Source organism: Panthera tigris, chromosome D3, assembly GCF_018350195.1.
Source record: "Panthera tigris isolate Pti1 chromosome D3, P.tigris_Pti1_mat1.1, whole genome shotgun sequence".
Classification (NCBI taxonomy): domain Eukaryota; kingdom Metazoa; phylum Chordata; class Mammalia; order Carnivora; family Felidae; genus Panthera; species Panthera tigris.
The window spans coordinates 34,314,667-34,386,595 of record NC_056671.1 but is presented as its reverse complement, the minus strand read 5'-3'; the positions used below and the strand labels follow the sequence as shown (position 1 = coordinate 34,386,595).

At 46.3% G+C, this 71,929-nt stretch overlaps 2 long non-coding RNA genes across 2 annotated transcripts; both read left to right on the top strand.

Moving 5' to 3' along the window:
- The first annotated feature begins 23,190 nt into the window (after window positions 1-23,190).
- Window positions 23,191-33,353, top strand: LOC122232544. Its single transcript, XR_006209896.1, has 5 exons — window positions 23,191-23,566; window positions 26,675-26,800; window positions 27,563-27,585; window positions 30,818-30,891; window positions 33,134-33,353. It is a non-coding gene; the product is annotated as an uncharacterized LOC122232544 (long non-coding RNA).
- A 54-nt stretch (window positions 33,354-33,407) lies between these two features.
- Window positions 33,408-38,572, top strand: LOC122232545. The gene is made up of 2 exons (XR_006209897.1): window positions 33,408-33,545; window positions 38,247-38,572. It is a non-coding gene; the product is annotated as an uncharacterized LOC122232545 (long non-coding RNA).
- The last annotated feature ends 33,357 nt before the right edge of the window (window positions 38,573-71,929 follow it).

Below are 71,929 nucleotides of genomic sequence, written 5' to 3'. Positions count from 1 at the left end.
TTGTGTGCATCACCTGTGGTCGTCCGGGGCCACACGCAGGTGCTGTTAGCCACGCCCTCCGCGTTGGATTATTTGCCACATGGACTTCTCTTGGAGGAGAAAAAGGGAACTGATGACTCTTGGTCTCTGAGAGACACCACGTTTCATGTCACTTTCTCTCCAACCGTGAGAGTCCCCTCTGATCCCCAGTGCAAGCTACTCTGCTTCCACAGTGCATCTCCCAAGAATCTCCTTCCGGAGTCAATTTGAATCCTTACCTGTGCCCTCCGTACGTTACCGCACTAGGGAGGCAGGATGGCCAGGTGCCGAAGTGCACATTCTGGCGTCAGAGAGACCCAGCTCTACTCCAGCTCTGCCAGTTAATGGCTGTGTGAGCATGAGAAACATACCTATCTCCGTTGGCCTCAGTTTCCTCGTCTGTTAAATGGGACAGGAATTTAGCATTACTGGAAAGTCTGATGAGGTAACAGTTGCAAAAGACCAACAATAGTGTCCCGCACAGAGTCAATGCTCAGTAAATGGTAGCTGCCGCTGTTGGCGTGCTGTTGTGAACCTCATTATCGACCTAAACTCAGATACTATTGCAGCCAAGCAAACGACTCTTTCCCCTTAAGTTTTGCACGAACACGTAAAAGCGTCTCAAGGCTGGCTCCTCTCATCTTATAACCTGCTCAGAACCTGTGAAAACAGGAGCCTGGGCTGCCTTCAAGTCTCCTCTCCTGATATCATCACTGGACGGCCAGTTCACATGCTCTCTCTTTGGAAACTTTCTTGGTAATTCGAGCAGACAGGCTCGTCCTCCCTCTTGAGTGCTACCGTGTGCATTTTCCACCCCATCACAGGGAGCTGACAGTTTATGGGTAGAACTCTTTGCACAAGCAGACTCTAGACTCCTCTCGGGCAATGGATTTCTCTGTAGGATGGTAGGGGGGTTGGATTCCTTCAGAACAGGCATTTTCTTTTGTCTTTCCAACAAGATGCTCATTTAAAAGAGAGATCGTGGTGGTTACAAATAGCCTTGATTGTTAAACGCATCTTAGATCATATTTATGTTCGGAAACAGACCATTCTAGTGGTTGGGGTGGAAACTTCCCAGGGGGATGATGGTGGGCAAAGGGTTGGGGTTGAAGCATGGAGTTGGGAGGAGGGGAGTCCTTAGGTCACCTGCTTCCTTTTGTAGGCCCGGAGTCAAATCCTATCGTGTCAATTATTATGTCTTAAAAAAGTGAGCTTAGGGTGACTCACTTTAGTCAGTCTTTGAGTGTCTGACTTGGGCTCAGGTTGTGATCTCCCAGTTTGTGAGTTCGAACCCCACGTCAGGCTTGCTGCTGTCAGCACAGAGCCCACTTCCGATTCCTCTGTCCTCCTCTCTCTCTGTCCTTCCTCTGCTCATGCCCTCTCTCTCCCAAAAAATAAATAAACATTAAAAAAAAAAAAAGGTGAGCATAATGGTTCCTACTTCTCAGTGGGATGCTGTGGGGATTGAACAATAACCTGCAGGGCTGGCCACAAAATAAATGCTCAGTAAATAGTAACTAAAGTTAATAAGCATTGATTAATTAATTGCATTAACAAATTAATAGGGACACCTAACCTTTTGGACATTTCCTTTCAGGGTTTGTAGCCGAAATGGCAGCTTCCCTTTGACCAGATCCTATTCATCAAATGCCTAAGTGAGCACGTGTTTAGCTGAGTGTCATCCAAGAAGAACTCTGTAGACCGGGCCTTTCTCTGCAGCCCTCACAGTCATTAAGCAAGTGCAAATGAATTAGCAAGGCACCCTTATGAAAAACAGACCGGCCAAGAGGGGCCTCTCATGTTTAATACATTGCAGACCCAGTGAACTGTAAAAATAAATTAAGACCCACAATGCTATTGTTTTCTGAAGCCCTTAATAAAATTCCTTCTCTTTTTACTAAGGGGCGAGGACATATGTTTTAAAACTACGTGATGCTTTAAACATCACGGCACCTTCTTACAGTTTTTCTGATCGCTTGCACCCATCTTGAGAGCATCACAGGCATTTTCTTTTGTCTTCCCAACAAGACGGTTGTTTAAAAGGGAGATCATGATGGTTATAAACAGCTTTAATTGTTAAATGCATCTTAGATCATATTTATGTTCAGAAATGGAACATTCTAGTGGTCAGGGTGGAAACTTCCTTGGGGGGGTGGATGATGGTGGGCAAAGAGTTGGGGTTGCAGCATAGAGTTGGAAGGGGATTCCTTTGGTCAACTGCTTCCAGACTTTTCCTTTGGTGGCCTTGAACGTGGTGGTCTCAGTCTAGTCTGGCACTTCCCTTCAAGAGACAAGCTGCCCAAGATGGCTTGGCAATGCCAACAGGTTCCCAGACTTGGGACACAGTGATGAGGAGCTCTGTCTGCTTCCATGCAATAATAAAGGTTCCTAAGTTACGCTGCTTCTGAATTGGCCATCTTAAGTTTGTCTCATCCCACCTCCTTTCCTGCACAACCTGCCTATGTATCCTCACTGCCCACCTCCAAATATATTGGTGCCATATAATGACTAAACGAATCCCGGTTTTAGCCTCATTTAGACGTAGCCTGTGAGATGCACTTGCTATCAAATCACATGGGCAGATTTGCTCTGCTCCTGTGCTTCAGGTCTCAGGGGCTGCCTCCTCTTTCCCTCTTCATGCTTCCTTATCACTTCCGCTCTTCTCCATATCACTGGGCCAACATGAGCAGCATAAAGGATGATGGATTAGAGAACTGACCTTGAACAACAGGAGCGTGGACTGCACGGGTCCACTTATACATGGATTTTTTCCATAAATATAGTACAGTGTTGTAAATGTATTTCTTCTTTATGATTTCCTTAATGACATTTTCTTTCCTCTACCTTACTTACTGTAAGAATACAGTATAGAATACACATAACACACAAAATACCTGAGTCGACTGTTTCTGGTGTTAAGTAAGGCTTCCGATCAAGAGTAGGCTATTAAGGGGCGCCTGGGGGGGCTCAGTCAATTAAGCGTTTGACTTCGGCTCAGGTCACGATCTCGCGGTCCGTGAGTTCGAGCCCCGCGTCGGGCTCTGTTCTGACAGCTCGGAGCCTGGAGCCTGCTTCGGATTGTCTCCCTCTCTCTGCCCCTCCCCTGCTCACACTCTGTCCGTCTCTCTCTCAAAAACAAACATTAAACCAAATTGAGTAAGCTATTAGTAGTTAAGTTTTGGGGAGAGCCAAAAGTTAGATGCAGATTTTTGAGTGGGAGGGGGTCTGTGCCCCTAACCCCTGCGTGGTTCAAGGGTTAAGGTAGTTAGAATCGTCCAGGTTATGTTCATTCCCTGGACACTGGAAAAGTGAGTGATATGAGGGGGGGACTTCCTAAATTTCCTCTAGCCGAGTCTGGTCTCACTTTTGTGTCTTTATAGCTGTTTTCTAGAGATAGCTCTCTGCTTCTCCCTGTATTACTCTTTCAGACCCACTTCATATCCTGTGTGTGCAATCTTGAGTGAATGCTATTCCTTCTCCATTCCATCCAGCTCAACCCTGTCTAGTTCAATTAATCCCAAACCAAGTGCTGTCAGCGTTGGGAGCCAGCCACTGGGGCTATTTGGTCTCTGCCTTTGGGAGCTCAATTAACCATTGTAGCAATTTGTTAGTATGAATTTAACCCATGTTAATTTAGAAAACCTGAAAGCTAGAGCAAAGCACACCAAAAAATGGAAATAAAAATCACTTTTAATCACATTCAGAGATGACACCATGATAATTTTACTTTATACAGATGGGCATGTATATAGTACATACACGCAAATTTGGATTCTGATGTTCTAATTACATGTTCGTTACACACGGCCTCGCATCATTTCCTCTTGCTTTATTCGTAAGAGTTCTGTCGGGACAAGGAGGCAGAACACATTATTCCCTTATTGGAGTCTCAGTTTCTCCCAGGTCCAGGGCGTGTTGTGTCGGTCCACACAACCACGCAAGGGAGACTAATCATCTCCTACAGCCTGGCTTGCTGGGAGAACCATCCTGTTAATCAGATAAAGGGTTAACCAGAGCAGAGTGTCAAAGGGCTCTCAAAAATGCAGCCCCTTTGCAGAGGGGCCTCAAAGCCTCTTCCCGAAGGAGGGAAGGAGCGGGCAGTTAAGAGGAGCCTTATCTGTGAGAGCGATCATCAGGAAAAGTTGTATGTTTTCTGCACTACAAAGGCGCTGCTTTCTTCTCTTCGGCTCTGACTGGAGCTCTTGAGATTGAAGAAAACTGTTGGCCACAGTTCTAAAAACTCCAGATAAAGGCTTTGATTTGTTAATTAAATTTTTACTATCTGCATTTGATATCTCAGCCAAATTGTATCCGCCGCAGGAACAACAAGAAAGTCCCTCACTTCAAAGGGGCGCCCACTCGGTGACCTGTAATTATGGAATTTACTGCGGGGTGAAGCGTTGTCTGGGGTGCACCTGCCTTCCTAGAGCCCTCCACGCGGCCCCCCAGGGACAGCCGCTCTTTCTGGCCCTGGCTCCTAGCAAAGGCACAGGGGCGGAGCCAGCACACCTGCCGGCGCTGGGCGGGCGCGGGACCCTGGTGAGGAGCAGGTGTCAGCCGGGGGGGCCCCACCCCGCCCAAACCCGTCTCGGCCCCGCCCACAGACAGCCCCCGCCCACCCCGAAAGCCTCCTGGACGCCTTGGTGAAACATGGCTTGTTTAATGAAAAAATTGAAAGGCCGGAGCCACTCTGGCTGCTGGTCCCAGGCAGAGTCTTTTCCTCTCCTGTGAGCCTGACCAGAATCTCCCTCTGCTTGGCAGGGGCCACACCACCATCAGGCCCTTTCATTCCCTCTGTGGCGTGGATATTATTGAAGGAAATTTAGAGGTCCCTATACAGGGTTGCTTCCGCAGAACTTTCCCCATTCAGCACTGGTCATTTCTTACACGCATATAATCGAAACCTGCAGATTTCCTTTATAGACGTCCCTCTCCGGTGCTTGGCATAAGCTTTGCCTTGGCCATAAGCAGAGTAGAGCCAAGTTTTGAGATACCTTAAGCAATCCTGTAGGACTTTCTAGCGGACCCCTTCCAATGCAAGCTTTGGTTTTACTAGTTTTTCCTATTTTCCTTCATTTTTGTTTTTAAAATTCAACGTTGGTACCATTGTGTTAGATACAAAGTGGCCTCCAACCCATTTACAAAAGATGCAGAAGTATATGGTAAAAAGTACAACATTCAATTAAAACTACTTGGGGTCCATACAATTTTCACACAGTGGGTTCGGATAGATTTTTTTCCCCCCTCTCTCAGATAAAAGTCCTGGTTGTTTTTACTCAGGGTGGACCCAATCATGACTGCAGACTGCTCTGTATAAGGGGGAATTTATGCCTACAGGAGGAAGGAAGGGGGAGAAAAGGACACTTTCTAGTGACCGTATGCTTTATCAAAGGGTGCGATCTAACCTGACATAAATAGACGTTGAGCTGTTGGCCTGAGTTTGAAAATGCAGGCTTGCTGATACTCAGACTCGTTCCACGTCATCTTATCTCTCTTACCAACGGGTGCTACTTACCAGCCTCCATTTGTTGCCTGGGCTCTCTTCGGAGGAGGAATCTGCTTTCGTTCGCTCCTGCCGGGCTCTTTCTGAACAGTGGCATCTGAGTATCACTGGAAACGTTTCACCAAAAAAGGATCTTAATGGTGTCGGCATATTCTAAGGTAGACCTTGCCACTCTGAGAACCTTCTAGAAACCACGAACTCTTTGTTATATCCTTGTCTGGAAGCCTAACAGAGAACACACAGCACCACATCAGGGAACCACAGAATTTAAGAATTTATCACGAAGAAGAGAAACCAATGGCAAGATGGCAGCAGTAGTACTGGGAAAGGGTGTGTATGACATCATGACATTCAATGTCTTATAGACCAAAGCCAATAATAATCTTTTTCGGATCATTAAAATGGTGCTTTCACTTCTGATGTTTATTAACACTTATACATTGCAGGCTCCGTACTGAGTAAACTCCTCCTGTATATTACTCCATTTAATCCTGACAACAACTTTGTGAGCCAGGTGATATTATAGCCAACGAACAAACAAAGGCTTGGAAAGGGCGACTTCTGACAAGGTCGCATGATGCCAAGATTTGATCCCACGTATAGTCGGTACCTTTCTCTTCCATATTACACTATTCCCTAAAATGGACAGAATAGCCTTCATGGGAAATAAGGGTGTCTTTTGGACGCAATAAAATGTCAGAGGGTTGAGTTCCTCTTTGCTGAATGCTTTCTGAAGTGATACAGAATGTAGGAGTAGCCAAGGTCACATTTGACCCAATATTGGAGGACACGTACTATTATTTTCTAACGAATTAACTTCACAAGCCCAGGAATTTCTGCTCCTCTCCCCCAGATAATAATGTTTATAATTTGTCTGTAACCTACGAGAGATTTCTTTTTGCCAAGGTCAAGAAATAATAGATAACTTCAGATCTACAACAACAAAAATCAGAGAAGGACTACTTACAGGAATGAAGAGAGGAGAATACAACAGCCCCACATTCAAAAGCTCAAGAGAAAAATAAACATGTCTTTTTAAAAATGTGCATAGAGTTGAGAGGCCATAAGCTAGAGAAATGAAGATTATGCTATAACATTTAGTCTATTGGTGGCCCCCAAACATCTTCCTGTAATTATTGGAATGAAATGAAGAGTGCCTTCAAAACCACATATGGAAACAGATGTATGTGGTGTGCTTTGCATTATGAACGTTTCTTGTGGCTCTGAGTCCAGAGGTGGGTTAACTAATTATGCCTGTTGTGAGCTAAATGTAAATATTAGAATTGTGTTCATCCAAAGCCTGCCCATACGCTCTTACACACCACCCTGCATGATTCAACAAGGATACATGGCACACAGGCAAGGTCAAGGACGCAGGGTCTCCTGAGATGAGGCTCTGTCTCCAAACCCCTGAGAAGAGACACTTTCTCTAGAGGATTTTTACCATATGACACCACCCAGTGAAGGGGACAGCTGGATTTTCCTGGGTCCCTTTCCCTTCCATTTGTCCCTAAGACAAATATGGACAGAACAACTCATAACTGAAAACTGTCACGTCTTTGGGCAGGGGAGGTGCTTTATGGAAACTGACCCGGTCTCCTGTATTCTTTTGTGACCACCACGAGGGGAATTGGTCACATATTCATATTATTTCTAATTTATGATCTTATGTGACACTGTGGCTTAAGAGGAATAAGAGATCAGAGCTGCTGCAGAGTTAAAGTATAATCGTAACGATTATTCCCATTATCTATTTGTGATCCCCATATTCTACTTCTCACTCAACCCTGGGGGATTGAGGAGGTCTAAGAATCATGTGATTATCTCCTGCCCCAGCAGAGAAAAATCTGCTTTAACTGCTGTCATTCATGCTTCACAAAACGTCACGAAAACTTTGGGGTTATTTGACATGAGTTCTGGTTTCTTACCGGTCTGGGGGCTCGGAGATAACAACAGACCACTCGATTAAGATTTGTATCCTCCATAAGTGCTAGAAAACAAAGTTAAAAGTCATTTGAAGTCTGTCTAGTCATCAGCTCTTGAATGGCCAGGATGACAAATTAAGATGGATGCAGATGGTCCAGGATCAATGTCAACAGGGCTGATAACCTTCATCCGCTCTCTGTGTCTCCAGGGTCTTTCATGAGGTGATCTGAATGTTCCAGTAAAACGTGGCAGTGGACTGCTTCCAGATGCTGTTCTTCCCAGTTAAAGGCAAGCTGGAGGATCTATCCTGCAGAGGATGTACCTAGCACAGGACTTCTGGACTCTCTTTTTCATTCTAGGGAACAAGTTAATGAAAACCGCGTATGTGTGTTTTGAGAGATCCTTGCAATTCACATCAGTTTGGCATATGCAGACTAGAGGTGACTCAAATCTCCTTTAACATGAGGCTTGGGGAACTCCCCATCTTCAGCCTTCGTTCCTGATGACTGTAGAAAACAATTAGCCAATTGGACAGGAAATTCCTGGACAGACCATCTGAATGGGTCAGCGCAAATGGGAGGAACATGCAAACTTGGTTTGCTCATAAAAAAGAGAACAGATCACAGTGGAGGCATACATGTGGAGAAGCCAGGGCAGTGCTGATGGGAGAAGGCGTGAGATAGCACAGCTCTGAGCTTTCAAGGGAAGGAGGATGAGAGCATTAAGGCACAGAAGGTGAGCTAAGCAAGTTGTGCCTCCCTGGATCAGCAATGACGCAGCCCAGTGTCCTGGAGAAGCCAGGTACCCCCGGCACCCTCTGCCACACGTGTCTGGGTGGGAATCCCTACCCTGCCACTTAGGTGTCATACGACCTTGGGCAAGGTCATCAATGGTCAGATTGAGTTATTTCCCTATCTGATAAACAGGGGCTGGTGGCAATGTCCACTGCATAGTGGTTATTAAGAGGATTAAATGAATTAGTATGTATATGTCCTGAGAAGACTTTCTGCTGTGTGCTTGTCGCTTTTATGCTCATTATTATTACCAGATAAGAGACTGAATCTGTTTCTCGTGAACTTTTAATATCTCCTTAGCATGCCCTTCTGTTGATCGGAGAATTGATAGGGTAAAAGCAGACTTCTATGGCAATCTGCCAAACGCACCACCATTGTCCCATCTAGATTTGGAGGGAACGACATGAGACAGGTGCACTGCATGTTGAGCAAATACGGGGTATGGAGTGTCTCCACCAGAGGGTCTGTGTGTGGACCCTGAGAGGCCATCAGGACACAGCCTTTGGCTCTCCCTGGAGCCAGTGAGGTGAAGAGCAGGAGTTCACATCTCAACTCTAGCTGTGTAACCTGGCACTTTACCAGCCAGTGCTCTAGGTTCCTCACCAGGAAAATAAGAAGTAATAAATAGCGTTTCCCTCCGGGGGCACTTAGGGGGATTATGGGAGTTCATACATGTAAAACACCTAGAATAGTACTTGACATACTGTAAGCACCATATGAATGTTAAGTATCCCTATTATTTTTATTAAAGGCAAACAGGGACCCAGGTTCTTGGGGACATAGCCTCTGAATGCCAAGTGGGAGAGCTAGTATTCACTTATTGATCAGCCATTTAAAAATCTAACATTTAAAAGTACTTACTCCACCAGACACTCTGCTGGGCTGTGCGTACAGAAGTTAATGGGACTCGGGCCTTTGAGTAGCACCGGAGACGGGGGGAGAGGGTAGATGCTTCACCGAGGGGAAGATGAGATGGTTCTTACACAATGGCAGGTGTGCACCAGGCAGGGAGGCTGAGAGAAAAGAGGTGAAAACGATAGGGCGCATTAGGGTTTGAGGAAAAACAATTGTTTGTTAGGGCCAAAGCATGGAGTGGACGATAAAAGGTGATGAGGATGGGGAAAGAGAAGAGCCAGCTCAGTGGAGCATCTTTATGCCACGTAGAGGTTGACCTTGTCCTGAGGCAATGGAAAGTCATCAAGGGCATTTAGAGGAGGGACATCACATGCTCAAGGTTCTGATTTGGAGTTGGTACCAAAAATGAGGCTGGAAGCAGGGAGAAGCAATGATTGTAGGAGAGAAGGCAGCTTGACTGGACCAAGGCAGTTGCATCAGGGGAAGGGGGCAAATTCAAGAGATATTTACGAGAAAAGGGAGATGTGGTTTCATGAGTAAGACGAATGAGAGAGAGACAGACAGAGACAGAGAGGGAGGGAGAAATCAAAAGTAAATTTCAGGTTTATAAAGAGGGATTAGTGAGTTTGTTTATTTATTTATTTATTTATTTATTTATTTATTTATTATGTTTTTACTGCGTGATGGCATTGGGAATAATTCAGAGGCAGTGAATTTTCAGAATGCCGAGTCTGATTAAAGTAGGCATTAACATCGGATCATCCTAGACTGGAGAACTACTTTTCAGTTCTTGAGTCTCCAGTTCTTAGGGGAGCCATTCTCCTGCCCCCATGAAGTATGCATGGCCACATGACTTCTTCAGGTTAACAAAAGAACATTTTACTGCTGGTGCTCTTGTGTGTTCCTTTCCCTCCCCCTGCCATGGGAATGATGAGAGCCGAGAAGATATGGAATGTCCTAAGATTGGGCAAAACACGGGGGGCAGCTGCCGTGGACAGTCACCTAGACCTGCAGAGGACTTTGCAACTCTTGTTTTGTTGAGCCATTGAATGGGAAGGAGGGAGAAGATTTTACTGCGGACTTAGAGCTGGCCCGGAGTCACGGGGTTCTTTTTCTCTCTGTGTGGAATCAGTGGGATTTCATAAGTTTGCTGATAAAGTTATAGTATTTTAAAAATCCTCAGAGACTGAAGTTTTTACCCCTAGGAATAGTAGCCAGGTGGTAGAAAAATCTGGAACACAGCAGATTCTCAACAAACGTTCCCCCCCTCCCTTTTTTTTCCAAGTTCCAACTAATACTTATCTGTTCTGACCAGAGAGAAGTACCTTTCCTCCCTTTGCCCAGACGTAACAAGTGCTGGTTATATAGTCTTTATTTGTATGTTTCCATATATTTACTGTTTACTATCTCTGGCCTTCCATCTGGGAATATTTCCTTCTGCCGGAAGAGAGCCTCTCAGTATTTCATTTAGTGTGGATCTACTTGCCACTTGCATACTTTGGCATTTGTGGGCATAAAAGTGTCTTTATTTAACTTTTACTCTTAAGGAACATTTTCCCCAGGTGCAGTGTGCTACTTCCTCTCGCTTTTTGTATATATCACTCTGCCTTCCATTGTTTTTGTCAAAAATCAGACGTGAGTCTAGTTACTGCTTGTCAAAAATTATTTCGCCTTTTTTCCCCTGGCCGTTGGTAAGATTTCCTTTTTGTCTTTCTGGTGTTCTGTAGTTTTAGGGTTCATAAATAATCACTAATAAAGCAATTCATCATTCTCTTACTTAAAAAATATTTACTGAGCACATCCCCCACAGCTTGGCATCTAGCAGGGAGAAAAGACCAGACAGTCGGCAAGCTTAGTGTGGAGGATCAATGCGACCCTGGGGGCAAGCCCGGGTGCTTTGGGAAGATATGCTTCCGGGGTTGTGTTTTCACCAAGCTCTGAAGGACCCAGTAGGGGATCAGCAGGTAATAATCAGTAAGGGATGAGCAGAAGCTAGAGAGAGAGAGAGAGAGAGAGAGAGAGACAGAGAGACAGAGAGACAGAGATAGAGAGAGAGAGAGACAGTGGTTCTGAATGTAGGGTCTGGATGCAAGGTTCCAAAAGAGGAGGGCCCGAGGGGCTTCGTGAAATTACAAGTAGGTCGGAGTGCCGCACAGCAAGAGGGTGTGGGCCATGAAGAAGGGTGGCCAGGCACAAGGTTTGTTTATCAAATGCCCCCCTCTGGCTGCAGTGTCTGTTTTTAGCTTTAGACAGATATTTACTTTCTACATGACATCTCTCCTAGGATGATTCAAACCCTCTCGAACTCAGCTTGTCCAAGGATCTGGCTGGTATTTCCCCAACCTTAACCTCACCTGGAATGCCAGCCACGTTGGTTCAGTTGCGTGCAATGGAGAAGAGGGCATCGTTCTCCGTGTGGCCCGGTGGCCCGGTATGATTTTGGCCCTCCTCATCGCTGTGGTCTTAGCTCACACCGAACATCGTCTTGTCCTCTCCACTCCAGCTGTGGGGGCCTTGTTTTCAGTTTCTCAAGCACATGCTCCCTCCTAATCAGATAGATCTTATAATTGGTGTTCCCGCTTTCTGGAAAGCTCCTCCCTCCACCTCATCACTTCCTTGGGGAAGCCATGCAGCCTTCCCCCCACCCCCATTACTCATTCTCATTCTGTATCACATTTCCTGTCACAGTGCACGCACAGCTTGGGATTGGGTGTTGACGGGTGTGGCTCTGTGTGTGGTGCTGAATCCCCCACTAGCCGAGTTTCAGGAGGGCCACATGTGCCCTGTTTATTCTCGGGACCTGGCACGGAGAACCTACTCGATAAATCCTTGTGGAATGAGTGCCCCGTAGCTCTATTAAGGAGTCTGTGTGTTATCTGTAGGGCATGGAGGAACCACCAGTGTTGCAAAAGGGAGGATGATTTCGTAAGAGGTTTTGCACTGGGAAACCCACTTTTGACTACCCAGTGGACCAAGCATTGGATTGGGCCAAACCGAAAGGGAAAGAGCCTTAGGGGTTGTGATACGGGTACCTGTCTGAGAGACAGTAGCAGTGGCTGTAGAGAGGAGGCTGGCAGGTGTGAGAAGTCCTAGCAAGCCCCACGTGATGAGATCTGGGGACTGAATGGAGGGGACAGGATGATAGCTGGATCTCTGGCTTGAATCCATCGGCCAATGGCGGTTCCATTTATAAAACAGAGAGCAAAGGGCAGAAGGAAGAGGAGTAGGAAAGGAATGGCTTATTGGCTTGTTGAATCAGAATGTAGGTGCTTAGGAGGCCGCTGATCTTAGTCTCAGGTGAGAAACTGGCCTTGAAGGTATGGGGTTGGGATTTGTTACAAAATCCATCATAGAATGCTTCATTTACAGTCTGCCTTAGCTCTGAATAGCTGACTAACCCCAAGGACTTACTCAAGAGTCACTTTATAAATCCTGACAGTCAAAATATATTTCTTGGGGTGGTTTTTTTTTTTTTCATTTTTATAAGGAAATAACAGCTAAAATAAGTCAGAGGTCAGTCTTAATGTAAAACTTCCTGAAGTGATTTGAGCCTGGGAGCTCATTTGCCTTTGACTGATTCTGTCAGTTGAATATAGACTTTTCACCAAAGCTGGAGTGGGGCTGACAGTGGAGGTCAGAGAAAACTGGACTGGCCAAGTTGGCAAACACCATTCTCACCCAGTGGGACCCCAACCCCCTGCCGAGAACCGTCTACTTAGGCCACTCCGTTTTGCAAATAACTGCTGTTTGGTTTTCAGCTTTCGAGATGAAAGCACCTGAAAGATCAGTCATAGGGCAGATTCAACAAGGGAAACATTAACTAGATATCGACCTGGATCCCCTTCATGTTTGATGAGTAACGTATTGAATGGTCAAGCAGAGTTGTAACCAACCCAGAAAGTCGATATTGACTTTTGGGGGCGCTAATCAATGAGAAACGGAGACGTCCTAAAGGGGAACTGTTTTCACGCAGGTGGGTGAGTCAACTGTTCTGAGTACCATAGCTCATACGGCCAGTGGACATGGTGACACCCAGCCTGATTGGTCTGCATCAAGCAAGGTGAAGGGTACAGAGGCGTTCGTTTGGAAACAGCCAAATTCTCTTCCAGGTGCTGCTGCTGCTTAACATCCAGAGTTCTTGCTCTGTGAGAGCTCAGAGTATTCTGCTGGGGTTTGAGTTAAAGGGAGAGATTTCATATCTTGCAGGGTGGCGGACGCCCAGACGGAATTCTCACTGAGGAGGCACAGCACCCGCATGGGCACCAGCCACTCTCCTGGGAAACCAGGAGGTCCCGTCGATTTCACAGAGTTGGACTTATCAGAGAAAAGTCATGCTAAGGAATCCTTTGCACATTCCTGGAGTCTCCCGAGACTTGGCTCTCCTCCTTGGGATGTTTTTTCTACTCAGTCCCTCAGGAGGCCACCAACATGCACCTACTCTGACTTTCCCACCTCGTGACATTGCAAGAGGTATCAGCATCTTGAGTCTGTGTATTGAGCACGTAAAAGGTTCGACTTTTTTTCTCATAAACCTTCCAAAAGTCACAAACTGATTTCATGACAAGATTCTCTTCTCTACTGTACTTTCTTTAGTTCCCAATTCTTCACTTTTATCACTAGGGTCCGATAAATAATTCAAATTAGCAGCAACCATCGTATTTGGGCAGCTCAGGGAATTCTCACTTTCAAACCGCTTACAAGCATTGCCTGCTTGTGGTGAAGGAAAACCCTCAGAGCCCAACGTGATCGACATGCTGGTATATTTCAGGTTGTGAAAGGGATGCAAATAGCCAAGTCTTCCCATTGCTCTGAGCCTCTCCCTGACAGACAATGCAGTCATAAAGGCTATTATGGTTTCATTGCCCAATATTGGAACATTATTTACCATCGAACTCACTTGGCTCTTGATTGTGTTATTGAGAAATTTGAAAACAAGTTGCAATTAAAATTTATCTACTGTCATCTATCTATTATCTATCTATCTATCATCTATCTATCTATCTATCTATGAAAGAGCTCTGGGTCATTAGATTTAAAAAGAACAACTAATCTGAGTTCCGACTTTTCCTTGTTTCACGGGACTAGTCATGTAAGCACCTGGCTTCAGTTTCTATGAAATGTAAAACAAAAATTGAGCATGTGATTTTCAGGGTGATTTCCAGCTTATTCCGCCCCTCCCCAATTCTGCGATTCTCAAACATTCCTGCTGCCTAGTCCTTGCCTCACCCCGTTCTCAAGCCCTCATCCTGCATTGGCCCAGCCTTTAGGGTTGTGCTTTGCTTGGCTGCCCTTCCTTGGGGTCTGCCCATTCAGGCAGCCATGGGGCCCTTTCCCCTTTATAACATGGGCACTTTCTCCTGAGACCATGCTTCTGGCTGAGGCCCAGTCACAGTGTTCCCATCACTGCTACTTTTGCAATTGCTGTCTCCACTTCTCCACTCAGACAGCATAGGAAAAACACTTCGAGTAAGCCAAGTTTGTGTTCCACACCCCTGCATCTCCCCTGGTATGTTCCCTTTCCCGCCACCTCCAGCCTATCTTCCAAGCCCTGAGCTAGTGATCTTAATCTGCACAGACCCTCTTGTGAAAGAAGAAAGTCACGTGATGATCAAATTCACATGGAAATTCTAACAGCAGTGCTATTTCCTCCTTGGGAGGATCTCACATCTATTGTGCATTTCATGAGCACCAGGCTCGCCTAACCATGTGATGGAGTCAGTATTCTTGTCATAGCTCATATGATTGAAGCCCTGGGCAGCCCCCTCAGGACTGTTGTGGGACTCAACCAGCAGTGATTGGACAGTACTTTAAGATAAACCTTGGACTAATGTTTATGCAAGGTGTTCCTGGAGCCAGTGGTCCTTTGACACTTGGAGTCATTGTAGTCTTAATATTAACACGACACAGAGGTGGCTTTCCTAGTTCTCTTTCGGCCCCTACCATTTAGTTCAATCCTTGAGAGAGCAGGTTCCCTGCAGCGTCTTGGGGGCCAGCTGGCTTCGCAGCTTCCTCCAAGATCCCTGGACGGGTCTCACGTAGCACAGGACCTGCGCCCCACAGTCAATCAGTGTCTTTCTGGTATGGTGAGTCCCTCACATTATTTTTAGTGTCATTAGCTTTGCTAAGGTTCATTATGTTAATATCATAACTCGCCTCTGTAAAGCGAAGAAGAAAAGCATTCAGGTGCCAAACAGTTATTAGGTTCCTACAATGACACCTAAATATTCACTGCGGAATCTAAAAATGTGCAAATCCAAAATGGCAGCCTGCCAAACCAAGTGCATTTGTTGGACTGTTGCTTGTCAAGCCAAGAGTGGATTCTGAGGCATCAGTTTCAAGCCGTCTCTCTCCTTGTATTCGGATCTGGGCCGGGGCTGGTGCAAGCTTCCCTTTGGATAGCTACATTTTTGTGGGAAAGTGTCCTTAACTCAGAAGGGGGCACTGCTTTTCCAAGGGTGAGAGAGATCTTCACCACTGCCATCCTTTGCCAGATGGGTTGGTTTTGCCTGGTTTTCGACAGAGAAGATGAAATTGTGTCTGGGCATCTTAAAATCTATCCGGCGTGAAAAACAATTATTTACTTTGTTTTATGCCAGTTTTTAGTGAGGAGTTGCTATTTGAATTAACAGCTCGGGCTTGAGCAATGTGTTTGAGGGAAACAATAAGTGATTTGGGGAATGTGGGAAACTTAGAAATTTCCATGTTACAGGAGGACCACCTGTTTTACTGGTGAGGCACAGAGAGTTTCTCCTTTAACCCAGTGTTTGAAGTGAAAAATGAGATTAAATATGTCTGCTCGGGGCATTTTGAAATGAGTCTTATCAAAATAAGGGAGGTAACAGGAATGGAAGGGAGAGAGGAAAAAAATTTCTGGATTTTCTGTATCTCGGTAGGAACTGACATGCACTCAAATTAGTTGGGTCACAATGTTAGATGCCTTCGTGGTTGTTCACATCATAAGGAGACACTGCCGTGTGTGACACTAACCACATGCAAGTAATGTGTGATCAGATATATCCCAGGCCACAGACCGTCTGAAAGCTTCTGACTCATTTTGTTACTTAACCTCTCGGAAGGCAATTTGGAAGCTACACTTGATTACAAAAAGCCCTTCTCTACTTAGGTACTTCAGTGGGGATTTGAAATTCTTTTGGTTTACTTCCATTTTCATGATAAACTCTTTATACTCGGGGGGTTGCCTTGTCCCAGCCACATGCACAGGTGCATTGAGCGCCAATTGGCGAGGCACCGCTTAGAAATTGGGCAAGGGACAGAGGTGAAATAGAGGGAGGCCAGTGGTCCCAGGAGATGTTAAGTCCTGAGCCCCAGCCTGTAGTGACGCTCAGAGGCAAGCATCTGGGCGCTTAGGACAATGTGCAGTAGCCAAATCTGGTGCAAGTATCTACCAGCCTTGAAAAGGAAAGGTGCCGTCCCAAGTGTGCACGGCGGTCGTGTAGATGTCCCTCCTGAGTCTGACTGTGATGGCCACTGTCCTAACTGTTGGTCATTTGCTCAGACACAGGCCTGGCCTCGTAAGGGCAGAGGTGGGGAGAGGACGTTTCAGTAAGGAGGCTCTCAGGTCAAAGTGAGAATCTTTCATTTGGGGTATGATCCAAAGGGCTCTCCCAGTCCCCGAGGCTAAGCTCCAGGGACACACTGCCAGCACATGCTGACATTTAAAAGCAACAGACAGCTTGAATTAATTACACATGAATGAAATCACAGCAGGCCTCAGAGCTGATACCTGAGCTCTCCTTTGGCAACTGAAGTCATAAAAAGTACACTGAAGAGGGGCCAAAGAGAGTGTTAAAAAACCTAAAAGGAATAAGAAAATGTTTTGAAGAGTTTTTTGAAAAGGTGCCTTGACAAGGATGGCTGGATAATGGATAATCCAGTTGGCCCCTTACGTATCGTTCAAATGCAGGTCGCGAGCAAATCTGCTTGTAGTTAGTGCTATCCCTGGGGAGAGCAAATTGGGAGTGATTGCGACAGGCTAGTGCTTCTCAACCTTTCTGACTATGACTTACTTTAAGAAATACTTTCGCATCTTATCCTGATACACACACACACACACACACACACACACACACAGTCTCTGTGTTAAACACACGCCGCCTCAAAAAGAATTTCATGAAACAATACTTGCCCTTCCTATATACACTGTGACATTTTCTAGTCTAGTCTAGTCTTTTAGTCTTATCTCTTCGTGAAATCATTCAACAACTGCTGTGCAGCATTTTATCAAATTCATTTCCAGTGTATTTCACTGTCTGTTAATGTTTTGAAACCTTCCTTTGAAAATTAGAGTCTTGAGTGCTCAGACTCATGCAACCTGGGTTTACATCTCCCATGGAAACGATCACTGGAAGAGATGGAGGGATCCGCAAACTAAGGTCCAGGGGGACAATCTGCCCTGTGGGCAGTGTGAGTTTCACGGGCACACAGCCACGCCGTGGCTTCACCTGTTGTCTGCCGCCACTTTTTTGCTACAGCTATGGTTGAATAGTTACAACAGAGCCCGTGTGACCTGCAAAGCTGAAAATATTTACTGTCTGGTCCTTCACAGAAAAAATTTGCTCACCCCCATCAGTGCCTCAGAATGTCTGCCTCGAAACCACTCAGCTTAGCCCTTCTACAAATGTATCTCAGGCTGCAGGCTGACCTTTTGTGTTCCATCTCCCTTTCCGGCCTTGAGGATAAGTTACCTTTTTTTTTTTTTTTTTGATGTTTATTTTTGAGAGACAGAGACAGCGGTGGAGGGGCAGAGAGAGAGGGAGACAGAGGATCTGAAGCGGGTTCTGTGCTGATAGTAGAGAGCCCTATGTGGGGCTCAAACTCAGGAACTGTGAGAGCATGACCTGAACCAAAGTCAGACGCTTAACCGACTGAGCCAGTAAGACGCGCCAGTCAAATTGAACAACAACTTTGGGGCCAGTGGGGGACACCGAAGACAGAATTCCCCTCCCTGCTTCCCATACTCCTGCTAGGTGGCTACTGGAGTAATAGTTGGCCATGGGAAATCCAGCGACTGTGCTGCTGTTGGGTGATCGGGAAGCCGATGCCGAGGAGGAGTCTGGGGTGCAGGAGTAACATCTGTGGAAAGAAAGGTAAAGAAACAGGCGGGCAGAAGGAGTTGTTGAACTGCAGGGGAGGCCTGATGAAGCCTCAGCCGACCTGCCAGGGAATGCAGGGGGCAGAGTTGTCCTCGGGGGGCGGGGTGCTCATTTCCATTCCTGCTTTGTCTGTTCCTTGACTGGTGACCTCCGAATGGGCATGACCTCAGGTGAGGCCTGCTGACCTTGTGGATGGGAGCCCTTCTGGAAGGGCGATCGGGGCTGTGCATCTGTTGTTTCTCTGTCTACCTCCGTGCCACTCGATGGACCTGCCACACTCTTGGGGGGCAACTCCTCCACAATCCGGGGCTCCTCTCTTTCTCAGGCGAAACAGAGCAAGGAGGCTCATGGGACATATTACAGCACCCACTGCCGCATTCCTTCATTTTCTGGAGTCTCAGCCACCACCTCTGTAGTCTTTGTGTCTCACCTGGGCGCTTGACTTAGAGACTCATTCCCGAGGTCCCGGTCACCACCTCTGTCTCCAGCCGGATTTGCTATCCTCGTCCACGTCCAGTCACACACTGAGGGGCCAGACTGCTCTTCTCGTCACCATTGTATACCAGCAACCTCACCTCTGCCTATGATCAGGCCTGGATGGTGACTTCTCTCCTTGACTGCGTAGGTGGCTGTTGAGATTACGATTCATGGAGACTCTTGCGACGGTGTCCAAGTAAAAGCGTGCTCCCTGGAAGACCAAGACCCGTTGCCATGCAGAGCCCAGTGTTTTGGGCATGGGAGACAAAACCTCCCCTCATGGGTCATTGGGGGTGATGGCAGGTAGGGCCACTCTTGCTATTATCCCTTGATTCCTGGACCCATATATTCACCCTTTTAGGGGTGCAGTGCAATAACAAGGTCTTTGATTCTGTGTGTATCCTGTGTGCCTGGAGTATGGCATGAGCCTTCGTGAGTGTTGCTTCTGAGCTGGCCCTTCAGCTATGCCTTCAGCAGGCTGACCTCTGGGAGGGGAGATACGGGATGTGGACACGGATCTCACAGTCATGGGCCCAGTCCCACACCTTCTTTGCTGCAATGTGGGTCTCCTGGCCTGAAGCAATGGTGCATTAAATCTTGCATAAACTCTGGCACAGTGGTTTGGCTGAGGCTCTGAAGGGCAAAGCTAAACTCAGAATACTGGTTTATTCTTGTGAGAACGAGGTCGCTCAGCCCTGGTACTGTTCTATTGGCTTTTTTGACTGGATCATTCCTTGCTGTGTGCTGTTATGTATTGAATGTTTTCATTGCCCCTAATTCATATGTAGAAGTCCTCACCCTTGATGTCATGTATTTGGATATGGGCATTTGGGGGGTGGCTAGGGCTGGATGAGTTCATGAGGATGGGGTTCTCATGATGGGATTAGCGGCTTCATAAGAAGAGACATTAAAGAAGTTGTTCTCAGGACGCCTGGGTGGCTCAGCTGGTTGAGCTCCCAACTTCAGCTCAGGTCATGATCTTGCGGATCGTGGGTTTGGGCCCCGTATCAGGCTCTGTGCTGACAGCTCGGAGCCTGGAGCCTGCTTTAGATTCTGTCTCTGTCTCTCTTTGCTCCTCCCTTGCTCATGCTCTGTGTCTCTCTGTCTCTCAAAAATGAACCAAACCTTTAAAAATGTTTTTAAAAAAGGATTTTTAAAGAGGTTGTTCTCTCTCTCTGTCTACCCCCTGCCCTCTCTCTCTGAACCATGTGAGGGCAAAGCGAGAAAGCAGCTGTCTGCAAGCCAGAAAGAGACCTCTCACTGCAAACCAAACCATGCGGTCCCTTGATCTTGGACTTTTCAGCCTCCAGAGCTCTGAGAAAATAAATTTCCGTTGTTGAAGCCCCACAGTCTGGGGATTTGTTATGGCAGCCTGGGCTAACACAATGTGCATTATAGGATGTTTGGCAACATCTTTGGTTTCTACCTACTGGATGCTGGTGGCACCCTCCAATGGTGACGATTAAAAATGTCTCTGGACACTGCCAAATATCTCTGGGGACAAAATTGCCTCCAGTTGAGAACTACTGGGGTGCTGCCCAGGACTGCGTCTCTCACTTGTGTTCTTTAGCCTCTATGAGTTTGGGATTGGCAGATTGGGGATGAGCAGAAGGGGGGATTCATTCTGGAAATTGGCTCTCACTTGGTCGCTGCTGGAGTCTCATTCTGTGACACTGTGATAGCCTGCAGGTAGCTGAAGAAGAAATGTCTGGGAGGAGAACAGGAATTACAGTGAAACTGGTCAGGCCGGCACTGGCCCTTGGAAGGCACCTTTGCAGCTCTATATCACTTTGGAGGGACAGAGCCCTATGGTCCACACTGGTCCTTTAACTCCTGCCTTCCTGAGTGTATTGCCACACTGGCTGGCAGAGAAACAAAGCCCAGTATCATTAATGACCTGATTTCTGCCCAAACTTTCATAAACGTCGTCTTGATTTGGCCATCGTTACCTGGAAACTTCTGACAAATGGATTTTGGAAAAGCTCTTTTTTTTTTTTTTTCATTCTTTCTTTCTTTTTTTTTAGACAAGCTTGGATGAGACAAGCTTTCAAATCTGGACTAAAATCAGAGAGAAGACTCTGGTTAATTGCCCTTACCTTACCTGGGACTTTTGAGATGCTGAAGACAGAAAATATTCCATAGCCATATACTGAGAAATCATTTCCATCTGAGGTGGTTTGGATCAACTATCTTTCCAAGAAAGGGATGATGTGTCTATTTCCAATGGTGCTTTCCCCCCAAATGGGCACAGCAATTGCAATATTTCATAACTTCCCTCCAGATATTAGTTTTAAGCGTGCCCCTGCTCTTCTCCAGGCAGTTGTGGAACCATTAGAAACACAAAGTCACATTCAGAGTTTATGGATGGGAAGGCACCACACAACATGTGTGGATTGTTACATGGAGACCCCTACAAGGTGACAGGTACCTGAGTGCAGACCCCACCCCCTCAAAGCCACTGTGAATATACACGTGGGACCCAGGGCTGTGCGGATCTCCCTGTGCCAAGTTTCTTCACGGTCTTTATGGCAGATGTGATGGGTGGGAAGTGGACGGGAATCTTGTTCCACTGTCTTTCCTCTCCGCCTCCCTGGCTCTATGGAGCCATCAGCTCTTTACTTTTCTCAATAACTGTGTCTTGTCTGAGTTATTCTCGACTGCAGCCACACATACGAGGAGCTTGCATTGATGGGTTGCACCTTGTCTCTTGTGTTTGTCATTGTTGTTTGCTACTGATTTTTATTGCATCCTTCCTGGGTCCTCCAAAGACTGTCCCAGGTTCCTCCAGCCCATCTACAGTGCTGTGTTGTCCAATCCCGATATACAGGCAGATGCTTTGGTGAGTGGCCCAACACGTCATGACCATCAGCCACCGTGCCACCAGTACCTTCCTGATTTCTATTCTTTGACCTTTTCCTGCTCCACGGCCTCAGATCTCATGTGTTCTGGGCATGTTTGCTCTCCAAGGGCTGCTGCTTTGACTTGCCCCACTTCCTTTTCCTCCAAGACTTTCTCCTCGGTCGTGTCACTGAGTCTGGCCAGCGTGGGCAAAAGTGAAGCCTTCCCAAATGTGATCCAAGCTCTCTCCTTCTGTCTTTTGCTGACCAGACGCAGAGAACCCTGGGGAAGACTCTAAGAGGTGAAGAGGGAGATGAAAGATGGAGGAAGGGAGGGACTCTGTGAGTCAAACGACTCAGACCATGCCTGCCTCCTCCACTGACCCAGAATATAAATGTCTGTTGGGCTGAGCCTCCAAGATCTGCTGGTTGTTTGTTACAATGACTAGTCTACCCTGGTTCATGCCCCTTCATTCCCAGTCACCTGAAGCCACTGGTTGCCTTTTCTTACCCGTGGGCCCTGGACTAGCTTCCTGGGGTTCCCGGACACTGAGGGAGTTCTGTCCTCTGTGAGTTCATAATCATGGCAGCTTGGGTTCTATATTGGTATTCGCCCATTTCATCAATGCCCAGAGACGAGATCTCTCCTTCCACCACTTTTCTTCTTCTTCTTCTTCTTCTTCTTCTTCTTCTTCTTCTTCTTCTTTTCTTCTTCCTTTTCTTCTTCTTGTTCTTCTTCTTCTTGTTCTTCTTCTTCTTTTTTTGCTTTATACCATTTGCATTGGTAGCATGCACATAGATTCCAGTATTATCCCCCTAATCCAGAGCCTGCCTCCCTCATTCCAAATGTCTATTGTGGCTCCAGGCTGCCTGCGTGACTCTCCAGTCGTAGAATGTTGGAGGCTCCTGGACGCCCCACCACCTGCTGGCCTCCTGGGAGCCTTGACATCAGCCTGCCGTTGCCATGAGCTGAACACCTCACAGTCCAGCGCTGTGCCCCAGTGCCCCAGCACTGTCACTGTCTGATCTACTTCCTGTAATACCTGGCTTTCATAATGGCATTCACTCTCCAAGATCAATCATTGCCCCTCACAGGGGGACATTTGAACCCTAAGAGGAAGGGAGGAGACTTCTCTGGAAGGGCTGAATCACTCTGCATGGAAGGTCTGGCATCTGTGTGGTGGTGTCTCCGGGTTTGTGGTTGTGGAGGTGTGCCCTTGGTGTGTTTGTGTCTGTGTGGAGGTACCTCTGTCCATGTGGAGACATCTCTGAGCATGCGTACAGAGGGCTGCTGGGGGCCTTCACAGCCACTCTCCCTCCTGGGCTCTCTCCTCCCCCATCAGCGATGAACTGCCAGTTTCATAATACCCCACATTCATTACAACTCTGAGTCTTTAAAGACGTTTCCTTTTGGCCCATAATCCGATGAAATCATTTTTTGTGTTAAATCTTGCTGTGTTGTAAGTGTTGTGCCTGGTGTGGGAGAAACCAGATGAGGAAGCCCTAGGCCCTGTCTTTGAGGAGTTCACTACCTAGTGGAAGGGAAAGAGACACGCACACTAGCAACTTTTATGTAATGTGGCTTGTAGAAACGTCAGCACGAAAAACAGAAACCAAAATACCATAGGAAAAAGCACAGTCAGATAGGTAGGGTCTAGATGCACTTCTGGATTTTTGGCTGCATTCCTTTTGAGAACTATCTGACCGCTCTCTCCTGGATCATGGTGGATGGCATGGGTTTTTTGTCGTCCTTCACTGTGGTCTGGCCTTGCTCTTCAATGCACTCTTTGCGTTTCTCTCTACACCTAGGCTCTGCTTTCTTAGGCTTCGCTGGAGTAAATGCTTTGGTGAAACCATGCTTCGTCAGCAAGCAACTGGGCCTGTGCATTCCAGTCCTCCTGGGGATGTAAACTTGCTCATCTGCCTTTGATCCTGTCACCTGCTCTCCAACACACTCAGCTCGGCTGCCTTCAGTGTCTGTGCCTGCTCAGATCTGTGTGCGGACATCTGTTTCCCAGGCGAAACCCAACACTGGCTGCGGTGGTGAGATGTGGGATTGGACAGGCACCCAGAAAAGCGTAGAAATCATGTCAGTAGTAACCATAATAATAATTAATAGTCCGGATAGCTGCATGGGCAATGCACTTGAAAGAATATTCTTTGGGTGTTTTTTTTTTTTTTAAATGTCCCAGATGGGACAGGAGAATTGGGCTTTTGAAGATACAAAAGAAACTCAAAAAGGACCAGTCTGGGATCTATGTTGATTTCACTCATGTTAATGACTATTTGGTTTCCAAACTTGGAGCCATTGAACTTTCTGAATTTTTTTTTTTTTCTGAGATGGTTGAAAAGTACAACTGTGGAAAATGGAGTGATGAGGACAGACTGTGGGGCCCAGCTTTACTCACAGACTCCACCATGTCTTTCCTTCGAGATGGGGGGCACATGGCCTCTGTTGGCTCTGCCCTCCTGAGTTTTCAGATCCACACAGAAGATTTTAAGAAAATGTCAGTTGTGGGGCACCTGGGTGTCTCAGTCAGTTAAGCATCCGACTTCGGCTCAGGTCATGATCTCGCGGTCCGTGAGTTTGAGCCCCGCATCGGGCTCTGGGCTGACAGCTCAGAGCCTGGAGCCTGTTTCAGATTCTGTGTCTCCCTCTCTCTCTGACCCTCCCCCGTTCATGCTCTGTCTCTCCCTGTCTCAAAAATAAATAAACATTTAAAAAAAATTAAAAAAAAAAAAAGAAAATGTCAGTTGTGAACTTTGGGTATGTGCATGTCTGACTCCAGATTTGGGCTTCCCTCCTCATAACCCAGCTGTCTTCCTTGCTGCTGGAACCAGCTTCCACTTTTCAGGAGTATCGGATCAAATAGGTGTCTGTCTTTCCCTCTGCATTCCTCTATTCTCGAAACCCTAACATTTATTCCAGTCTCTCTAGCATGGAAAGCTTGTCCTTTTTACTGCAGTCATGAGTTTATCCAAGCCTCCAGCCCATGATTCCAGAGAGGGGCCCAGCCACCTGCGGACTGACTCCCAGGCTGATGGCGCTCCACCCCACCTGGCTTTGCACTTGCCCTGTTCCACCCATCTGATGGGACAAAGGCAGGACAAGAATGGATGCTTGGATTAGCCCCTGTTGACTGTGACTTCATTCTTTAGGTGTTTGTCTGGTTTTTCAACTTCTCAGCTTCTGCAGTTAAGCCTAGGTGACGGTCTGTGGGTTGGCTCCAGACTTTATACATTCCCCACTTTCTATAGTGATAGAAAAGTCCCAGTTTCTGATGGAACATGGCCAGAATAAAGACATTTCCTCGCCTCCTTTGAAGCTGTCATATGTGCAGAAGTAATATGGGAGACCTTCAGATAGTGCTCTAGACCGGGAGACTCTCTCTCTTGGATCCCTGAGCTATCATGAAGGAAGTCTGACCACCCTGATACTGCCATGCTGGTGGGCTTTATGGGAGCTTAGGTGGGCCAGCTGAGCCAGCCTTCCACTGACCCTGCCCAAAGCCAATTTGTTCCCTCCAGACCAGCCCATCCACCCCTGAACGACCTCTGTTGATGCCCCGTTGAAAGGAAAAGAACAGCCAAGCCCTGCTCGAATTCCTGACTCACAAAATCATGAGATATATAACAAAATGGTTTGTTTGAAGCTATTTGAAACTTTCCTCTAAGTTTTAGAGTAGTGACGTCAATGCCTCCCCTATCCTAGTTGGGCTGATCTTACCTTCTATTTCATCCTTTGTTTCTTTTGCCTCCTCTTCCTCTTCTGCCACACCTAGATACTTAAGAAGCTAGAGAAATGATTTGCTTTTTAAAATGCCAAGGGAAATGATGGTTCAGTTGGGTCCTAATTATAGAGAAGATGAAATTAGACATCTTCTAGAGGAAGTAACAATAGAGCCATAAAGCACGATACCAGTGCTTACTAAATAGTGCTTCAATGTCTGGTTTGTTCTTTTGACTCTAAATTTCCATATGGGAAAAAGTAGAAAAGCATGGGCTTTGGAGTTAGACATAGTTTTGAATTCTGTCTAAATCACTCATGAACCACATAGTCCTGGGTCTCTTATTAGACTACTCCAGACCTTAGTGCCCTAGTTTTAAAAGTGGGGATAACGTGGGGTGCCTGGGTGGCTTAGTCAGTGAAGCGTCCAACTTTGGCTCAGGTCACGATCTCACAGGTCGTGGGTTCGAGCCCCATGTCGGGTTCTGTGCTGACAGCTCGGAGCCTGGAGCCTGCTTCATATTCTGTCTCTCTCTCTCTCTCTCTCTGCCCCTCCCCTGCTCGTGCTCTGTCTCTCAAAAATGAATAAACATTAAAAAAAATTTAAAAAAATTAAATTAAATTAAAAAAATGGAGACAACGTTATTTATCTCATAGTAGTGTTATGAGAATTAAGTATGCCAATTTATGCAAATGTCTGGCAAGCCGGTGGTCAATGAACATAGTTTTCTCTACATTCCACTTCTGTGCTGTCCACTGAGCATTTGAAATGCAGCTAGTTGGAATTACAGTGTGCTAGCAAGGCAGAATGCATACTGGATTTTGAACGCTTTGTACAAAGAAAGGAAAATATTTAATTTTAAAATATATTGATTGCATAATAAAATAATATTTTGAGTATGTTGGGGTGAGTACAATATATTCTTTTTAAAATTTATTTATTTATTTTGAGACAGAGAGAGAGAGAGAGAGAGAGAGAGAGAGCAGGGGAGGGGCAGAGAGAGAGAGGGAGAGAGAGAATCCCAACAGGCTCCACACCGCCAGCATGGAGCCCAATGCAGGGCTCGAACTCACAAACTGTGAGATCATGACTTGAGCTGAAATCAAGAGCTGGATGCTTAACCAACTGAGCCACCCATGTGCCCCTTCAATATATTCTCAAAATTAATCTTATTAGTTCCTTTTTACATTTTTCATATGGCTATATAGAAAGTTTAGAAGTACATACATGACTCACATCGATAGCTTGCGTTATATTTGTATTGAACAGTGCTGTTCTCGATGACTGGAAATCTAAGCTAGTTTTAGACACTTTTTGAGTGAGGGTGTGATGATCTCATTTATACACAATTTTATTATTTATATGTGGCAGAGATTTCCAGGGACCTTACATATCTTTTTCTCCTCCTATCCCCAACACACAGGAAGACGACAATTCTATGTAGCGACATTCAATTGACTGTGAGACCTTCTACAACTTTTGTATCCCTTGCAGAGTTAGCGATAGAAGTGTCGTCTCTCAGCCTGGAGTATTGAGCCACTGCATGAAGGTAGGTGCTCCGAAGAGTTGCCTGGATCTGGAGTGGAATTTGCATGAATGAAAAATAAACCATTGTCTTGTTAAGTCATTGAAGTTTGGGGGTTATTTGTAGCCATAGCATAACCCAACCTTTTCTAATACATGTGTTTTCTGATGAACAAACTCAAATGGTCAACTTGCTTTATTTCTAATTTACCTTGTGCGCAGAGATTCAAAGAGAATTTTGGAAAAGCAAAGAGAATTTTTTGAAAAAGTGGATTAAAATTATTTTGTAGTGTAGTTGACATCTGACATTATATTAGTTTCAGGTGTACAACATAGTGAAAGAATCGATTTTTGATGAGTAATATTTTATGGGGAAAAAGTTTGGCTGGGACTTAGAAATCTATGGAAAAAAAATAGAGCAAAGGGTGAGAAGCATTGATGTGTAACCAAAAGAAGAGTGTTTTTTGTCTCAAGTCCATCTTGTCTCATTTTTAGACATTAATAGGCTGATAGGAAAAATCACAGGACTGAGTGATGTATGTTCTAACATGTGACACCCAAGTAAGAAGTTTACAGGTAGTGTGAAAGGTAACACAAAAATCAGAATGTCTAGGGATATGGCAGATTGTCTCTTTGGAAATAGTGTTGGCATCTCCATGGGGAGAACTGTAACTGGCTTTCTGTGCAGGAATCAGGTTCTGGAATCACTGGAGATCGATTTTGAAGTAGGCCGCATCTATTATAATCCTCCTTATGGATTTTACTTTGTCTTTTTCCTTCCATGTAGGAATTTCAGTTGGTCCTCAGAAGGTAAATACTGATTTTTTTCTTGCTTCTTTTTGTATCTGTATGAAACGAGAGGTGCTAACTAAACTTATTATGGCGGACACTTCATGATACATGTAGATCGTTACGCTGGACGCTTGAAACGTCTACAGTGCTATATGTAACCATATCTCAGTAAAACTGGAAAATAAAAAAATGCTGCTACTTGGAATTCCTTGTGTGGTTTGGAATTTGGAGCCAAGGATTAGGACTTCAGTTTTAACATGGAAACCTTCCCTACCGTATCTTACCGTATCTACGGTACCTAAGGTATCTAAGGTACTACGTACCTTACCGTATCTCCTTCCAAAGGAGAATGCAGGCCCTGGGAGCTCTTCAAAGAGTGGGGGCAGGGGTGAGGATGTTATTCCTGTTGCTTCGGGGTGGAGTCAAGAGGGCTGACCGTTCTGGATATAAAATGAATGCAGTTAAGTCTCCCTACTGATGACAATCGTGCAGAGCTTGGATAATATGTAAGCCAGAGTTCAATCATTTGTAAACACAAATCCATGAAAGCACAAGAATGATGTAATCAAGGCAGTTATCAAATGAAGTTATAAATACTCCTGTTATTTTTTAAGACGCAAAAGGTCGAGCAGGATGTTCCCAATGGAGAAATGTTAAAGACGCCATCGAGCAATCGCAGTTTGTTTACAGGGTCCTTTTTGAGAGAAAGAAGTGCTGTCCTCCATCTGATGAATGTTCATTTCTGGTCTTGTGAGAAACATCGGCAGAGCCAGTCTATAGGAAGTCATGTGGCTTTAGGACCATTAACATGAGGGTAAATATTGCCTTTCTTTTTTTTTTTTTAATTTTTTTTTTTAACGTTTATTTATTTTTGAGACAGAGAGAGACAGAGCATGAACGGGGGAGGAGCAGAGAGAGAGGGAGACACAGAATCGGAAGCAGGCTCCAGGCTCTGAGCCATCAGCCCAGAGCCCGAGGCGGGGCTCGAACTCAGGGACCCTGAGATCGTGACCTGAGCTGAAGTCGGACGCTTAACCGACTGAGTCACCCAGGCGCCCCAATATTGCCTTTCTTAAAAAGGAACCACAAAAATGATGGGGTCCTTCCTAGTAATTCACATGGTAGCAGGGAAGTTAGAGTCTAAAAATGCAAATATTTTGTCAATAACTTTTTTATTTAAAACAATTTTTTAATGTTTATTTTGAGAGAGAGAGAGAGTGTGTGTGTGTGTGTGTGTGTGTGAATGCGTGAATGAGAGGGGAGGGGCAGAGAGAGAGGGAGAGAGAGAATCCCAAGCAGACTCCATGCTGCCAGGGCAGAACCCAATGTGGGCCTTGAACTCATGAAACCGTGAGCAAAATCAAGAATTGGATGCTTAACTGACTGAATCACCCAAGTGCCTCTTGTCGATAATTTTTAAAGTCCATACATTTCTTTTTGGTATTGGAACAGTTTGATTTAGTGAATTTGTTCTTGTGTATTTTTTTATTGTTGTAAAAGTAATATTTTAAATATTTAAAACAACAAAAAGTTAAGATTTTTAAAATGTTTTTGTGTTCTGTTCTAGTATTTGTTCATAGGCATACTTATTTCTAGATGATTGTACAAAAACATTTGTATTTTTTCTTCACATTTATCATAAAGATTCTCCAGGGTTCCTTAATCTTTATAATTATAATTATAGTGTTCGATGGCTAGACAGCAATGGTAAAGTACATTTACCGCAATTTATGTAACTGTCGTAGACACTTAAATTGTTTCGAATGTTGGGCTGGATAGGAAACTTCAATAAACATCTCACAGATGACTAAAATTTGTTTCACATTCTCTAAGCTCAACTCCCCATGGGCCCCATATACTGACTTATCCACCATAAATTACTGTGGGAATAGGCCACATCTAACTACTGTCTCCCCATCAAAGTGGACTATTCCTATGCTCTTTTTCTTTGGTCCCGTTTTTGACAAGAGCCTTAAGACGACGTGGACGGACCTAGAGGGTATTATGCTAAATGAAATAAACCAGACAGAGAAATATTGCATGCTTTCACTTATACGTGGAATTAAAAACGAAGAAAGAAACGAAGAACAATGGAGAGAGAAACAGACTCAGAAACACGGAGAACAGACTGGTGGTGGCCAACGCGGTGGAGGGCGGGAGGATGGGTGAAATGGGTGAAAGGGATTAAGAGGTACAGACTTCCAGTTATACAATAAATAAGTCACGGGAATGAAAAGTACAGCCTAGGAAATATATTCAATAATACCCTAATACACTTATCGTGGCGAGTGTTTCATAATGTATATAATTGTTCAATCACTATGTTATACACTTGAAACTACTGTAATATTATGTGTCAGCTATGCTTCAATTTTTAAAGCAGAGCCTTCCTATACTAGTTTGAGCTAAGATACCTATGTTAGTCAGCCTCTACTAGGCAAGCTGTTCTAACAAGTAAGCCCCAAACCTCAGGGGCCTTCAGCAATAAAAGTTCACTTTCACTTACTTTACTTTTGATGAGGTAATAGATTTAGTCTCTTTTTTTTTTTTTTTTTTACAAAAAGACCAGAGAAGGAGTGTGCACTAAGAGAAAGAACGTTGCTTATCTGCTCCTCAAAGAAACGATCTTACCTGGTTTGTGTCTCAGGACTGTGTACAAAAAGATGAAAAGTACTGTATTGTTAGGTGATTTGGACAAAAGGGGTCGCCTGCGCTTTGTGTTCTTTGAGGAGCAAGAAGAGTATGGCGAGCCCTTCTTTCCTCCTCTTGCCTCCATACCGAGGTGACCTCAGGGGTCCAACAGCGCTGGCCATGCTCCAGACCCACTGTGGAATCCTACCCCAGGGGAGGATACTGGTATGAATGAGCTCAACTTGTATCAGTGGAATAATATGAGCTATCTTGGAGCCCACTTACAGCGCTTAATATTTTTTTCCATTTTCCCGACTTAGAATATAAACAGGAATACGATATACAATAATGGGAAAATTTTGTCAAGAGTTGGATAAAGCTGGCATCACATACCACAATAACCAGGGGAATAGGAACTATTTTCATAGTCTACATGTTACTGCCACACAAAGGTATCGAGAGTATTATCAACAATTCGAGGGATTACTTAAAAGACAACCGACTATCCCCGTGTAGATTTCTTGTCTGTCTGTCTCTCTTTCCTCCATTTGGTTTGTGAGCATTAGGGAAAAAAAAGAACAACAACAACACAGGTGCCTTTTCTTCTCTGTTGCCCCAGACTTCCTGGAAAAGCCTATCATTGACTCCCTGGGACAGAAGCACCATATCTAGAAGCCGCCTGCTCAATTGGAGGTGCTGATGAACAGCCGTGGACATGAGCAGCCCTGTCTGCTGGGCTTGGTCTGCATGGTGTGACTGTGAACCGGGGGGTTTGAGGCCCTAAGGGAGGGTGAGCACTTGGGGAAGTGTGCCGAAGCTTTCAGACCTTGGCCCGTGCACTGAAGGAGGCTGAATGTAGCAGTGATGCTGTTGGCTCCAACTGTTGGGGCTTTCCCGGGGAAAGACTGCACCTGACATCTCTTTTCTCCAGTTCGCAGGTCATAGACTTGCGTGGCGTTTGCACGCCACGAATCATTTAGGCAATTGAAAAGAAAAGATAGCCATCACAAACCACACACTTCAAAAACAAGGTCGGGGCGCCTGGGTGGCTCAGTCGGTTAAGTGTCTGACTTCGGCTCAGGTCATGATCTCACAGTTCCTAAGTTCTAGCCCTGTGTTGGGCTCTGGGCTGACAGCTCAGAGCCTGGAGCCTGCTTCGGATTCTGTGTCTCCCTCTCTCTCTGCCCCTCCTCCACTCACACTCCGTCTCTCTCTCTCTCTCTCTCTCTCTCTCAAAAATAAATAAACATTTAAACAAATTAAGCGAAAACAAAAACAACAACGTATTCTGATTACAAGATTTCCTTATTGTCCAACACATTTTAATGAATTAGAACATGTTCAACATAGATATCTTCTAGATCTGAAAACAGTGACTAAAAGGAACCTGGGTCTCCCACTGCCCTTGCTGGCCAGGGATATGTAGGCAACAGCTTCTACATTCTTTCGAGATGGATTTCAAGCCATCCTTGGATTCCTGCGTCAAGTGCAACATCTTTATGATTTCATCTGCTTGTTCATACTGTGAACTTAGTTTGCCAATGTTTTGAGCTCTGTGCTTTCATAAATGTGACTAGGCTGTAAATGTTTTGCACTGTACTCCCCTGGAAAGCCACTGGGGTCTGGTGTCTTTTGGGTGTGAGACTTTTGATTTCTAGATCAGTTTCTGAAATGGTTATGTGATCACTTGGGCTTTCTATTTCTTCTTGAATAAAATTTTCATTCATATTTACATTTGATTTAGATGTATGTGTAACTTTATATTTTTCTGGAAAGTTGGCCATTTCTTCCAAGTTTTTCAAGTTGGAAGTATGAAAGTATAAAAAGTATTCATTGTTTCTTACTGGAATTTTAAAAATCTTTATAGTATCCACCTTTGTATTACTAATCTTAGTAATTTTGGTTTTTTTCCTCTTTGTTTAGGTAAGTCTGGTTGGATGTTTGTCCTACTTAGTTTTTTAAAGGGTAGCTTTGGTTTTTGTTGATCTCTGTTATATGTTTGTTTCCTATTTCATCAATTCCTGCTCTTATCTTTTTATTTTATTTTATTAAAAGGTTTTTTTACTGTTTATTTATTTTTGAGAGAGAGAGAGAGCAGGGGAAGGGCAGAGAGAGGGAGACACAGAATCTGAAGGAGGCTCCAGGCTCTGAGCTGTCAGCACAGAGCCCAATGAGGGGCTTGAACCCATGAACTACGAGATCATGACCTGAGTCGAAGTCAGACACATAACCAACTGAGCCACCCAGCCTCCCCTCCTGCTCTTATCTTTATTGTTTACATCTCATGACTTCTTCAAGTTTTTGAATTGAGCAATTAGTCCACTGACATGGATTTATTTTTTAAAAATTTTTAATATCTACTTCAAGGCAATAAATATTCCTTTATGTATCACTTTTAATACACACTGAAATACTTTCACTTCCATCCTAAATATGTTATAATTTCTATTAAGACTTCTCTTAACCTGGAGTTATATAAGAGTGCAATTTTAGTGTTTTCAAATATATCTATTTAAACGACCTTTCAATGTGGGTTTCTAAAATAATTGCCAATTTGTCAGAAAAAATTCTCTTCCATTTATTAACACTTCTTTTGAACTTAATGTGTGTGTGTGTGTGTGTGTGTGTGTGTGTATTTTCCAAATCTTTGATGTGTACTTGAAAAGAATTTATTCGTTGGGTAAACAATAATTATATTTATTTATCATATTCAACCAACCTCTTAGATTTTATTACTATATCATATGTAAATAGCCCACTTAACTTTTGTTGACTTATTTATTAATTTCTCAGACAGGCATGCCATGTATCCTGCTATAGTTACAAATTTGTCCATTTCTCTTAAAACTTCTGAACACTTTTCTTTTGAGGAGGGCGGCTATGTTGGCTCATGATTGCTGTATCTTTCTGACGGATCATACGTTATATTTTACAGATACGCGTGCTGTCATCGTCAGAAACGACTTATCTTTCAAACACTGCATTTCAATTTCAGTGTTGTCTCAGAGCCTGGATGAGAAGGTCAACCCCACCTATTCACGGTGCTCAGCAGACACATATAGTGGCGGATGCCAGCAGAACAGGGGGGGCGGCATTTCTTCAGGCCACGCTGGGCCCCGTAGACGTTTTCCCGGAGCGTCCCAGACAGCAGAGCTGGAGGCAGGTGCTGTCACTGAGCGACTTCCCTCTTGACGTGTGTGTGTCTCACTGTAAACTCAGAGGCTCCAATAGTTTCTGAAACAAATCAAACGTTGAGCAGCTGGCGACCCCAAGCCCTCCCGGGATCAGAGCAGCCACACCGTGAGGGCGGGCTCCACGCAGGACCGCACCTTGGTTGATCCTCACAGGTACTGTCGGTGGAGCCAGAAAATAGCAGGTTTGGGTTTCCTTGCTAATCCCTCCAACCAGTGTTACTGTTACCATGCTTGGCCTGGTGACGCACGGATCACTTTCCCAGGAGCTGATGAGATTCGTTTTGTGAGCCCGTCCCCTTCACTCCGGGGAGAAAGGAAAGCAAGTCGGCTGGAGGCGGATTTGGCGCCAGCTGCTGTGTTTGCTAGAGCAGGGGCTGGGACAGAGGTCCCTTGGGAACTCGGTAACGGCCATCTGCAAGCCCAACGGGGAATGGTCCGGGATTTGTTGCTTCCAGTCCTTACCCGTGGAACATCTCTCAGCTGATCGGTGACCACTCAGCAAGCACCTGGAACATCTCTCAGCTGATCGGTGACCACTCAGCAAGCACCTTGGAGACCTGGTCCCAACAGGTGCCCTCCTCAATGCCCATCACCCACCCTTCTCTCCCTCCCACCTCCCATCAACCCTCAGTGTATTCTCAGTTTTTAAGAGTCTCTTATGGTTTGGCTCCCTCCTTCTCTATTTTTTTTTCCTCCCCCTCCCCCATGGTCTTCTGTTAAGTTTCTCAGGATCCACATAAGACTGAAAACATATGGTAAAGTTTCTATGGGACCACGAAAGACCCCGAAGAGCCAAAGTCATGTTGAAGAAGAAGACCGAGGCGGGAGGCGTCACAATCCCAGACTTTAGCCTCTACTACAAAGCTGTAATAATCATCAAGACAGCACGGCATTGGCACAGAAACAGACACATAGACCAATGGGATAGAACAGAGACTCCAGAATTGGAAGTCAGCTGGACGTGTGCTGAGTGCAGCCAAAGGGCCCCGAGGGCTCTGTGCTTGTGGTGATCCGGGCCCGGGCTCAGGAGACCTGTGGAAACACCCCATGATGGACACAGCAGGCCCCCGAAGATTGCTTCCATATCTCTTTTCTTCTCTGAAGAAGTGTCTCTCTAAAGGCCGGGTTTTCGTACCCTGGTATAGGGCTATGTCTGTTAAATTCTGCCCAGTCCACGTTACCAAGGACCGGTCCACACACTCTCTGGGCTTCCTGCGTAAGCCCCACGGATGAATGTGCTGCAGAGCCTGTGGCCAGAAGATGAGGGTCTAGGGCAGGGTCTGGGGGGGGGGAACCAGGAGGCAGCTACGGTGCAGAGTTTCCATCGAGAATGCACAACACTGAGGGGACAGCCGAGCGGGGAAGCCATAAAGACGGAGGTGTTCTAGTGGCTGGAATGGCGTGAGCAAAAAAAACAAAAACCAAAACAAAAACGGCAGAGGCAGGAGAGTGCCGAGCGTGCAGAGAGAACTATATGCCAGTTGTCCAGAACACACGGAGGGGCGTGAGGGGTGGTCTGCAGCAAGAGGGTAGATGGGTGGTCAGGAACCTGGCCTGGCCTCGTTGCTGAAGGGTCATGGGCGGACTTACATGTAAGAAAGATTATTCAGGGCTGCGGTGTGCAGATAGAGTGGAGGGCAAGGCAATCCTATCCAGTCAGGACGTCACTCCTGATGTGTGGGCGGGGGTGGGGGTGGCGGAGGGGTCTCACCGAACTCTCTAGTCCTGGCTGAAGTCTAAGCTTTGCAAATGTGCTCCTTGGAGCCTAGGTCCAACGGCCGGTGTTCCAGCCTGAGCCCCACAGCTTAGGGGCCCTCACTCTTGTTGTTCTCCTTGCTGGGCCCCTCTCACGGTGGGGAGGGGCTTCAAACGCCACGGAGACGTGCCCACCCAGAGCCTGTGCCCCGTCCTCTAGACCATGTTTCTGGTCCCCAGGGCTGCAAGCTGACCCCAAAGGCAGGGGCTGTTCACAGGCCAGTGTGCCCGCAGACATGTGTGCACTTCTCCGGGAGGGCCAGGATGGACGGAGGTGGGAAAAACAGGCCTCCATTGTACCCTTGCCCCAGCCTTGCCCACGGGGTGGGTGGGCCTGCCTCAGGCCTGGGGTAAGGGGGCAGGATCCTGTGAGCACCCGGGTTCCAGTCCCACTTGCCTGTTTCCAACCATGGCTGTACCACTTTGCACCTGTTCTATCCCCAGGCGTTGGGCTAAGACGTAGCCTGAATAACCACTCCGAGGCAGGGCAAAATGCATTTGCAAAACCACTGGCCGAAATAAACTTCCCTGGCTTGTCCAAGTAGAAAATCCAATTTGATAAGGTTTAGGCAAGAGCTGAATCGGAAATGCCATCAAAGCATCTGCCACCCCTGCATTTCTCCAGCCACGGCGGGATCTTTATCAACAAAGTGAGGCTTTGTCTCCTCCACATTTCTGCAAGATTCTGAGGAGCTTTTGATCTCGTGGTCGCCACGTCTCACTCCGATTCCTTGTCCCCTTGAATTCCCGATGGCTTTCAGGATTTGCCTTCTGTGGAGATTCTCTGGGTTTTGGGTTTTTTTTTTCCCCTCAGTGTTGACTTCAAGTTGGGACAAAGCCCTTTTCCTTCTAGTCCCCAGGCAACTGCAACCCAGGCTGTTGTGTGGGTGAAGATCGGGGTGACGTGGGGGCACAGTGAGCCCATGGCAGGTGCAGGTGTTCTTTGGTCACTGGATCACCCCAGACAGGATCACACGCTGGCTGACGTCCTCTTCAGGGTCCTGACTGCTGCCACGGTGCTCAGAACCCCATCTGCCCCAAACCCCTCACATCTCCTGCCTTCTTCCTATTTGTTGGTTTCTTTCTTGTCCTTTTACAAATTTTCTTTAGCTTGAGAGGTAGGCTTCAAAGCCTGATAGGTGAATTTCAGCCCCTACCAGAATCTCTGCAGGAAAGTTACCTAGAAGGAATCACAAATCCGATGTACAAAACGCTAGGACAGCTACAATTCCTCTTTTGGCCTTTTCCAAAATCTCTTCTACCTATCATCTGTCCCTTAAAACCTCTCTGTTCCTTCTTCCTTCCAGGGAACGATGTCTCTGTACTCATTCATGCTCATTCACACTGACACATGTTTGCTGTGTGTGCGTCCCAAGTGTCACCCGACAGCCATCCTGTGTGTGAGCACCAGCCTGTGGGTCCCCATTCTCTGAAGCTCACGCCTGAGACCCCTGGAGCCACCCTGCACGTCACCACAGTGCTGGCCTGAGGGACGGTCCTGTCCCCAGGGACCTCTGCCGCTGCATCTTGAGCCTGAGCACCAGGGCAGCCTCTGGGGGCTTAGCAAAATGCACTCCTCATAAAGCCCCTGACTTGTTGATTCTTCCTTGCCTCCTGGGAACGTGTTTGTTTCAATACAGCACAGGAAGCCACAAAAGCATGGAGCCTGGGGTAAAGAGAGAGAGAGGGGGCAGGGTACTCTCAGGGTCGCTGAGTGAACTCAAAGGCCACTCAACGGCGGGGGGGGGGGGGGGGAGGGGGGGACTGGTGACACCCACATCACTCCCACGTCGAAGCCCTCCCTGCTTGGCTCTTATGCCCTGGCTCTAATGACTACAAGCCCGCTTTCTCCCCAGGCTCTGCTTCCCACACAGCTCCCGGAATTGGTAGCTGGAGCTCTCCTTTGCTTCCTGTGCCTAAGCATTGGCCCTGGGAACATGCCTGAGGCCATGTCCTTGGACTAACATTCCATTCCGTTCTCTCTTTGTTCCCTTTGACCCCTTTTCCAAGACAATTTTGATGCTACCCTAACTGATTATTATGGCTCCAAGATTTCTCCTCCCCAGTCCCTCGATGGTAAGGCTCCCACTGACCAGAGACTCTTCCTAATACACACCTCAGATCACAGACTTGTATCAACAGGTGTTTCAAAACAGAATGAACCTAGACATTTTGAACCTACCTTTCTCTGGCTCAGAAATCTTCAGTGTTTTCCCCTAGTCAACCAACAAAGACCCTATAAATCAAACAAGCCTCCAGCAGTATGGTGTCAATGTAACTTTCCCTCTTTGTGAAGTTTCCTCGTAATTAACTTGGTGGTGGGACATTTTCTGCAGAAAACTGGATGTGGAAAGCATCCAGAACATTGCCTGACCTGAGTAACAGCCAACTAAGTGTTAACACAGGTCCACAATCCCTTATTTGAAAGCCCCAGGGCCCAGTGTGTTTCAGAATTCAGAATTTTCATACTTTGGAGAGGGAATATGGTGAATATGCCACGTATTATATAAATCTTACGACAGGGCCTGGGGCTGTGCCCCATAATTGAGCATGTTAATATTTCTGCAGAGAAATGTACGGCTATTCATACTAAGTAGGATGAACAAAGATTAAAAATAGCCTCGTGTTGATTCAGGTCAGGTTTTGCTGCTAAATGAAGTATGAAAAACCTTTGTTGTTTCAGTGCTTTGTGAATTTCAGACTAGTGGCGCAAGCACCCTGAGTGCGTTCCGTTACTATTGCTGTGAGCTGGGGTGGCTGAGGCAGGGCGGCCTCAGAGCAGGGCATCGGCTGGGGCTTGAGGGGTGGCGGGCCCCAGATAATGGAGGTGGGGGTCAGAGGATATTCTGGGCAGGGACCCTGGAGGAGTAGAGGGCAGAAGCAGGGCAGCCGCTCATTGGGCAAGAGCCATATGCCGGGGACCAGGAAGGCACGCCAGAAGGCACATTGTCTTGAGTTACCAGGGTTACTCTGGGAAGTATAAACATTCGGCACCGCCAGGCCCTGCTGGGAGATGCCTGCTGTGTCAGAGACGGGTTGCTCTTCAGAGCCAGAATCTTGGAGCGTCACTTGGCCATTTACTCTTTGATTAATTCACAGAATGGTTGGAACCTTCCATTTACATGAAGAGGACTGGGCAGAGGGTGAAGTCACTCACCGGCAAGACACAACGACGAGGCCACAGACGGAGCTGCTGGTGACAGGTCTGGGAAAGCCTCATCTTGCCAATGGCCAGACCCTCCCTCCCTGGGCGTCTGACGCCGTCTGCATCTGCCGAGTTTTATGAATGCCCACACCGGCTTTTCTTCAGTCCCAGGTCACGTGGCCCGCGCTCTATCGTTTTAGTTATTAGGGGATACGTCATTTTGAAATATGACATTATAAATTAAAGTCAGTCCTTTTATTTGGACTTAAGGTTTACCTTATTCCCAAATTGTCTTTACGTCTATTTTCATATCTCATTCTGGCAGCAAGTTCTAAAGAACAGCTTGCCCTCACCCCCACCCCTCCTTCTGCTCAAAGAGAGGCAAAAAGCCTTTTGTGTTCATACGAGTCTGGCCAGGCACCGGGGCTCCCTTGAGGGCCTATGAGGGGGGCGCGGAACCCCAGAGCTTCTGTCTGCAGGGGACTCACACATCTGGAAGGGGGGTAGGCTGGGGAGGGGAGTCCTGTAAGTGGGGGGGGGGAGAAGGGACAGAGTTCGAACTTGGGGTGCTGGCTGCATGTTGGAGTCACCCAGAGACAAAGAGCGGCAATAACAACACAACATCAAGCCAAACGCGGGTGACTGGGACCTTCCAAAGACTGTCATTTAGTAATGAATAATAATTATATTGCGATGTAATCATCGCTGTGGGGCGCGTCCCCCAAATGGAAAAATGTAAGCACTTTCTAGGTAGTTCTAACATGGCACCAAGGTAGAAAACCCATTCTTAATTCTATTTCCTTGTTCGACAAAGTGAGGTCCAGATGTGGTTGGTTAACGAGGGGCACCTGGGTGGCTCCGTCGGTTGAACGTCTGACTTCGGCTCAGGTCACGATCTCATGGTTTGTGAGTTCGAGCCCTGCGTCGGGCTCTGTGCTGACAGGTCGGAGCCTGGAGCCTGCTAAGGATTCTGTGTCTCCCTCTCTCTCTGCCCCTCCCCAACTCACACTCTGTGTCTCTTAAAAATAAATAACCATTAAAAAAAATATAAAAGGTTAATGAACTACTAACCTGGGCTTGAAGGGAAGGTTTGGAGTAAATGAGAGATTAAAACTCAAGGTCTGATTTGCCAGCACTATTAGAGGGTACCGGGCCAGCCGTGTGGGACTGGGGGGCTTTTTGGGACTCGAGACCTTCAGTTTTAAAACGAGGCCCCCTACCAGATCTCCTTGAACAAGAATGATAACCTTATAAGCCCACCGGGTGGTGCAGCTGCCACTGAGAGCAACCTCCCTTTGTGTGTGTGGCATCTCTTGGTTCATGAACGTGCACGAATCTACTTGAACTTGTTGGATCCTTGCTACCGCCCCGCCAGATGCATCGGTTTAGGGCGGGCAACACTGGACTCATTTTACAAACGAGGACACTGCCGTTAAGTGACTCTGCCAAGATGGATAGATGGCAAGTAAACCCAGGTCTCTTGATTTAGACAGCCTTTTCTTTCTACTGACTCATGGCCTCCGAGACTCTGTACCCCTAGCAGTCTGCTCTTAAGTCATGAAGCATCAAATGACAGATTCATGCCATCCCCCCAAATGGAAAAACCAACCACGAGCTTCCTTTTTACCTAGAGCTGTAACCCTGTAGGACTCTAATGAAAGCTATCGCATTTGGAGGTGCAGAGGCATGTTGGAAACGTAGATATGCTTTGCAGGAAGAAGTCGTGTCTGACCCTCTCAGGCAGAGGAGGGACACCTGTTATGAACGAAGCATCTTCAAGTTGTCCCAGTTGTAAAATTTGTTCCGCTGGTTACTTGCCTTCTTCTCCCTCTAGAATATCAGCTTCTTGAGGGCGGAATCTGGCTTGCTTATGGCTTAATTCTCAGTGCACAGAGTGTAGGGTGATGCGAGGTCGTGTTGGCAGTATCTTAATAGCACTCAGCTCAGACCACGTCTGGCAGGGTCTCCAATGCCATCTCCGTAGTCCTACTGGGGCAGAAGCCTCAGGCCCTTCCAGAATTTTCCTTTTGTCCAGGGTAATCCAGTGAGACTGATGAGGTCACAGGTTATTTACACGAAGATGCTCTTGATATTCTTGGCAGAATGATTCTCAGTCCTTGGTTCCACCTTAGACGCACCATTTCTCAAATACCATTTACGTTACCTTAAAATGGGGTCCTTCCCCCAGAGCGGGGAGAGACTCTCTGTTCATCTCTCAGTGGAATCTGCCATCCAGATAGCACAGCATCCCGATGCCAAGCTGTTGGCGCAGGTGGCCTTTGTCTCTGCCTCTGTCGGCTTTCTTCCTCTTGCTCCTTATAGACCTCACAGTATGCTCAGGGAATATTTTCCTGAGACACTTATATGGCCAAAGATTTTATAACGAGAAGTTCCTGCTGACATTTTTGAGGGTAAATGAGATGGTGTGCGTCTCTTCATGCAAAAGATGTGTTTCTGGAAATGTGTCTGTAGAACTTTAAATGTGTATCATTTCCCCAGCAGCTGATCATTTCTGAACTCCCCTTGGGCCCCCAGTGTCTGTAAAAGAGACACGAGAGAAGTCCGCCACAGAAGGAGCCTTGAAAGGGAAGGATGCTAAGGCATGCTAAGCCTCAGCTGCGCAGCGCCCCTGGCGGGCAACCGTCCAGACAATGAGGTTGAGTTGCCACACCGTGTTGCTCCCCTGGCTCCTCCCCAGAGGGCGGTGGGGAGTCTTTGGGCATTCATGTCTTGTGAGGCTGATAGAATTTGCTCAGACCAGTCCTTGGGGGAAAGACAGCAGAGGCCATGGAGGGAAGGGACTCCAAGGAGCTGAGACAATGAAGAACCAGGAGAGGGGCCTATACCCTGCTCCCTGAACATCCTGGCCTGCCCTCGGCCATGGACCTCTCGTTATGTGCTCTCTGCTTGCCGGGCACACCCTCTCTGCATGCTGGGTGCTTGGTCCCAGACCCCCGCAGCTCCAGTTCCAGGATCGGACTGGTCAAATGCCCATGCCTCACGCTCTGTGTCTGAATTACACAACCCAAGTCACCAGATGGGAGAAACAGCAGCGGGTGGAGAAGGTGGTTCTGCCACCATCACGTTAGCACAAAGCTTGGATCACAGTGTGCAGGCAGGCAGTACCATCGAGGCCAGTGTAACCTTTAAGCCCTAACACTGCAGGAATTGAGGGTGGAGGCATTTTTTCCCCCTGGGAATGATTACTTTCTCCCCAGGCTGCTGAAAACCAGGAGAAGACAGAGAACTGGGATCCTAGAGAAGGAATGGGGATGAGGCTAATAAGTAAAGAGAAGGAGGGGGGTGTAGAGAGAACAGGGGTGGAGGAAAGAGTTATAAAGAACAGTGGAAGAGAGAGAGGAGAAAAAACACACAGAAGACTGTGGACAGACTCATACGTTTCCTGAAATTCCTGCTGTTTAGGTCTCTGAAATTTTCTGCCAGGCCACCCTGCCAGATGGCAGAGTGAGTCCGGGGACCCCCTTATCCCTCCTGACAGAGGCGTGGGGGCTTGGGAAAGCCATCAACAGCCTCAGCCTCCTGGGGGATAGTATTTCCTTCAGAACAAGCAGGAAGATGTGGGCAAAATAATTCCCAGGCTGAGACCCTCTCCCTTCCACATTCAGAGTCCCTGGAGGTAACATTCAACTGACCATGCCTCCTGGGGCACCTAGCTCATTTGTTAGAAGGCTTGCAACATTCTGTCTACTCTGCCTGTGGACTAGGTCCAAGCCCCGAGGTATCTGAGGAGCTCATTCCAGAGAGGAGAGACTGAAACTTCTGAAGAGGTGAGTACCCAACAGAACTGAGGGAGCTGGTGTTTGCATCTTACAGTGGCCCCTGGACATTAGCCTCGGAGGTGATCATTAATGTTATAGATAATAGTAGCCCAGCAACACCATTCTTTGGAGAATTGTGAATGTTCTTGCCATTCGAAAGAGGGAGGAAGAGAAAGAGGAGAAGCAGGAGGAGCGCAGGGGGAGAGGGAAAAGAGGAGGAGAAGAAGAGGGAGTAAAAAAATAATAAAAAAATAAAAAAAAAATAATAATAAAAGGCAGCCAGCAAGTGTGAGATCCTGTGTCTATGTGTCTATGTGTGTATCCCCCCGGAACTTGGCCCAATGTGGCTGATAGGCAATGTAGCAAAGCCCCTCGTAATCATATGTAGGGTGTTTCTATGCATAGCTGTCACTCCCCAGAATTTAAATAATCAGTCTAATGGAACCGAGAGGCTAACGATAAACTGTATTTCTGAAATAATGAAGTTCTGGGTTCTTTTTTTTTTTTTTAAATTTTTTTTTTCCAACGTTTTTTATTTATTTTTGGGACAGAGAGAGACAGAGCATGAACGGGGGAGGGGCAGAGAGAGAGGGAGACACAGAGTCGGAAACAGGCTCCAGGCTCCGAGCCATCAGCCCAGAGCCTGACGCGGGGCTCGAACTCACGGACCGCGAGATCGTGACCTGGCTGAAGTCCGACGCTTAATCGACTGCGCCACCCAGGCGCCCCGAAGTTCTGCGTTTTAATGCTCTCATTGCAGCCATCATGATGCCAAATAGGTATCTTCAAAATTGTACAGACCGTTTATTTTTCAGTTCACTCTACACCGTTCAGGATATTTCCATGACATTGTTTTTACATGTGCTCGAATAAAAAAAAATTGCTTCTTACTGGATTACCAAAAAATAGAAAGGTTTTAGCATAATGCAGTGTAACAATTGTTTGCATTTTCTAGGGCACCGTTATGTTCTAGCTTCACGTTTTCTATGAACCTAAAGGACAGGGAAGGATGATGAACTGATTGTGCAGTTCCCTGTGGAAAAATGAGTTCTTTACAATGGGAGATGAAAAGCCCAATTAGGTCATTTTGTCCGATGTGGGAGAGAGCGCTCCTGGACGTTTGCGGACACTTTGTCTGGTTCCATTCAAAATGACTCAGCTAATGAGCTTTCCATGACCTGCCTTTGGAAAAGTGTCCACAAACCTACAGGGCCTCTTGATTAGGAAAAACTTCTCCTATTTCAATGAATTTTCTTGTGTTTCTGTGCCATTAACTGAAGTTCCTTTTCATTCTGTCATCATAGTTAGACCCTCAAAATATGACATTCTAAAAACTTTTCGTTCGTACCTTCCAGAGGGCTTAGAGTTAGAGTCAGAATTTTAGGAGACTTTAGCTAAAGTTCAGGGCCCAGTTCTACTACCCAAATTTGAGCAAGACTTATGTAACTGTTGGTATATCCTGGTGACGAAGGATCTAGGCACCGAAGGTCCTGTGGTCAAAGCCTCGTCTGCCTCTTATGAGCCGTATGACCTTGAACAAGTCACATGACCTTTCTTTCCAAGCCTCAGTTTCCTCATCTGCAAAATAGAGATGATCATAAGTGAAGGGTTGCCCATAAGTTGTTACTGGGATAAATATAGAAAGCATTTAGTACTGGGTCTGATGTTAGCTACCACTATTATTGGAAATATAAGTCCAGATCTTTAGAAGCCTTGTAGGTATTTAAAATAGTTGCAGTTTGATGTCCCACTTCGGCTCACGTCATAAGCTCACGGTTCGTGAGTTCGAGCCCCACATCGGGCTCTGTGCTGATAGTTCAGAGCCTGTAGCCTGCTTCGGATTCTGTGTCTCCCTCTCTCTCTGCCCCTCCCTCTTTCACACTCTGTCTCTCTCTCAAAAAACAAATAAACAGGAGCACCTGGGTGGTTCAGTTGGTTGGGTGACCAACTTCAGCTCAGGTCATGATCTCGCAGGTTGTGAGTTTGAGCCCCGCGTCGGGCTCTGCACTGACAGCTCGGAGCCTGGAGCCTGCTCCGGATTCTGTGTCTCCTCCTCTCTCTGCCCCCCTCCTGCTCACATTCTGTGTCTCTCTGTCTCTCAATAATAAATAAACATTAAAAAAAAATTAAAAACAAAAAAAAAACCCAAATAGACATGAAATTTTTTTTTTTTTTTAAGTTGGCATTTGGGGCTTTGGCCATCTTACTTGCCCTTCCCCTCCTTCTAGTTCCTGTCCGTCTCTTGTGCAGAATGGTCTTGCTTCTGAAATAGTCATTATTCCGGGCTGGCCCAGAGCACTTGGTTAAGGTTGGGACTCCTAATGCTGGATCTTCTAACCAGCTGCAAAGAACATGCAACTTTCCCTGTATCATCTCAGCTTATCTCCTCCGTGGCTTCCGGATGAGTCACCTGCCTGAGTCACTGCTGAGGTTGTCCCCTGCTCGGCAGGTCTGCACAGTCTACTCAAGATAATCCCTGTTGTCTCCAAGGACTGGAACATGCCTCCCCGTTGTCTCTGCAGGGAGCCTGTCAGCCCGTCCTCCCTTCTGATTTAGTGGCTCCCACGCCGCCGTGGTTAGGATTGGTTGTCCTCTCCTCTCCTCTCTGTTACCAACCATGCTGCCCACTGACCTCAGTGCTGAGTGAATCCCACTGCCAAAGCTCCGTGCCAAGCAGCTCCCTCATGTGCCTCTGCTTTAGGATGCCGGCTCCACTCCAAAGGGGATTGACTGGCATCCCAGGGCACTGAGTGAGCTCTCACCTCAACCAGACACTTGCCCTCATATCAGGAAAGACCCCTTCTTACCCAGTACAAGGTCGGGAAGAACAAGGACTCATCTTGACCTCAGCAGCTAAGTGTTCTTAGACCTGGAGGCCCGGGCCAGCCTCAGAGTGTCAGCCACTGATCTTTAACGTGGGGTTCCTGGGTGCCTCCTGTCAACGCCAGCCATGCTTGGGCGAGTCCGCATTTGCAGAAAGGTCACTGCTTCTCGGGCCACTGGGTCTACGGCTTTCAACTTACAAGGGAAAAGTTGCTCTCACCCTGTCACGTTCAGGTGCTTGTATCAAGGGAGTTGCCCCCCATCTGCTGGGACAGATTTTTAGATTTTTCTGGTTGCGATGCAAATTAGACGGGCAAGAAATGCCTGGGTCCTGGTGTAGCCATTCGTCACTTCCGGTCAAGATCACCATGACTGCCAGGCCTTCCTGGGCCAGGCTACCGATTACAATCACTGATTATGTTATCGGTGTTCCATTGGACCTGCTCCTGACTCTATCACCGGAGTCAATGAAATCTTACACTGTTATTAATGGCATTGGGCTGTGTTAGGCTAAATCTGCCAGCATTTTCTGTGTCATAAGGCAGCTTGGTTCTGGTTCCATTATGATCTTATGGTCTTCCCCATTTCTCATGTTCATTCTTGCAAAAGGAATCATGGTGACACCTTGGTCGTCTGACCTGGCCAATGTCCAATTCCTAGTGGAAATATATTAGGAGTACCCTTTTTGCCTTTGAAAATGCGAACAAATGTCAGCTTTCTCATATTAATGTCTAAAGGGACCAAAATTCCTCTCTGAAGGAACAAAGCCCTCAAAATAGTCTCAAAAGTAGACAGGACCTCTAAGGTATTTCTATATTAGAGGCTCATCTGCCCATCTGTCACATGGAGGGCAGTCATCTTGACACAAATACCCGAGTGTGACAAGTGTCACAGAGTAAGAGTGGGTTTTCCCTTGAATGGTGAAGGCAGAACTTTCTTCTGGAAAAATAGACGTGTCCAAGAAGCTAGGAGGCTGCAGGAGGCGCTCAAAGGAGTCCTGAGAAGATGGGAGACAAGAAGTCTTCTCCTCCCTGCACCCCCTTTAGTCAAGGCAGGTCAGCTCTTATCTAATCTTTATATGTATGTATCTGTGTGTATGTGTACATATGTATATATTTGTATGTATGTGCATATGTATATGTGCATGTGTGAATATGCATGTATGTGTATGTCTGCATACAGTTTAAAGAAAGTTTGTCGGGCTCTGTGCTGACAGCTCAGGGCCTGGAGCCTGCTTGGGATTCTGTGTCTCCCTCTCTCTCTGCCCCTCCCCCACTCACACTCTGTCTCTCTCTCCTTCAAAAATAAATAAACATTAAAAAAAATTTCAGCGTCGTTATGAAGCTTCAGAGAAAGTGACGGTGGCCGCAGGGGGATGAGTTTCGGTACATACTACCTTCATTTGGAGACTTAAAATGATATTCTCACACTACATTTCAAATGTATGTTGATATTGTTGTAATTGGTAAATACAAATCTATTTGCAAATTACTGACTCACGACAGGTTTCTGTCATGACTGTCCTCTTACGTGTTTCCAATCAGTGGATCCTAGAGATACAACTACCACCGCGTAGAACGCACAAACGTATTTGTTGTTCAAGTGCGACCTTCAAGCTTGGAGAGATGGGGAACTCCTGCCTTCTCTTGGTTAACTCTCACACCTCTCAGATGAGCAGTAATAGCTGTCCCACTGAACAGTCCTTTGTCATTATTTTGTTCCGATATTCAAGTGGGATAACTCAGCGTCAGCCATTCACCGGCTACACCAGAATAGCCTCGCCTGCTGGCCTACGAGGTGTCTATATTTGGTGAACAAATATTCCCTGGACTCTGCGTGAGGGCTCTTGACCAAGCCTCCCTTACATCTGACAGGCACTTAAACGGATCCAAAATAAAACAGATGCAGGTCATTTTCCCCTCCCTGGTCCCGGTTGCCATCCTGGGCCTCCTGGGAGAAGTGGAAGGGCGTTCCCAGAAGCCCACGCCTCATGCAGAATTAGATCCGCTTCCTCCCCTCCCTTGGCCTTGGAGTCGGCTGGAATGTGGGCGGGAAGAGTTAATACACTCTCCCCCAAGGCTGCTTCGCTGATCGCAGAACCTCATGCAAGTGGGCACTTGGCTAATTTCAGAAGTGAACCCATTTCCCTGGGCCGCTCTTGAGCATTTTTATAGATAGCAAATGGATCCTTACATGTGACCTTCACAGTGTCACAGTTAGGCTCTGAGACCACTGCTCGTTCTAAGTTTACTTCTGTTTCCACGATACGATAAAGGGACTTCCTGACCGTCATTCTTAGCTGGTTCTTGGCTATCTCATGGATAATTCTCCTTGCTATGTGGTTGAGAGGACACAGATTCTCCGTTGAAGAGAAGTCCAAGTCTGTGAAACAGTGTGTGGGCAAGAAGAAAAAACATGACGCACCATATCGGTCATTTTATATTTTTCTGAAGGAGACGGAGGGGTAAGATATGTAGAGTAAGAACAATATGAGATATCTGACTTCAGCAAATCAGTGGAAATACCATGTTCCCAAATTTCCTTCAGAGGCAGCCATTTTGTCTTCTTCCATAAAGCAAGGCGTAGAGGGGTGAAGTCCACCATAGTTCCAGGTAGGTTTTTATTTCTAATAATTTCTAATGAAAAAACTTCCAGCTGCAAACCTCGATTCATGTCATGTTCCCAGACAGGGCTTTCTATTGGGGTTTTTTGAAGAAGTGAAACATGTTCCATGTAGATCCCGGGTCGTTCTGGTTTAACATGTATTGTGTGTACACGGTCTTTTAAATATCTCCAGAAGGATATTTTATCTGCCAGTAAATATCAGTAACATCAGAGTGATTTGGATCTCATTAGGCAGTTTATTCTAAGGAGTGATGGAATTGAGGCCCAGAAGAAAGAATCTGAGTGAGCCCATTCATGAATATTCAGAGTTTTTATGAAGCTTTAGAGAGAACGACTTGGGACCAAGGAAAACAAAGGAAGGAGGAGTGAGCTTTGAACATGGGAGTTAGGCGAGTTAGGCAGTTACCCTCCCAAATACTGGAAAACCCTTGGCCTAGAACCAACTCCCCAGCCTCCTGGTGAAAGCGGCCGCTGTGTAGGTGAAGTGAAGGGCATGGCGTTTCAGTCAGTCGTCCTCAGTGGCGAAAAGCTTATTTATTCCGGTATTATGTTTACGTGGAGAACTCAGGAATGGAACAACATTCTCCTGGAGAATACAGAGGAGGATTGAACCCACAGCCAGGTAAAGGGTTCACATGATGATGGCTTCAGCAAGTCCCCGGGTGCTTTCTCGGACCATAAGCAGGCAAATATCTGAAGGTCACAAGTGTTGAGAATTTGTAGTTCACGGCCCCCCAAACCACCACACGATTGTTTCAAATAAACCATGGGAGCCAGCCTTCCCATCTGAAGGAGCCAGTGGTGATGGGTACTGCTCTCCTAGGTCACCTTTGGGGAAAAAAAAACACAGCTCACAGGGACACAAAGAAGAAACCGGTTTGCTCTGCTTGAGCGATGGGCACTGAGTGAGCTCTGCCCTGACTTTGGGGGTCCTGGACACCCCTCAGCAGGTTGCACCGCTGAGTGAGGGAGCTTGTGGACCGAGATGTTCCAGGGGGAGGCGGGGCCCCCACCTCACTTTTGCTGGGAAAGTCGCTGTCATTTTCACAAGGCTGGAGACTTCTGGCCTTTCAAGACCCTCGGCCCCGGGTTCCAGCGAGCGGAAGGAACACGGCCAGGTGGGCCGTGGGGTCGCAGGGGGAGCCAGCTGAAGGTGGGTGGCAGCTGCTGCTGTCACCTTCAGCCTGCCCCTCCTTGTACTGTTTCCTTCACTTTGGGAGTTGATATCATCACCTCTTTGCAAGTCCTCCTATCAAAATGATTATTTTTAAAAAATATATTTATTTATTTATTTTGAGAGAGAAAGAGCACAAGTGGGGAAGGGGCAGAGAGCGAGGGGAAGAGAATCCCAAGCAGGCTGTGCCCCGTCAGTGTGGAGTCTGACGCGGGGCTCAAACTCACGGACCTTGAGATCATGACCTGAGCCGACATCAAGAATTGGACGCTTAACCAACTGAACCAGCCAGAAGCCCCGAGAGAGACAGACAGAGAGAGAGAGAGACTGAAAGAGACAGAGAGAGAGAGAGAGACAGAATTTTAAGCAGGCTCCACACTCAGCACAGAACCCCACATGGGGCTAGAACTCATGAACCATGAGATCATGACCTGAACCTAAATCAAGAATCAGACGCTTAACCAACTGAGCCACTCAGGTGTCCCTCCTATCATAAAGATTCTTAAAACTGTTCTCACACATCATCTATACCTGATGCAAATATAAATGCGTTCCCAGCACTAGGCATTTAGGGCTTCGGGCATGGGAAAGGGTGTCTGGGTCGGGGACGGTTTTGCAGAGGGACAGTTTCAACATCTCAGAATCCTCAGAGAGCAAGGAGAGGCTTAGTTGTCTGGGCAGGTGACATGAGGACCCTGGGTTCATCCGCATGAGCCCGTGCCTGACCGAGACCTCCATAGAACTCACTCTTCCCCAGGATGGGCTCCAGCCTTGACTCAGGCTGGCTGTGGACCCCTTGACTTGTTCTGTTGGATTCACATGTCCAAGGTGGCCCTGGACCTACGTATAGGAAAGGCACGCAGGGGGTCTGTGGCCTTGCCAGCTGAGAACAGCAAGACATAAACCCCCCGGAGGAGGGTGTCAGGCCCCATGGCCGTGAAAGCAGAGAGGCCCTGGTTGGGCGGTGGGGGGAGGCGGGGGAATGGTTTTGCCATCTCCAGTTTCCTCCTCCACATTCCAACACCCTTGGCTCAGTTGGTCCTTTCCAGGGAAACCGAAGAATAAATGGAGCTGCTACCTACTCACTTCAAAAGGAAAAAGTTTCTTTTATCTTCTGTGGTAAGATTAGGAGGCCAGGCACATTTACTTGTGTCTGAATACTTTAAACACACTCTTGGGAAAACATAAACAGGATTTATATGAAATGCTTTAATCCCCCCAAAGAGCAGTGAACTCTTTTGAAAGGGCACCAGCCATTCTGGAGTTGGGTGGGATAATACTTGCTCACGCCTGTTTCTCACCTGTGACTTGGTAGTGGCCGAAGTTCAACTGTAAACATCTCCAGGATACCTCCTGGATGCAGGTGCCGGACTGGGGAAACAAAGATGAGCAGAAGTGGTCTGGGATGGTCTGGGACTGTGATGAGCTCAAGATCCCACATTTATTTTTTTTTTTTTTAATTTTTTTTTTTTAACGTTTTTATTTATTTTTGAGACAGAGAAAGACACAGCATGAACAGGGGAGGGGCAGAGAGAGAGGGAGACACAGAATCTGAAACAGGCTCCAGGCTCTGAGCGGTCAGCACAGAGCCTGACGCGGGGCTCGAACCCACGGACCGTGAGATCATGACCTGAGCCGAAGTCGGACGCTTAACCGACCGAGCCACCCAGGCGCCCCAAGATCCCACATTTAAAGACAAACCTCAGCTTTTAATTTTTTTAAAAAAATATTTATTTGTTTTTGAGAGAGATGGTGAGAGGGGGGGAGGAGCAGAGACAGAGGGGGCCTGAGGATCCACAGCAGGCTCCGTGCTGACAGCAGCGAGCCAGACGCGGGGCTCAAACCCGTGAACCGTGAGATCATGACCTGAGCCGAAGTTGGACACCCAACTGACTGAGCCACCCAGGCGCCCTTGTATTTTTAAGTTTTAATTGACCTGACTTTCTTATCCGGTGAGTCTAACTGATTCTCAGTAAGTTCCTTAGGAGGTTACTGCAAACCACATGTTCCTAAAAGTGGAAGTGTGGATGGAGTTTTGGCCAGTTGAATCACTGATCCGTATGAGCGCTGGGATGTCGTCTCTGTCTCCCGAAATACGATTGGCGAAAGGTCTTCCTGTGTAAAGAAAGGAGCCCTTCCCATATCGGTCCAGAAAATCAGGACTTTCTCAGCCTCACAGAACTTACTAGGAGAGTAGATTTCAAGATTGTGTCCTGCAATGGGCTTGTGTTATGGAGGAGGAAACTGGGGCCCAGATAGGTTCAAGTCCTACCCGATGTCACACAGCCAGGCTGTGTTTAAAACAGAGCGTGTTTGCACACTTAGACCCAACAGTGTGCACTGTGACTGCACATTGGAATTTCCACACCATTTCAAGGGCCTAAGGCCAGCATTTACAAACTTTGTGGTAGGAGAAAAGATACACGCGCTCTCACAGACGCACATACACTTGCTCACATGTGCACGCACACTTTTGTTTTTACAGAAGAAAGGAAACTTGGGGAAAGGAGCGCTCCCTCCAGCGTTCACATCCTAAGAAGGGAGGGCAAGTACTCCATTGACTTCAAGTATCTGAAGTACTAATTTTGCTTTCTTAAAATTAAGCAAGTTCAGGGGCGCCTGGGTGGCTCGGTCAGGTCAGGTCATGATCTCACAGTCCATGAGTTCGAGCCCCGCGTCGGGCTCCGGGCTGACAGCTCGGAGCCTGGAGCCTGTTTCGGATTCTGTGTCTCCCTCTCTCTCTGCCCCTCCCCCGTTCATGCTCTGTCTCTCTCTGTCTCAAAAATAAATAAACGTTAAAAAAAATTTTTTTTAAATTACGCAAGTTCTTAAAATAAAGTGGGGATCAGTGTGAAAGTCAGGGGGGACAGGAGAGGAAATGGCCTAACTATCTCTTTTCCTCCTTATGAATTAATGTCTCTGTTGTCTGGGTTCTATTATGTCTTTGGAAATAATCACTCTGGAGGTTTATTTTCGTTTTATTTATTTATCAGTTTATTTGTTGGCTGTGCCGTCTGGCTGCCCGTGGCCTGCGTTCACAGTGGGGCCCCGGGACTGGGCCTGTCCGGAAGAACTTCGGGGAGAGTGTTGTTTGCTTTCTGCATCTGAATGAACATCTGCCAGAAACTCACAGCCCAGCATCCTCTATTTGTTTTTAGAGTGCGGTCACTATTTTTTCAGACAATGCACCTAAGCCTGAGAGATTTGGGCCCCCTTGTGGGTGGAAAATGATCCAGGGCACCCCCAAGTAGCATTTTCTTCTTTTGCTCATGGAGCTAGCTGTTCCTGAGGGCCCAGTGGTGGCTGGCAGGAAGTTAGTGCCACCCTGGCTCCCAGTGACGGAAAGGAAGTCGGAGGACCCTACCTCCCAGAGACGCGGTTCCTTTGGCCGTGTCCCCTGCGTTAACACGTACATCACAACATGGTGAGTAATGCGAGCGGGCAGGCCTCGGAAAGGCTGACGGTAGGGTGCTAGTGTGGCTGAGCCCTTCCAAGTGGGAAGGGCTTATCTGCCTTAGTCCTGGCCTCTGTGTCACTTCAAATGGGACTTAAAAGCAATTCTCTAAGTGGATTAGGTCTAGAGATTAAGTTGAGTATCCTGTGTTGAAAGGCCTGGATTTCACTCTCTCCCGAGACCAGTCTTTCCAATACTTGGGCAGCAGCTGCCGGGCGGGCGACCCCACTGATGAGAGATGGGGAGAGGGGAGTAAGACACCATCTTTTCACCCTGGCTTGTCCACTCACCTCCCTTTCTTCCAGACCTGCACCAGGGCACCACGCACGACACCTCCCAGGGGCTTCGAGCCCCACCCCCACATTTAAGGGTCGGGATGTCTCCTAGACGGTCACTGGGAAGGCTGGTTGTCATGAAGGTGTCAGAAGGCTCTTCTTCAGGAAATGTTCAGGGCTCCCAGAGTCACTTGGTAAAAAGGCTGGAGGGATTCATTGGACATCAGAAGTCATAACCAAATGTGGACTTGTACAAGAACCTGAGATTCACAGGCTGCTGCTGGTCACTCCGGCAGTGATGAGCAAGAGGAGGGAAGAGTAGCAGCGAGAGGGATCTAGGGGTGAGGCTTCCTAGGCTTCCTCAGGGTCTCTCTGTCCTGACAAAGCTCAGAAGAGGAAGGAAGGGGGACTCGTCTCTGCCCGGGAGTTGGGCACATCGTCACCCTCAGATGCCGAGGGGATAGATGTTTTTCACCAAGATGGAAGTTGCTTGCTAGACATCCTGATGTAGAAGGGGCCTTTGTTAATTGTATATTGTTTTCAAATTTTCTACTGGAAGGGCAAGGAATTGGAAAGTGTGCAAACATTCAAGCACCCACTGTGATTTAGTCGTATAGGGATTTTCCATGCGGTTCATTCGTACGCCCTACGGCAACACTTGAGGTAAAGAAAGTTGATTCCACGGTGCAGATATCAGTTGAGGGAGCCTTGGGAAATTGCTTAGGATCAAGTCCCTAAGAGGTGACAGGGCAAGGAATCGAACCCAGGACGTTCAGGTTATCCAGGACTGACTGACGTTACGATGCCCACGCTGTGCGCTTATCAGACAGAGGATGTGGATTTTCCACATCGGTTGTGGAATCCACGTTTGGCTCAGGCGACAGACCGGCACCCTCCCCCATACTTGCCTTTGCACATGGTGGCCAGCTGTGGCTCCCGCCCGGGGTAGAGATGGAACAGAGCCAAGACTGAACATCAAAGGCTTAGCAGGGAAGTGCACGCTGCTTCTTCCTGGCTCTGGCCTCAATTGCATGCTTTCTGGGCCGTATGAAATTAACCATGGCAAAAGGATTGGGGGAATCCTGTTGTGGAGGACAAACACTGTTTTCCCAGCTTTGTCCAATCCAATTACAACTGTCGATTGGTAGGCAGGTAGTGGATGGTGAAAAAAGCTCCAGAGGTTTCTTTATAAGGAAGTGCTTATGACTTTCCCTGGGAAGTGAAAGAATCCTTGACCACACAGTTGAAACTGCTTAAAATAAAAAAGCAGAGATCAAAGTAGTGTAAATTCTTAGTCACTTAGCAGTGCCATGGAAGGAGGTGATCTTACCAGTTTTTCAAGGAATTGGAACAATATAAAATAGCCTTCACAAAATTCTGTGGAACGTAATAATTCCGAAACAGAAATCTACTAAGCCCTCGTACTGTGCTTTGCGTAAAGTTGCACAAGACCCCAGAGAGCTTCTAGCCCAGTGGGAAGACACACATTTGAACATTCAGAGTCCCAAACAATTAGGACCATAGCTGAAGTGAGCACAAAATGCTTTAGAAACAGGGAGAAGAACATGGATGGCTTTATTTGGGGGAGTGAAGAAGACCTCGGAGTCTTCCCAAGATTAAAGTATTTTAGCTGAAGGCTGAAGCCTGCCTGAGCAAAGGGAGAAAGGCATTGAGAGCTGAGAGAGCCACGTACGCAAACATGCGAACACGACAAGGGGGCTGATGTGTTAGGGACCTGGCTTTTGGACCATGATTCATAACATAAATAAGTGATCGTTGTTGTCTACTGCAAGTGGAGAGTGTTGAATTTCAGTTTATTAGGCAATAAAACAAATTTTACTATATGGTTTTGGGATGCACAGACTTTGGGTTTAAGAAGACTGGATTAGAATCTTAGTTCTGCCACACTATTTGTTCATTCATTCATTCATTCATTCACTCGTTCACTCATTCATTCATTCAAATACACCATCAGGCAATATGCTTGGTTCTGGACATAAAAAAGTGTGCGGGGACATAGTAGCTGCTCTTTAAAGATCTGACAAGTGTAGAGGTGATATGTAGAAGGATATGTGATATGTAGGAAAGAAAGTGATATGTAGAAGGATACAGAATGGGTGCTTTTCTCAAGTCCCTGTGAGGGCAGGGGATAGAATCAATGATAAGGGAGGGGGAGTCTTCTTGGAGGAAATGACCTTTGATCTGAATTTTATTTTATTTTATTATTATTTTTTTAATATATGACATTTATTGTCAAATTGGTTTCCATACAACACCCAGTGCTCATCCCAAAAGATGCCCTCTTCAATATGATCTGAATTTTAAATCTGAATGAAAGTTAGGAGGTCACAGAAAGGTGGGACAAAGGGAGAGGAGAGAGCATTCTGGGCAGAAAGGAAAGGGATGGAGATAAGGAATCCTTGTGTGTGGGAGGATCTAGAAGCAAGCCTGTGTTCCTGGAGTGTGAAACGTGAACAGGGGTGGGTAGCAAGGGCAGGGTCGATGACATCTTCAGGGCCAGGTGATGGAGGGATCTGTAGAGCGTGAACTCGGTGTTTCACTCCGGTTGAGTATTAGAATCACCATGGGGTGCTTTAAAAAGGTAAAATGCTCAGCCCCGGTACAAAAGGTCTATTTAATTGGACTGGGTCTGGCTGTGTTGCTGTTTGTTTGTTTTTCAAACTGGGTGACTGACGTGCACGTAGGGCTGAGAACTGCTCCTGTGGGGGTCGGGAAGCTTTTGAAGAGACCCAGTAAAGACATGGGCTAGTCAACTGTGTAACAGAGAAGGGTCTTTCTGATTAAAGTCTGGAGGAACTAGCAACATAAGCAACAGGGAAAACATTTTGGAAGTGAACATCCATAGTGGGGTTGATGAGGGCTCGGATGGGGCAGCGGTTATAGGAATAAAGACCAATGGGAGGAGGTGATTCTGAGAAGCATTCAGGAAGTAAAATCAGCAGGGGTCAATTGATGATATCGAGGTGAGGATGTGGGAGGGCATGAGGATGGATCCCACACTCACTGCTGGCTACCCGGTAGGATGTCTTCACACAGAAGTCACCCAGTTAGATTTGCATTTCAGATAAACAACGAAGTTTTTTAGAGTAAGTATACCCCGTGCAAGATTTGAAACAATATACATATATACATTCCCCACTCCCACCCCCCAAATCTGACAATCTTAGTCCCCGGGCTAAGGTAGAGACATCAATTAAACAGAGAATGTATGGGAATTGGACAAACTCTGAAGTTGTGTTGACAATGAATCCAGGTCTGGACTTGGAAACTTTGCAGTGTGCAGGTAGAAATCTCTAGCTGGCAGTTGGATATATATGTCTGAAGTCTGCAGAGCTATCCAGGCTGAAATCATCAGTGTAATTTTTTAAATGTTTATGTATTTTTTTTGAAAGAGAGAGTGCATGAGCGGGGGAGTGGCAGAGAGAGTGGGAGACAGAGGGTCCGAAGTGGGCTCTGTGCTGACACTAGCATGCCTGATGTGGGGCTGAAGTCATGAGTGAGATTATGACCTGAGCTGAAGTCAGACGCTCAACCGATTGAGCCACCCAGGTATCCCACCATCAGTGTATTTATGTAGAAGTCAAAAACGTGGAATGGGGATGAGTTTTCTCGGGCACACCAGATGGAGGGGGAGAAGTGGCAGCCCACGATGGAACCCTGCTTTCTAGGTCACTTTGAGCAAGTCTCGTAACTTCTCTGAACTTCAACTCCCCCCAGAGAATAATAAAGCGGAGAATAATAAAACCTGTGTCATAGGCTTGTCATATACGTGTATAATGCCATGTAAGAGGCCCTGGGGACCTTGCCTGGTTCCTCCCATCAACATTTTCCTTGCCATTATCAGCATTGGTCAAATAGATCACATAAACCAATGAGCAAAGACAAACTGGTGTCTATGAAGACAAATATGTCAAAATATTAGCAAAATAATATTATTAAGACATAAAGACAAACAACAAAAATAACAAAGCCCCAAACTATAAATTATTTTAGAAGCTCAAATAGTAGGAGAACTCAGAAGGGTAATTCCTCTGTTACAATAATATCAATTTTTATCAATTTTATTCTCCAGAGGATGGAGTAAAGGAAGATAATTTGCATCCCCCGAAGGCACCCTACCAATAGTGTCTGTAGTAAGGAGTTTATTTGCTTTTTCTTTAGCCTTTCTGGGAAATAAATGTTTAAAGATAAAAATAACACTCATTTTCTGTAGCAGGAGAAAGAATGTTAATTGTCTGAATTGGCCCACAAATATATACAAATTGGGTGTGCACTTGTGCACACACGTGCATGCACACACACGCACGCGCATGCACACACGCACACACCCCCCTCTGATCTCTCTTCAAATTTTGTCTGGACACGTTAGCCACACAATGAGTCACTGTTTGTTCTGTACATACAGAAAGAAGCAGGACCACCAGGGCTTTCTAATCTTGTACCAAAGGTGGGAAACTAATGCCTTGATGAAAAGAGAAGGGAACATAGAAATGTTTGGAAAAGACTCAAAAACACTAATTCCACAAAGGACTCCATTTAGCTCGTCTTGCATACTGTAAACGCTTTGAAAGAAACCTATATTCGTGTAGGTTGAATAAGTGTTTATTTCAAGCTTCTATTTGCTATGCACTTTCTGTTTGTATTCCAGTGGGTAACGGAGTAGTACCCTTGCCCATTCCATCTGACCATGAAATTGCCAAAATTCTTGAAATGATCTCACGATGCCTTGCTCTATTGTAATAAATTATAGTTAGGAAATAAGGAAGAAATGCAGGACTCACCCTTAGTCTCTGAGCATCTGGAAGAAAGGGGCTGATTTAAATATATGAACACAGTTTCAAGAAACCCCAAAGGAGCAGGTAGCAGCAGCTTTGTTTATTTGCTCATTCATTTCATACCAGTAGGCATTAAAGACCAACCGGGAGTTTGGTCTTGCGAGGCAGGAATGGGGGTAGACGGGCAGATAACCAGCTTCCTATTTATTACACAATGTGATAGGGCTGCACTTAATGAGAAAAACAAAGTGCTAAGAGAGAAGACCCCTGGATTAATTCTGCCTGGGTGGGTACCAGAAGGCTTAGCCTGAGTTTTCCAGCTGGTTGGTTGCTCATCCAGTCTTAAATTTAGAGGATTAAAAACAAAACAAAACAAAACAAAAAACATTGCCTGATTTGTTATGGTTCAATACTCTCCTGGCAGAATTAGTCTCTGCCTCCCCTAGGCAACCCCCACACTTATTTCATGCCCCCACGATGGCTAGGTTCCTTTGTATGTGTCTACGTGGCTACTGCCCAAAGCATGGGCTTGGGCTTCGTTCACATGCACCTTACCAGCACGCAGGTGTGAGCTGCTCAGTAGGTGTTTCTCGCACATTTGCTGTGCAGAGCCATACTAGAAAACAAGAGTCTTCTGGAGAAGGAGTTTTCTCACCCTTCCCTCACCCACATCTCTTTGCTAAAAGAAGGGCAACGCAGACATCTAGAAGTGTCATGAGTCAGAATATTCGATGCTGTTAGCTTCCATTCCTGTGTCTTTGCTGGGGAGATGTCACCCCTGTGACAGGACAGTAGGACGGATTCCAAAAGTGGTCAACAAAATGGTGGGACTGGTGAACTCATCCAGTGAATTAGGATTGCCGGGAGCCTTCCTATTATCTATCTCAAACTGTCGCAAACCACTGACTTGACCATTAAGAAGAATTCAGCCCAACTGACTGATTCTCAGCCTGGGAGCAGGATGAAGAAGAAACCACCATTGTTGTCAGCCCAAGAAGCCATTCGGTTGCTTTTCTGCCCCTCCCCCCCACTTTTTAAGTTTATTTTATTTTGAGAGAGAAAGAGAATGAGGGAGGGGCAGAGAGAGGGGAGAGAGAGAATCCAAAGCAGGCTCTGTGCTGTCAGCACAGAGTCCAACGTGGAGCTCGATCCCATGAACTGTGACATCATGACCTGAGCCAAAATCAAGAGTCAGACACTCAACCGACTGAGACACCCAGGCCACCCTGCCCTTATTCTTTTGTCTCATTCTATTCAGAGCTCTAAGTGTTCTTTGGAAATAAACAGAAAACTGTAATAAAGTATGTAGCGTTCAGTAAGGGCACATAGAACATTTAAAAACCAACCAACCAACTGGATTTCCTCTCATACATATTGGTTGAAAAATGTTCAGTCTGAGAAATCCTCTGGGAATTATAATCTTGACAGTAATCATTTCACCTGGTTTAGCCAAGAAACAACACACATACTCTTTCAGTTTGACTAATTAAGGCACATGGAAGAAAACAGGGAAGAGAGAAAGGGTGATATGAGAGCCCAGACCACACTGCACTTCAGATCCTTCTGTACAGATGTCCAGCTTCTCTAGCTCGTCTGATGGAGTCACGACAACTCTGTATGGAACCCACAAAAGGTTTCCAAATATCTTCTAGATCCAAGGTTTGTTCTGAAGTCCAGATATCATCATCTTTTATGCTCTGTGCTTTTTTCATCACAGAACTAAACTGGAGTCTGGCACTTTCCACACCTGTAGACACAAACCATGGATGTGAGGAGAGGAAGGAGTTGGGATCTCCTCTGGGTCCAATCCTCCCAGACTCACCAGTGAAGATACAGTTTTCATTCTGGGCCAGGATCTCAGCTTCAAACTCTTATTCCCATCCCACCACATTAAAAAAGAGAAAGAAAGAAAAGAAGGAAAGAAAGAAAGAAAAAAGAAGAAAGAAAAGAGAACACTCAAAATACTGAAATCAATTTTACAGCTGGGAAGAGGCACCATGGAGAGGCTCTTCCTACCATGCATATTTTATAAGTTTATTTATTTATTTTGAGAGACAGAGAAAGAGCAGAGGAGGGGCAGAGAGAGAGAAAGAAAATCCTAAGCAGGCTCTGCATTGTCAGCACAGAGCCCAACAGGGGGCTTGAACTCACAAACTATGAGATCATGACCTGAGCCCAAACCAAGAGTCAGCTGCTTAACTGACTGATCCACCCACCACTGAGAGATTAAAACAACCCTCTTCAGGTGAACCAGGGAGGAAGTAGTGCCCCAGGATTTCCATTTACAAGGTCAGCTGGTGTCTTCTTTCTCCGGGTGTCTGTATTAAAACTGCCTTGATGGTCTTTGTTAAACTGAGACTTAATTAAGCAAACCAAGATGCTTATTATTCATGAAGAGTTGAATGAATGAATGAGTCAGACTTCGTGATGAAAGCAGACTCACTTCAAACTCTCTGAAAGTTTTCTAAGAAATGTATACATTTAATTCAGAATTGAGAACACGTTTTGCCATCGCTGATAAGAGCATTTCCTAAAGATCAGAGGAAACATTAATTTATATATCCTCTACATGTATGTATATGTCATATACATACATATTTTAAATGTGTGTATTTCTTCTTTTGGAAAATAGAAAACCATGATTTTCAGATTACTTTTAAACTTTTTTGCTCTTAGGACTTACAAAAAATTCTCCAAACCAAAATTTAGTAGCCACCAGATATATTCAAATTATTTACAAAGATCCTGATTAAACAAAATTTACTAGCCTGGAAACAATTATTCCATACTTACAGCAGCAAAATGCAGTTCAATTATAGTAATTCTTTCAGATCCAGCTCTTCAGAACTGAGATTTCTATTTTTATGTTTCAGTGAAAGGTTTTGAAGATTTTAACTGACCAGTGATTTTTTTTTTAGAGTACTGTGGAGTATTCATCCAGGTAAAATCTTATTGCAATGGGTAATTCTTTATCAGAGGTTTCTATGGACTATTTTGACATATACTCCAGGAATTCTACAATAACGGATATATTTTGTTGTTGTTCTTTACAATGACTAGTTGAGCTTCATCAGTTTCTATATCCTTCAGAAATCATGGAAGATTATGTGATGACTGATAGAGCCAAGAAAGGTCCTGAACTGAGTTATTTGGGGTGTATGTTTGCTCTAAAGTAAAACTATACTTCCAGTTCTCAAATATAGCAGCCAACCCCACCTATCACCCATCAGGTGAATAATCATTGTAATACAAGGGTGTTGGAGAAAAAACAGTGTGGTTGTTCTGTGGAGTTCCTTCAACTGGAGTTGGCCCTCAACACATGGGAAGTAACAGAAAAATGACACCGTCTCAAGGATGGAGACAAAAACTGTCTTGATTAATAAAAAAAATGTCATCTCTCCTCCTTCTCAAAAAAGTAGCTGTGGGGACACCTGGGTGGCTCAGGTGGTTAAGCTTCTGACTTCAGCTCAGGTCATGATCTCACGGTTTGTGAGTTCAAGTCCCGCCTCGGGCTGTCTGCTGTTAGAGCAGAGCCCGCTTTGGATCCTCTGTCCCCCTCTTTCTCTGCCCCTCCTCTGCTCATTTTCTCTCTTTCTCTCTCTCAAAAATAAATAAATACACTTTAAAAAAGTAGCTGTAGAAAAACTTAAAATAATAATTAAAATAATCTCAGAAACCTTGAGATAAGGTTGGGTCTAGAAAATTCTGTGTACTCTTACATGTATATAAAGGCTATGGATGTCTTTCTGATTTTCTTTCCAAGATAAATAGATTAATGGTTATCAGCACCTGTTAATTCAATTAGGAGCTATATATTCAATAGAATCAATTCCCTTTTACTGAAGTGGGATCTTTCAAAATCTGAGATACAATGAAACAATTTTTGATGGCTCTACACAGAAATCAAAATGGTTTTTCATATTAATTTAGTATCATTTTCCTGCTTTATGATTTTCCTTCATAGATGTCATTAGGCATTTTTTAAGCTCTAGGACATTTTCCTGTCATTTTGCATTTATAATATCTGAGAGGTTTCATTTTTTGACACAGAGCACCTGTTGTAATCGTTTTCATCAAACAAATGTTACAGCTAAAGTCCAACTCAATTAAAAATACTCTTGTAGGGGCGCCTGGCTGACTCAGCCGGTTAAGCATCCGACTTTGGCTCAGGTCATGATCTCACAGTTTGTGAGTTCAAGCCCCGCGTCGGACTCTGTGCTGACAGCTCAGAGCCTGGAGCCTGTTTCAGATTCTTTGTCTCCCTCTCTCTCTGTCCCTGCCCTGCTTGCACTCTGTCTTGCTGTCTCTCTCAAAAATAAATAAACATTTTAAAAAAGTACTCATGTAGAACGTATGTTCTAAACTGCTGTGAAAAGTCTTGGGACTATTGAAAGTTTCAGGTGTAAACTTGATAGTTACAAGATGGTCAGTGGAAATCACATGAGGTCTCAGAAATAGACCAGCAAAACATCATTTTTCAGGAGATAGAAGTGGTGTTGACTTAGCCTGGTGTTTATTTTCCGAACACCAGAAGAAACTCAGGAGAACACTTCAGAAAAGGAAGGAAAAGAAATGCAATGTCACGGCCCAGGGGAGATGACCCCCAGAGAGACTTGAGCTTGGAATGAAGTAAGGTCCTCAGATTTTGTTGTCCTGACTCTTACTAGGATGTGACCCTGGCAAGTCACTGAACTTTCCAGTAAATGAGACAGCTGGATTCCTTGTTGCTGCAAAATTCTATTACCCCGTGACTCTGAAGCTGGGTCCAGGTGAGAGAGCGTGGCTGTGCAATCCTAGGCCAGAGTTGCTCCGGGTTGGCGTGAACCCGCAAAAAGGAGACTGGTGCTTGTTTGATGCTGGAGAAGTGGATGCCTGTCAGGATGAAGACCCTGGCTTTGGGACAGCTGGGTCCCAGCCCCTTCACGGACAGGGATCTGATCTGAGAGTACGGCACTCTGTGTTTCTGCTGCCTGGTCTGTAACATGGGGTCAATAGAGCCTCCACCTTCGGGTTGTGATGACCGAGTAACACAACTCAGGAAGAACCTGGGTCAGAGTGCTTGGCCTAAGAACAATTTGCCAGGTCGAAGGAGCTTCTCGGCTTTGCCATGCAGGCCACCTACTCTGACCCGGGCTCCCTGGCTTCTTGTCACTTCATCTCTGTTTCCTGGACACTGGACGTGCCACAGGCCCCTGACCCTCTGTGTTAAGATGGCCATTCCAGTTACCCCTTGGATTTATAGATGGAGACAACAGGGGTAAGGTGATGTGGACCTGGGTTCCAGAAGGTCCAGAAGGTTCCAAATGGCGGATGAATGCGGTCGTGTTTTAAGGAGTTGACTGAAGTATATGGGGACAGTGACTCTGGAAGGGGCTGTCGTCCAAGTATAGGGGCGTAGCTTCAGGGACAGGGAGGGGGGGATTAGAGAGAGCTGTTTGTCTGCATGTAGTTTAGGAATGAGGAAGGAAAGAGGAAGGAGGCTCGAGCTGCCTCTCCCTCTTCCTAATCCCTCCCTCTTCAGTCCACACTGTCACTAGTGATGTCTGTCACCTCCCTGTTTACAAAGCCTCTACAACTCCCCACTGCCCGCAGGATGAGGATCAAGCACCTCACTATGGCAGGAGCTAGGCTCAGCCAGCCGTTCTAGCCATCCTCCGTTACTCAGCCCTTATGTGCATTATCTCCTGGACCTGGTTGTTAGCCACTTCCAGAACGTAGACTTTCTCTGAGCTACCCCATGCCTGCTTCCTCTACTGGGGGCCCTTCTTACCTGGTAAGATACTACTCATTGTACAGAATGCAGTGCAAACAAAGTTCACCTTCCCATGCCTCCTGGCTCCCACCACTTTGCTGGCCAGCACGAATGGATTTGTTCTTCCATACCTGATTCACAGAAGTTGTTGGGTTCACGGGTACCATGGTGGCTTCTCCACATCTGACCACGAGGTCTTTAAGGACGGGGCCATGATCTCATCCTCTTGTGCATCTTCCACACAGAGCCAGAACTTGAGAAAGTTGGTGGCAGGGGAGGAACGGAGGCCAGGCACTAGCGGTCAGGCCTTGATGGGGCAGGTGGATGATGGGATGCCACCTTTCCCTCGAGGACCAGGCATGTGTGTGGCCGAGGAGAGGTCAGGCCAGGAGGGGAGCAGGTAGGAATGTGTGGCAGTGGAAAAGGTCAGATGGAATCCCGGCTGCTGCAGGTGTCACGGGACCCTAAGGCAGAGACAGACCTGGGGGTGGGGTTATTTGTGGGCAGAAAAGACTAGGAAGAAGCACTTGCAGAGGTCGTTACTGTGGAAGATTCTTGGGTCTCCAAGGACCCTATAGATGAAAGATGTCCCAAGGATGTTTCCTAGTTAGCTCAGGCTACTGTAAGAGACTTCCATGGACTGGGCAACTTATAAACAGCAGACATTTATTCTCACCGTTCCAGAGACCAGAAGTCTGACATCAGGGTGCCAGGGTGATTGGGTTCTGGTGAGGACCCCTTTCCAGGTTGCAGATGCTGACTTTTCATTGTGTCCTTACGGGGTGGAGAGCAGACACAGGAAGCTCACTGTCCGGTGTCCCTTCCAAGGGCACTAATCCTATCACGAGTGTTCTATCCTCTAACCTTGAGTCACTTTCCAAATCTATGCCATTGAGGAGTAAGGTTTTGGTATATGAATTTTGGGGAGGTGGGGGACACAAACAGTCAGCCCTTACCAGGAGTCCGGGAATGACAGCACTAACCTTCCTTATTAGGATGAAACTTTATACGAACCAGCTATGCCAATGATGATAATCCTGGGCATTTGCCGTCCAACTTCTACCGTAGAAGTCGACTTCTACAAGAAAACATCAAAATTGGTCTTTCCAAAGTGCCTAACTTCTATTTTTTTGTTTTTGTTTTTGAGAGACAGAGCGCAAGCACGGGAGGGGCCGAGAGAGAGGGAGACAGAATCCGAAGCAGGCTCCAGGCACTGAGCCATCAGCACAGAGCCCGATACAGGGCTCAAACCCACAAACTGTGAGATCATGACCTGAGCCGAAGTCGGACGCCCAACCGACTGAGCCACCTAGGCGCCCCCTTAATTTTGATTAAAAAAAAAAATTATTTTTGAGAGACAGAGTGCCAGCAGGGGAGGGGCAGAGAGAGAGGGAGACAGAGAATCTGAAGCAGGCTCCAGGCTCCAGGCTCCAAGCTGTAAGAACAGAGCCTGGTGGAGCTCAAACTCACAAACCGTGAGATCATGAGCTGAGCTGAAATCAGACACTTAACCGACTGAGCCACCCAGGCGCCCCAATGCCCAATTTCAATTTTAAATTTTTTTAAATGTTTATTTATTTTTGAGAGAGACAGAGACAGAATGCAAGTGGGTTAGGGGCAGAGAGAGAGGGAGACGCAGAATCCGAAGCAGGCTCCAGGCTCTGAGCCATCAGCACAGAGCCCGATGCGGGGCTCGATCCCACAGAGCTGTGAGATCATGACCTGAGCCGAAGTCAGGCGCTCAACCGACCGAGCCACCCAGGCGCCCCGCCAAATTTCAATTTTAATTGTACATCTGTATCCCTGGAGGCTCTCTTCTTTCATTGTTGTTTACTGAAGTGGGTTACAAGTAGCATATATATCAACAACCTGCTAGGAACAATGGTTCATAACCTTGACTCTTTAATTTTCTTGCACATCAGATTGCCAATGGCTCCACACCTACGGTCCCCACGGGCTCCAACTGCTTGTTCCTGTTGGCAACCATCAAAGTTAGGATTGTACTCAAAACGATAACTTTCTTTCTTTTGGGTGGCTGGGAGGAACCAAACGATTAAAGTTGTAGAACATTGAGATAATTTTCTTTTTTTTTTCTTTTTTCTTTTTTGGTCAGAACGTGTGGCACCATGTCATGAGCTGTTACTCCGTTTGAGGACGTGCTGGCAACCCTGTCCCTTTGCTGAGACGGTCGCCTGAGAATAAGGCCCGAGGAGGCCACAGCTGGGTGCTTTCCCTCTGGACACGATACATTGGTCGGCCCAGACTCGAGGCTTGTCTGGATGCTGGGTGGTGGCCAGAAAACACTTTTTACTGTTATTTGGAAACATCAGCTGGCACTTGGACGCCTCACGTGCCGTTTTCTCTTTGTCACAGAGAAACTTGGTCCCCTGGGGATGGATTGCACGTGCCAGAACCCCTCCCCCAGCTTATCTGGCCGAAAGACTTGGGAAACGGGAGAAAAGAGAAGACAGCAATGGGTCCACAGTTCTGCTGTGCACACCTACCGTCTCTGCTGTCGTAACAGAGCCAGGCTCACTCCCTGCCGTTTCCGATCCCTGTATGAAAGGAAAAGCAAAGCAGGCACTGTCAGAAGAACTACATCCCTTCCCTGACTCACCGTGGCACCTTGCTGTGACTCTGGCCCCATCAGGTCGAAGGTGGTTGCTGTTGAACTCCTGCCATGGCTTCTCTGTGGCCAGGCAGTTTTGTGGGTCGGGGTGGCCTTCTTGCCTCACCCTGGGCTGTCATCACACCAGACTGCCATCCTTCTGGTACCACGCCTGGCACCTTGAACCTCCGAGACCCGCTTACCTAGTGTTTCCGACCTGGAGTGACCCGGCCGACCCCCCATTTGTTGGAACCTGAACATCTTTACGGTTCCCATCCAGTGTTGCCTCACTACAGACTTTCCCCCCAAACATCGTAGAAATTCATGCCTGAACTTCGTTCCTGTCCTGAGCACCAAGCACCCTGCCTGGGGTGAGTCATCATGAAAGGTTACTTGTTCCTCCTTACCCCAGAATGGTCTATTTTCCTAATTAGCTAATTGTGAGCAGAACTGATTTTGTATGCCGGGTATTGATACAAACAGCAAAGGGTAACAAACAGCAATTACCCGTGAGATATATTAGTTGGGGCTGACATTTTCTGCACTCGCTTTCCACATCTCCCAGGCTAAGGATTTCAAGATCGACCACGGAACTGAACAACCAAAGCAAAGATTTGCTCTGGGTGGACCGTCTCACGTGTCCCACAGCAAGACGTCGGGTCTTGACTGACTGTGATGGGATAGACGTGCCGACGAGCCCCCCACACCCCTTCGCACTCACCGATGACAGCAAAAAGCTCTAGGCAACCCGCAAAAACAACTATCTAGCGGTTTGAAAAGTAAACAGGAGCAGGCAGCAATGGAGAAGAGGCAAACTTGGAGAAATAATGCCACACGAGAGCAGGTCCCAGTCATGGATACTTTAATACAAAGCTGAATACTTTAATAGAAACTCTATCTTTGTTGCCAGAGGAGCTAGGAAAAGGGGGCTCTGCCGATGAAAAAAGGGTAGGATAATCCCAGAGGGGGAAACCAGGTCAGAGGCTCTGCTAATTCTGTGTATAAATCCACACGCATTTCAGCCTAACCCCCGAGCCACCCCTGCCCCTTGGCAGACTGAAACCAGCCTAACAGGTGGATCAGTTTCCCGAGGCTGCTCTAAAAATCACCACAACCCCGGTGGCCTAAACCAACAGAAATCTGCCACACACTTCTGGAGGCCAGAAGTCTGAGATCAGTTGTACCTTTTGCTAATTGAATTTCATTCAAATTAATTCTTTTCCCCCCAAAGATACCATAAGAACGCGAAAGAGCAGGCCTCAGGCCAGGAGGAAATATCGACAAAAGGATTTGTATAGAGAATACATTGAGAACTCGTACAGCTCAGTTACAAACAACCCAAGGAAAAAGCGGGCAAAAGAGTGGGACGCTTCCAAAAGAAGACACACAAATGTCTGGTAAGCACAGGAAGCTGTGTTCAACATGATTTGTATCAGGGAAAGAAAAATGAAACGTATAACAGAATATCCACTTGCTCTCTTTGGCTTGGTGACAGTTAAATATACAGAAGCTGCCAAGTGTTGGTAAGGACATGGACCACCTGGAACTTCCATAGGCTGCTGGAGGCCATGTAAAATGGTGCAGCCTCGGGGCGCCTGGGTGGCTCAGTCGGTTGAGCGTCCGACTTCAGCTCAGGTCACGATCTCACACTTCGTGAGTTCGAGCCCCGCGTCCGGCTCTGTGCTGACAGCTCAGAGCCTGGCGCCCGCTTTCGATTCTGTGTCTCCCCCTCTGTCTGCCCCTCCCCTGCTCATGCTCGGTCTCTCTCTGTCTCAAAAATAAATAAAAACATTTAAAAAAATTAAAAATAAATAAATAAATAAATAAATAAATAAAATGGTGCAGCCTCTTTGGAAAACCTATTGGCAGTTTCTTTCAAGTTAAACATAAGCCCGCTGTATAACCCCGCCCAGCCTTTCCATTTGTAGTAAGTCTTTACCCAAGAAAAACAGAGACATAAATCCCATAAGTGAATGTTCATGGCGACTGTATTTGAAATAACCCAAACAGGATACAACCCAAACGTTCATTGTAAGGATAAATGAAAATTATTTTCTCCTTTTGATTAAGGGCAAAGAGACCATGTTCCCTTTCTGTTCTTTTTAGAGTGTTTTCTTAGAGACGTAGCAAATCTGAGTCCTTGCTCTGTTTGGAATAGACGTACATGTTTCTAGAGAGTGAGCCCCGTCTCCAGTGTTGCAACGTAAAGGTATTTCTCCGGCCTGGCCAAGCAGACGGCTCTCAGGAATTAGCTCAAGACTCTCTCACAGGAAATGTGGTAACGAGCAGTGGTTTAGTCTTTGGAAGATAAGAGACATTTTTGTTTTTCATTTTCTTTTGCTGCATATAATGTGTCAGATTTCCCCCCAAACTTTGCAGTCGGTTTTTGGCTACATGCATATAAACTTATTAAAGCTGACTCAGTAATAAAGTGTGTTTTCTGTTATTGGTATGGTGGGGTCTTTTGGGAGAATCTGATTGCTTTATACCCCCAATGCCACTCACAGCTGAATGGGTTAGCATATTGTTATCTAGTTATATGATGGAGTATTGATCAGCAACAGAAGAGAATGAATTATTGTATTCATGCAACAACATGAACGAATTTCAAAATAATTATACTGGAGCCCCAGAGTGAGCCAGGTCTCTCCTCCCCATCCTCTGGGCTTTTATTTTGGTCTCAGTGTCTTGGTATTTCCCAGTGCAGAGCTCTTGGACCAGAAAGAACCATACATTTCCTTCGGTTCTTTATCTTATCTCAGAATAATTTTTCACAGCCACAGTGGAATTCATAATTGGGGGACGGGAGAGGGTTGGACCTCAGTTTCATCATTTTTTAAAACATCTATAAAAATATGCAGGGCCCTCACCCCACCAAGTGCCAGAGATTCTGGGAGCAGTTTCAACGTCTGGATTTGCAAACAGGTGCTGACCGCAGAACTGCCTCCCATCACCTGGGGGACTTTCTTAAAAATAGCTTTCTGGCCACCTCTGGGAATCGTGGTTTAATAGATCTGAGGTGGCGGTGGGAATCTATATTTTTTTGAAGGGTCTCAGTTTAGTCTAATAAGCAGCAAAGTGTGGGTACCTTACATGTACATATAAGGGGGCTGCGTGGGTAACTTCATTGACCACAAAACCCCATCTTTTCCTGCCCCTCCCCCCTTTGCTTTCGTCAGCTGGCTGATGCCTGAAAAGCCCCTGAAGGAGCTTGCAGCAGCCTGCAGCACAAGTGCCAAAGGCTACCCGCAAGCTGTTCCCACTATCCTTGCACTTGGTTTTTATTCTTTTTAACAAAGTCTCTGAAGTCCATCAAAATGCAAAATCATTTAGGCAGATGTAGCGAATTAGGGATGGCTAAACATCCCTTGCCATTCTTCCCACTATGAGGTCGATGTCCCCACTGCCTTGGATTTTGGAGAAAGAGAATATGGCAGGAGCTATGCTGTGCCAGTTTCCGGGACCAGACCTTAGGAAATTGGCAGCTTCCGCTTCCTGCCTCTCAAACACTTGCATTTGGAATCAGCAGCCATGTTGTGAGAAAGACCAAGAAGCACCGTGGAGAGGCCCGGGAGAAGAGGAACCGAGGCTGGGCGGCCAGCCCATAGCAAGCACTGGAAGTGATCCTCTAGCTCGGGACACTCACCCCAGCCAATGCCTCGCAGATTAGAGCAAGCTGTCCCTGCCAGGCCCAGACGGGTGGCAGATTCATCAGGGAAATAAATGATTGCTCTTGTTCCGCGGCTGGCTGTTTGTTATGCAGAGAGGGGTAGCTGGAAGGGAGACCGATCAAAGTTTTTGGTTATTTAGTATAACCTCTCTCTTGTCCCTGTCCTGCTCCTAAGCACCTATGTGACGGTGGACCAGCGGCTGATCTTTACCAACCTCAGTTTTCTGTATTGTACATTTGGGTAACATTGGACTAAACAGTCAAGATAATTTGATTTGATAATTAAGATTTTGATAATGTGAGAGTTTGTGATTTTTATCTTCGTCTGAATGAAAGTGTTGGTGAATAGGTTTGAACAGGGCACAGAGAGAGGGACAAAGCTTTCATCCTTTTGGGGAAGTCTTCCTCAACACTGCCTCCCACCACCTTTGGGACAAGTGCAGGTCTTGGTTCTTACCCAGCATGCACCTTACCAGAGAATTGGCTACAGTCTAATAAAATTGTCTCTGTTTATCTTCCCCACAAGCAAGGATCATGATTTATTCTACTTCATCTGTCTAACGCCCAGAACCCAGCTTAGTGGACAATAAGTGCTTAATAAGTATTTGCTGATTGAATAAACGGATAGAGTGTAGACGGGTGGATGTTGAAAACAGATAGATGAAGTGAAAACCGTTAATAAGAAAAGGGCTAGAAATTCGAGCACAGCGGTTCTCAAGGAGGGCGAGTCAGAGAGTGTCTAACAGCTCCTCTGGGTTTTTGTTTTGATATTTAATAAACCTTAAAGAAGTGTATGAAATATTGAATCATTTATAGGCAGCATGTGTTAAAAAGAAGTTGGGGCACAATGTGTTCTAGCTACTTCACTTCTGCCTGAGGCTGGCCCATAATTGCTACCCAGGCAGGGGTAGCCGTTCTGCCACTCAGAGACCACCGTGTTACCCCTGATAAGAATTTCAAGACATCTGGGAGCAAGCCTAGAGCAGGTCATCCCATTTACCAACCTGCCTTGAACTCTCCCAGATAGACAATGTGGGGCTTGGCCTGGAAAAGGTTTAATTCTTTTATTTAGTGCCATGGAGGGTGTCGGAGGGGGTGTCCCCCTGGCCTCTAACCACGGAGAAACACATAATAAGGCTTTGGGTTCAGGTGCTGCTACCGTTGCCCCAGAAATGAAGTCGGGTCCGTGCATCCTGGAGAGAGCAGCCAGGAAGGCTCTCATTCGGTGTGGGGAGGTCAAATGCAGGTAATAGTTGGGGGGATTTCCTCTCCTGCGAGTAAAAAGGTATAGCCACGCCAAGTATAAACACTTACCATCAGATGCTTTTCAGAATTTATCCATAACACCAACATGTGGTTTGTGTCCTACTGGGAATTTAAGGTGGGATTGCATAAAGAGGGAGGGTGAGTGCTTTTTTCCCCCCTTCTGAAATTTGTTGCTTGCCTTTAAGCTGTACGGTCAGGAAGGACTGACTTGCAGAATAAATGCTGAGATGCCACTCTGCTCTCTGTTTTTTTTTCTCCCTCATATATTGAGGAATTCAAGGTTTCAAGGCCACAGGGAGTTTGCCAGTTTCTTTCCAGTTTGTCCAAGAAGTGTGTCTATTCTTACATGGACTTGTAGTTCAGACTTATTAAGGCTATAGAAACATCCCTTCTCTTCTGATTTCTGAGATGAGCAAATACACATTCTTTCTCTGTCTTTTATTTTAGGTTTAAAGCATTTCAGGCCCGTGGGCTTAAAAAGTATTTTTCTTATGTCTGTTGAATATTCTCTTTTTTTTTTTCAACTTTTTTTTTTTTTTTTTTTTTTTTATTTTTGGGACAGAGAGAGACAGAGCATGAACGGGGGAGGGGCAGAGAGAGAGGGAGACACAGAATCGGAAACAGGCTCCAGGCTCCGAGCCATCGGCCCAGAGCCTGACGCGGGGCTCGAACTCACAGACCGCGAGATCGTGACCTGGCTGAAGTCGGAGGCTTAACCGACTGCGCCACCCAGGCGCCCCGAATATTCTCTCTTTAAATTATGTTCTTCCATCTTTGCTGAAAATAAAAGCCAATCTGTTTGTGTTAGCTATAAACACAAATCATAAAGGAAAAAAAAGGGAACCCAGGTGATTTAGAGGGGCAGAGAAAAACCAGGATAGTAGATGGAGATGTGTTGGTAAAATGATGAAACCAGAGTTGAGACACAGAGACTTAGGACTGAGCGAGACAAAACAAGGAATATGTATCAGTCAGGACGGATGAGGTTGCGCTGTAATAACAAAGATCTCCTTGATCAGGGCCTTCGAACTATAAAGGCTCATTTATCGTGTGTAAAATTCCCCTGTGGTGTGGGTAACATTAGAAAGCAATCATCCTGTATGTCACGTTTTGTCAGAAAACATAAGACCAGGGTCTAATTTCAACATGTGAAGACATATGTCTTCCTATGTGCCAGAAGCAGAGGGGAATCAAGTATCAGCGAAGAAAAGTAATGACTACTGCAGAAGATAAAGAGGGGGAGTCTTGAGAAGTGAAGACAGAGTGCAGACCACAGTGGAGACACATTCCGGGGCACTCTGGGGCACAGAGTCAAGACTTCTGGGTATCAGGGCTTAGGGAGGGCCTTTGTGGGAGTCTAATGAATGTCAGCCTTAATCCCACCCAGTTGAGAAATGAGGCATGGGAGTCTTCTG